Genomic DNA, 72,089 nt, shown 5'->3' on the forward strand with positions numbered 1-72,089 from the left:
CGGACCCCTAGAAAAATCGGAAATCGTCTCACGAATCCAATGGCGCCAGCCAAATTGTCCTAGCTATGATATTTCCAAAGATGTGGGCGAAAAACGGTGTGATCCCAAATCCGGGCCCGTTATGCCGTAGTAGGCCCAGGAGCCGAGAAAAACGCAAAAAACGAAAAAATCGACTTTAGAAAATTCCCGGCCCCCTGGAAAAATCGGAAATCGTCTCACGAATCCAATGGCGCCAGCCAAATTGTCCTAGCTATGATATTTCCAAAGATATGGGCAAAAAAAGGGTTGATACCAAATCCGGGCCCGTTTTGCTCTCGGAGGCCCAGGAGTCGAGAAAAACGCGAAAAACGAAAAAATCGACTTTAGAAAAGTCCCGGACCCCTAGAAAAATCGAAAATCGTCTCACGAATCCAATGGCGCCAGCCAAATTGTCCTAGCTATGATATTTCCAAAGATATGGGCGAAAAACGGTGTGATCCCAAATCCGGGCCCGTTTTGCTCTAGGAGGCCCAGGAGCCGAGAAAAACGCGAAAAACGAAAATATCGACTTTAGAAAATTCCCGGCCCCATAGAAAAATCGGAAATCGTCTCACGAATCCAATGGCGCCAGCCAAATTGTCCTAGCTATGATATTTCCAAAGATATGGGCAAAAGACTGTGGGATCCCAAATCCGGGCCCGTTTTGCTCTAGGAAGCCCAGGAGCCGAGAAAAACGCGAAAAACGAAAAAATCGACTTTAGAAAATTCCCGGCCCCCTGGAAAAATCGGAAATCGTCTCACGAATCCAATGGCGCCAGCCAAATTGTCCTAGCTATGATATTTCCAAAGATATGGGCGAAAAACGGTGCGATCCCAAATCCGGGCCCGTTTTGCTCTAGGAGGCCCAGGAGCCGAGCAAAACGCAAAAAACGAAAAAATCGACTGTGGACCATTCCCGGACTCCCGGACCCCTAGAAAAATCGGAAATCGTCTCACGAATCCAATGGCGCCAGCCAAATTGTCCTAGCTATGATATTTCCAAAGATATGGGCAAAAAAAGGGTTGATACCAAATCCGGGCCCGTTTTGCTCTCGGAGGCCCAGGAGCCGAGCAAAACGCAAAAAACGAAAAAATCGACTGTGGACCATTCCCGGACTCCCGGACCCCTAGAAAAATCGGAAATCGTCTCACGAATCCAATGGCGCCAGCCAAATTGTCCTAGCTATGATATTTCCAAAGATATGGGCAAAAGACTGTGGGATCCCAAATCCGGGCCCGTTTTGCTCTAGGAAGCCCAGGAGCCGAGAAAAACGCGAAAAACGAAAAAATCGACTTTAGAAAATTCCCGGCCCCCTGGAAAAATCGGAAATCGTCTCACGAATCCAATGGCGCCAGCCAAATTGTCCTAGCTATGATATTTCCAAAGATATGGGCGAAAAACGGTGTGATCGGAAATCCGGGCCCGTTATGCCGTAGGAGGCCCAGGAGCCGAGAAAAACGCAAAAAACGAAGAAATCGACTTTAGAAAATTCCCGGCCCCCTGGAAAAATCGGAAATCGTCTCACGAATCCAATGGCGCCAGCCAAATTGTCCTAGCTATGATATTTCCAAAGATATGGGCAAAAAAAGGGTTGATACCAAATCCGGGCCCGTTTTGCTCTCGGAGGCCCAGGAGTCGAGAAAAACGCGAAAAACGAAAAAATCGACTTTAGAAAAGTCCCGGACCCCTAGAAAAATCGAAAATCGTCTCACGAATCCAATGGCGCCAGCCAAATTGTCCTAGCTATGATATTTCCAAAGATATGGGCGAAAAACGGTATGAGCCCAAATCGGGGCCCGTTTTGCTCTAGGATGCCCAGGAGCCGAGAAAAACGCGAAAAACGAAAAAATCGACTTTAGAAAATTCCCGGCCCCCTAAAAAAATCGGAAATCGTCTCACGAATCCAATGGCGCCAGCCAAATTGTCCTAGCTATGATATTTCCAAAGATATGGGCGAAAAACGGTGTGATCCCAAATCCGGGCCCGTTATGCCGTAGGAGGCCCAGGAGCCGAGAAAAACGCGAAAAACGAAAAAATCGACTTTAGAAAATTCCCGGCCCCCTAGAAAAATCGGAAATCGTCTCACGAATCCAATGGCGCCAGCCAAATTGTCCTAGCTATGATATTTCCAAAGATATGGGCGAAAAACGGTGTGATCCCAAATCCGGGCCCGTTATGCCCTAGGAGGCCCAGGAGCCGAGAAAAACGCGAAAAACGAAAAAATCGACTTTAGAAAATTCCCGGCCCCCTGGAAAAATCGGAAATCGTTTCACGAATCCAATGGCGCCAGCCAAATTGTCCTAGCTATGATATTTCCAAAGATATGGGCGAAAAACGGTGTGATCCCAAATCCGGGCCCGTTATGCCCTAGGAGGCCCAGGAGCCGAGAAAAACGCGAAAAACGAAAAAATCGACTTTAGAAAATTCCCGGCCCCCTAGAAAAATCGGAAATCGTCTCACGAATCCAATGGCGCCAGCCAAATTGTCCTAGCTATGATATTTCCAAAGATATGGGCGAAAAACGGTGTGATCCCAAATCCGGGCCCGTTCTGCTCTAGGAGACCCAGGAGCCGAGAAAAACGCGAAAACCGAAAAAATCGTCTTTAGAAAATTCCCGGCCCCCTAGAAAAATCGGAAATCGTCTCACGAATCCAATGGCGCCAGCCAAATTGTCCTAGCTATGATATTTCCAAAGATATGGGCGAAAAACGGTGTGATCCCAAATCCGGGCCCGTTATGCCCTAGGAGGCCCAGGAGCCGAGAAAAACGCGAAAAACGAAAAAATCGACTTTGGAAAATTCCCGGCCCCCTAGAAAAATCGGAAATCGTCTCACGAATCCAATGGCGCCAGCCAAATTGTCCTAGCTATGATATTTCCAAAGATATGGGCGAAAAACGGTGTGATCGCAAATCCGGGCCCGTTGTGCCCTAGGAGGCCCAGGAGCCGAGAAAAACGCGAAAACCGAAAAAATCGACTGTGGACCATTCCCGGACCCCTAGAAAAATCGGAAATCGTCTCACGAATCCAATGGTGCCAGCCAAATTGTCCTAGCTATGATATTTCCAAAGATATGGGCAAAAGACTGTGGGATCCCAAATCCGGGCCCGTTTTGCTCTAGGAGGCCCAGGAGCCGAGAAAAACGCGAAAAACGAAAAAATCGACTTTAGAAAATTCCCGGCCCCCTGGAAAAATCGGAAATCGTTTCACGAATCCAATGGCGCCAGCCAAATTGTCCTAGCTATGATATTTCCAAAGATATGGGCGAAAAACGGTGTGATCCCAAATCCGGGCCCGTTGTGCACTAGGAGGCCCAGGAGCCGAGAAAAACGCGAAAAACGAAAAAATCGACTTTAGAAAATTCCCGGCCCCCTAGAAAAATCGGAAATCGTCTCACGAATCCAATGGCGCAAGCCAAATTGTCCTAGCTATGATATTTCCAAAGATATGGGCGAAAAACGGTGTGATCCCAAATCCGGGCCCGTTTTGCTCTACGAGGCCCAGGAGCCGAGAACAACGCGGAAAACTAAAAAAATCGACTTAAGAAAATTCCCGGACCTCCAGAAAAATCGGAAATCGTCTCACGAATCCAATGGGGCCAGCCAAATTGTCCTAGCTATGATATTTCCAAAGATATGGGCGAAAAACGGTATGAGCCCAAATCCGGGCCCGTTTTGCTCTCGGAGGCCCAGGAGCCGAGCAAAACGCAAAAAACGAAAAAATCGACTGTGGACCATTCCCGGACCCCTAGAAAAATCGGAAATCGTCTCACGAATCCAATGGCGCCAGCCAAATTGTCCTAGCTATGATATTTCCAAAGATATGGGCGAAAAACGGTGTGATCCCAAATCCGGGCCCGTTTTGCTCTAGGAAGCCCAGGAGCCGAGCAAAACGCAAAAAACGAAAAAATCGACTGTGGACCATTCCCGGACCCCTAGAAAAATCGGAAATCGTCTCACGAATCCAATGGCGCCAGCCAAATTGTCCTAGCTATGATATTTCCAAAGATATGGGCGAAAAACGGTATGAGCCCAAATCCGGGCCCGTTTTGCTCTCGGAGGCCCAGGAGCCGAGCAAAACGCAAAAAACGAAAAAATCGACTGTGGACCATTCCCGGACCCCTAGAAAAATCGGAAATCGTCTCACAAATCCAATGGCGCCAGCCAAATTGTCCTAGCTATGATATTTCCAAAGATATGGGCGAAAAACGGTGTGATCCCAAATCCGGGCCCGTTTTGCTCTAGGAGGCCCAGGAGCCGAGCAAAACGCGAAAAACGAAAAAATCGACTTTAGAAAATTCCCGGCCCCCTAGAAAAACCGGAAATCGATTCACGAATCTAATGGCGCCAGCCAAATTGTCCTAGCTATGATATTTCCAAAGATATGGGCGAAAAACGGTGTGATCCCAAATCCGGGCCCGTTATGCCCTAGGAGGCCCAGGAGCCGAGAAAAACGCGAAAAACGAAAAAATCGACTTTAGAAAATTCCCGGACCCCTAGAAAAATCGGAAATCGTCTCACGAATCCAATGGGGCCAGCCAAATTGTCCTAGCTATGATATTTCCAAAGATATGGGCAAAAGACTGTGGGATCCCAAATCCGGGCCCGTTTTGCTCTAGGAGGCCCAGGAGCCGAGAAAAACGCGAAAAACGAAAAAATCGACTTTAGAAAATTCCCGGCCCCCTAGAAAAATCGGAAATCGTTTCACGAATCCAATGGCGCCAGCCAAATTGTCCTAGCTATGATATTTCCAAAGATATGGGCAAAAGACTGTGGGATCCCAAATCCGGGCCCGTTTTGCTCTAGGAGGCCCAGGAGCCGAGAAAAACGCGAAAAACGAAAAAATCGACTTTAGAAAATTCCCGGCCCCCTGGAAAAATCGGAAATCGTTTCACGAATCCAATGGCGCCAGCCAAATTGTCCTAGCTATGATATTTCCAAAGATATGGGCGAAAAACTGTCTGATCTCAAATCCGGGCCCGTTTTGCTCTAGGAGGCCCAGGAGCCGAGAAAAACGCGAAAAACGAAAATATCGACTTTAGAAAATTCCCGGCCCCCTAGAAAAACCGGAAATCGATTCACGAATCCAATGGCGCCAGCCAAATTGTCCTAGCTATGATATTTCCAAAGATATGGGCGAAAAACGGTGTGATCCCAAATCCGGGCCCGTTATGCCCTAGGAGGCCCAGGAGCCGAGAAAAACGCGAAAAACGAAAAAATCGACTTTAGAAAATTCCCGGACCCCTAGAAAAATCGGAAATCGTCTCACGAATCCAATGGGGCCAGCCAAATTGTCCTAGCTATGATATTTCCAAAGATATGGGCGAAAAACGGTATGAGCCCAAATCCGGGCCCGTTTTGCTCTCGGAGGCCCAGGAGCCGAGCAAAACGCAAAAAACGAAAAAATCGACTGTGGACCATTCCCGGACCCCTAGAAAAATCGGAAATCTTCTCACGAATCCAATGGCGCCAGCCAAATTGTCCTAGCTATGATATTTCCAAAGATATGGGCGAAAAACGGTGTGATCCCAAATCCGGGCCCGTTCTGCTCTAGGAGACCCAGGAGCCGAGAAAAACGCGAAAACCGAAAAAATCGTCTTTAGAAAATTCCCGGCCCCCTAGAAAAATCGGAAATCGTCTCACGAATCCAATGGCGCCAGCCAAATTGTCCTAGCTATGATATTTCCAAAGATATGGGCGAAAAACGGTGTGATCCCAAATCCGGGCCCGTTATGCCCTAGGAGGCCCAGGAGCCGAGAAAAACGCGAAAAACGAAAAAATCGACTTTGGAAAATTCCCGGCCCCCTAGAAAAATCGGAAATCGTCTCACGAATCCAATGGCGCCAGCCAAATTGTCCTAGCTATGATATTTCCAAAGATATGGGCGAAAAACGGTGTGATCGCAAATCCGGGCCCGTTGTGCCCTAGGAGGCCCAGGAGCCGAGAAAAACGCGAAAACCGAAAAAATCGACTGTGGACCATTCCCGGACCCCTAGAAAAATCGGAAATCGTCTCACGAATCCAATGGTGCCAGCCAAATTGTCCTAGCTATGATATTTCCAAAGATATGGGCAAAAGACTGTGGGATCCCAAATCCGGGCCCGTTTTGCTCTAGGAGGCCCAGGAGCCGAGAAAAACGCGAAAAACGAAAAAATCGACTTTAGAAAATTCCCGGCCCCCTGGAAAAATCGGAAATCGTTTCACGAATCCAATGGCGCCAGCCAAATTGTCCTAGCTATGATATTTCCAAAGATATGGGCGAAAAACGGTGTGATCCCAAATCCGGGCCCGTTGTGCACTAGGAGGCCCAGGAGCCGAGAAAAACGCGAAAAACGAAAAAATCGACTTTAGAAAATTCCCGGCCCCCTAGAAAAATCGGAAATCGTCTCACGAATCCAATGGCGCAAGCCAAATTGTCCTAGCTATGATATTTCCAAAGATATGGGCGAAAAACGGTGTGATCCCAAATCCGGGCCCGTTTTGCTCTACGAGGCCCAGGAGCCGAGAACAACGCGGAAAACTAAAAAAATCGACTTAAGAAAATTCCCGGACCTCCAGAAAAATCGGAAATCGTCTCACGAATCCAATGGGGCCAGCCAAATTGTCCTAGCTATGATATTTCCAAAGATATGGGCGAAAAACGGTATGAGCCCAAATCCGGGCCCGTTTTGCTCTCGGAGGCCCAGGAGCCGAGCAAAACGCAAAAAACGAAAAAATCGACTGTGGACCATTCCCGGACCCCTAGAAAAATCGGAAATCGTCTCACGAATCCAATGGCGCCAGCCAAATTGTCCTAGCTATGATATTTCCAAAGATATGGGCGAAAAACGGTGTGATCCCAAATCCGGGCCCGTTTTGCTCTAGGAAGCCCAGGAGCCGAGCAAAACGCAAAAAACGAAAAAATCGACTGTGGACCATTCCCGGACCCCTAGAAAAATCGGAAATCGTCTCACGAATCCAATGGCGCCAGCCAAATTGTCCTAGCTATGATATTTCCAAAGATATGGGCGAAAAACGGTATGAGCCCAAATCCGGGCCCGTTTTGCTCTCGGAGGCCCAGGAGCCGAGCAAAACGCAAAAAACGAAAAAATCGACTGTGGACCATTCCCGGACCCCTAGAAAAATCGGAAATCGTCTCACAAATCCAATGGCGCCAGCCAAATTGTCCTAGCTATGATATTTCCAAAGATATGGGCGAAAAACGGTGTGATCCCAAATCCGGGCCCGTTTTGCTCTAGGAGGCCCAGGAGCCGAGCAAAACGCGAAAAACGAAAAAATCGACTTTAGAAAATTCCCGGCCCCCTAGAAAAACCGGAAATCGATTCACGAATCTAATGGCGCCAGCCAAATTGTCCTAGCTATGATATTTCCAAAGATATGGGCGAAAAACGGTGTGATCCCAAATCCGGGCCCGTTATGCCCTAGGAGGCCCAGGAGCCGAGAAAAACGCGAAAAACGAAAAAATCGACTTTAGAAAATTCCCGGACCCCTAGAAAAATCGGAAATCGTCTCACGAATCCAATGGGGCCAGCCAAATTGTCCTAGCTATGATATTTCCAAAGATATGGGCAAAAGACTGTGGGATCCCAAATCCGGGCCCGTTTTGCTCTAGGAGGCCCAGGAGCCGAGAAAAACGCGAAAAACGAAAAAATCGACTTTAGAAAATTCCCGGCCCCCTAGAAAAATCGGAAATCGTTTCACGAATCCAATGGCGCCAGCCAAATTGTCCTAGCTATGATATTTCCAAAGATATGGGCAAAAGACTGTGGGATCCCAAATCCGGGCCCGTTTTGCTCTAGGAGGCCCAGGAGCCGAGAAAAACGCGAAAAACGAAAAAATCGACTTTAGAAAATTCCCGGCCCCCTAGAAAAATCGGAAATCGTTTCACGAATCCAATGGCGCCAGCCAAATTGTCCTAGCTATGATATTTCCAAAGATATGGGCAAAAGACTGTGGGATCCCAAATCCGGGCCCGTTTTGCTCTAGGAGGCCCAGGAGCCGAGAAAAACGCGAAAAACGAAAAAATCGACTTTAGAAAATTCCCGGCCCCCTGGAAAAATCGGAAATCGTTTCACGAATCCAATGGCGCCAGCCAAATTGTCCTAGCTATGATATTTCCAAAGATATGGGCGAAAAACTGTCTGATCTCAAATCCGGGCCCGTTTTGCTCTAGGAGGCCCAGGAGCCGAGAAAAACGCGAAAAACGAAAATATCGACTTTAGAAAATTCCCGGCCCCCTAGAAAAACCGGAAATCGATTCACGAATCCAATGGCGCCAGCCAAATTGTCCTAGCTATGATATTTCCAAAGATATGGGCGAAAAACGGTGTGATCCCAAATCCGGGCCCGTTATGCCCTAGGAGGCCCAGGAGCCGAGAAAAACGCGAAAAACGAAAAAATCGACTTTAGAAAATTCCCGGACCCCTAGAAAAATCGGAAATCGTCTCACGAATCCAATGGGGCCAGCCAAATTGTCCTAGCTATGATATTTCCAAAGATATGGGCGAAAAACGGTATGAGCCCAAATCCGGGCCCGTTTTGCTCTCGGAGGCCCAGGAGCCGAGCAAAACGCAAAAAACGAAAAAATCGACTGTGGACCATTCCCGGACCCCTAGAAAAATCGGAAATCTTCTCACGAATCCAATGGCGCCAGCCAAATTGTCCTAGCTATGATATTTCCAAAGATATGGGCGAAAAACGGTGTGATCCCAAATCCGGGCCCGTTCTGCTCTAGGAGACCCAGGAGCCGAGAAAAACGCGAAAACCGAAAAAATCGTCTTTAGAAAATTCCCGGCCCCCTAGAAAAATCGGAAATCGTCTCACGAATCCAATGGCGCCAGCCAAATTGTCCTAGCTATGATATTTCCAAAGATATGGGCGAAAAACGGTGTGATCCCAAATCCGGGCCCGTTATGCCCTAGGAGGCCCAGGAGCCGAGAAAAACGCGAAAAACGAAAAAATCGACTTTGGAAAATTCCCGGCCCCCTAGAAAAATCGGAAATCGTCTCACGAATCCAATGGCGCCAGCCAAATTGTCCTAGCTATGATATTTCCAAAGATATGGGCGAAAAACGGTGTGATCGCAAATCCGGGCCCGTTGTGCCCTAGGAGGCCCAGGAGCCGAGAAAAACGCGAAAACCGAAAAAATCGACTGTGGACCATTCCCGGACCCCTAGAAAAATCGGAAATCGTCTCACGAATCCAATGGTGCCAGCCAAATTGTCCTAGCTATGATATTTCCAAAGATATGGGCAAAAGACTGTGGGATCCCAAATCCGGGCCCGTTTTGCTCTAGGAGGCCCAGGAGCCGAGAAAAACGCGAAAAACGAAAAAATCGACTTTAGAAAATTCCCGGCCCCCTGGAAAAATCGGAAATCGTTTCACGAATCCAATGGCGCCAGCCAAATTGTCCTAGCTATGATATTTCCAAAGATATGGGCGAAAAACGGTGTGATCCCAAATCCGGGCCCGTTGTGCACTAGGAGGCCCAGGAGCCGAGAAAAACGCGAAAAACGAAAAAATCGACTTTAGAAAATTCCCGGCCCCCTAGAAAAATCGGAAATCGTCTCACGAATCCAATGGCGCAAGCCAAATTGTCCTAGCTATGATATTTCCAAAGATATGGGCGAAAAACGGTGTGATCCCAAATCCGGGCCCGTTTTGCTCTACGAGGCCCAGGAGCCGAGAACAACGCGGAAAACTAAAAAAATCGACTTAAGAAAATTCCCGGACCTCCAGAAAAATCGGAAATCGTCTCACGAATCCAATGGGGCCAGCCAAATTGTCCTAGCTATGATATTTCCAAAGATATGGGCGAAAAACGGTATGAGCCCAAATCCGGGCCCGTTTTGCTCTCGGAGGCCCAGGAGCCGAGCAAAACGCAAAAAACGAAAAAATCGACTGTGGACCATTCCCGGACCCCTAGAAAAATCGGAAATCGTCTCACGAATCCAATGGCGCCAGCCAAATTGTCCTAGCTATGATATTTCCAAAGATATGGGCGAAAAACGGTGTGATCCCAAATCCGGGCCCGTTTTGCTCTAGGAAGCCCAGGAGCCGAGCAAAACGCAAAAAACGAAAAAATCGACTGTGGACCATTCCCGGACCCCTAGAAAAATCGGAAATCGTCTCACGAATCCAATGGCGCCAGCCAAATTGTCCTAGCTATGATATTTCCAAAGATATGGGCGAAAAACGGTATGAGCCCAAATCCGGGCCCGTTTTGCTCTCGGAGGCCCAGGAGCCGAGCAAAACGCAAAAAACGAAAAAATCGACTGTGGACCATTCCCGGACCCCTAGAAAAATCGGAAATCGTCTCACAAATCCAATGGCGCCAGCCAAATTGTCCTAGCTATGATATTTCCAAAGATATGGGCGAAAAACGGTGTGATCCCAAATCCGGGCCCGTTTTGCTCTAGGAGGCCCAGGAGCCGAGCAAAACGCGAAAAACGAAAAAATCGACTTTAGAAAATTCCCGGCCCCCTAGAAAAACCGGAAATCGATTCACGAATCTAATGGCGCCAGCCAAATTGTCCTAGCTATGATATTTCCAAAGATATGGGCGAAAAACGGTGTGATCCCAAATCCGGGCCCGTTATGCCCTAGGAGGCCCAGGAGCCGAGAAAAACGCGAAAAACGAAAAAATCGACTTTAGAAAATTCCCGGACCCCTAGAAAAATCGGAAATCGTCTCACGAATCCAATGGGGCCAGCCAAATTGTCCTAGCTATGATATTTCCAAAGATATGGGCAAAAGACTGTGGGATCCCAAATCCGGGCCCGTTTTGCTCTAGGAGGCCCAGGAGCCGAGAAAAACGCGAAAAACGAAAAAATCGACTTTAGAAAATTCCCGGCCCCCTAGAAAAATCGGAAATCGTTTCACGAATCCAATGGCGCCAGCCAAATTGTCCTAGCTATGATATTTCCAAAGATATGGGCAAAAGACTGTGGGATCCCAAATCCGGGCCCGTTTTGCTCTAGGAGGCCCAGGAGCCGAGAAAAACGCGAAAAACGAAAAAATCGACTTTAGAAAATTCCCGGCCCCCTAGAAAAATCGGAAATCGTTTCACGAATCCAATGGCGCCAGCCAAATTGTCCTAGCTATGATATTTCCAAAGATATGGGCAAAAGACTGTGGGATCCCAAATCCGGGCCCGTTTTGCTCTAGGAGGCCCAGGAGCCGAGAAAAACGCGAAAAACGAAAAAATCGACTTTAGAAAATTCCCGGCCCCCTGGAAAAATCGGAAATCGTTTCACGAATCCAATGGCGCCAGCCAAATTGTCCTAGCTATGATATTTCCAAAGATATGGGCGAAAAACGGTCTGATCTCAAATCCGGGCCCGTTTTGCTCTAGGAGGCCCAGGAGCCGAGAAAAACGCGAAAAACGAAAATATCGACTTTAGAAAATTCCCGGCCCCCTAGAAAAACCGGAAATCGATTCACGAATCCAATGGCGCCAGCCAAATTGTCCTAGCTATGATATTTCCAAAGATATGGGCGAAAAACGGTGTGATCCCAAATCCGGGCCCGTTATGCCCTAGGAGGCCCAGGAGCCGAGAAAAACGCGAAAAACGAAAAAATCGACTTTAGAAAATTCCCGGACCCCTAGAAAAATCGGAAATCGTCTCACGAATCCAATGGGGCCAGCCAAATTGTCCTAGCTATGATATTTCCAAAGATATGGGCGAAAAACGGTATGAGCCCAAATCCGGGCCCGTTTTGCTCTCGGAGGCCCAGGAGCCGAGCAAAACGCAAAAAACGAAAAAATCGACTGTGGACCATTCCCGGACCCCTAGAAAAATCGGAAATCTTCTCACGAATCCAATGGCGCCAGCCAAATTGTCCTAGCTATGATATTTCCAAAGATATGGGCGAAAAACGGTGTGATCCCAAATCCGGGCCCGTTTTGCTCTAGGAGGCCCAGGAGCCGAGCAAAACGCAAAAAACGAAAAAATCGACTGTGGACCATTCCCGGACCCCTAGAAAAATCGGAAATCGTCTCACGAATCCAATGGCGCCAGCCAAATTGTCCTAGCTATGATATTTCCAAAGATATGGGCAAAAGACTGTGGGATCCCAAATCCGGGCCCGTTTTGCTCTAGGAGGCCCAGGAGCCGAGAAAAACGCGAAAAACGAAAAAATCGACTTTAGAAAATTCCCGGCCCCCTAGAAAAACCGGAAATCGTCTCACGAATCCAATGGCGCCAGCCAAATTGTCCTAGCTATGATATTTCCAAAGATATGGGCGAAAAACGGTGTGATCCCAGGTCCGGGCCCGTTTTGCTCTACGAGGCCCAGGAGCCGAGAACAACGCGGAAAACTAAAAAAATCAACTTAAGAAAATTCCCAGACCCCTAGAAAAATCGGAAATCGTCTCACGAATCCAATGGGGCCAGTCAAATTGTCCTAGCTATGATATTTCCAAAGATATGGGCGAAAAACGGTATGAGCCCAAATCTGGGCCCGTTTTGCTCTCGGAGGCCCAGGAGCCGAGCAAAACGCAAAAAACGGAAAAATCGACTGTGGACCATTCCCGGACCCCTAGAAAAATCGGAAATCGTCTCACGAATCCAATGGGGCCAGCCAAATTGTCCCAGCTATGATATTTCCAAAGATATGGGCGAAAAACGGTATGAGCCCAAATCCGGGACCGTTTTGCTCTAGGAGGCCCAGGAGCCGAGAAAAAGGCGAAAAACTAAAAAAATCGACTTTAGAAAATTCCCGGACCGCTAGATAAATCGGAAATGGTCTCACGAATTCAATGGCGCCAGCCAAATTGTCGTAGCTATGATATTCCCAAAGATATGGGCGAAAAACGGTGTGATCCCAAATCCGGGCCCGTTTTGCTCTAGGAAGCCCAGGAGCCGAGCAAAACGCAAAAAACGAAAAAATCGACTGTGGACCATTCCCGGACCCCTAGAAAAATCGGAAATCGTCTCACGAATCCAATGGCGCCAGCCAAATTGTCCTAGCTATGATATTTCCAAAGATATGGGCGAAAAACGGTGTGATCCCAAATCCGGGCCCGTTTTGCTCTAGGAGGCCCAGGAGCCGAGCAAAACGCAAAAAACGAAAAAATCGACTGTGGACCATTCCCGGACCCCTAGAAAAATCGGAAATCGTCTCACGAATCCAATGGCGCCAGCCAAATTGTCCTAGCTATGATATTTCCAAAGATATGGGCAAAAGACTGTGGGATCCCAAATCCGGGCCCGTTATGCCCTAGGAGGCCCAGGAGCCGAGAAAAACGCGAAAAATGAAAAAATCGACTTTAGAAAATTCCCGGCCCCCTGGAAAAATCGGAAATCGTCTCACGAATCCAATGGCGCCAGCCAAATTGTCCTAGCTATGATATTTCCAAAGATATGGGCGAAAAACGGTGTGATCCCAGGTCCGGGCCCGTTTTGCTCTACGAGGCCCAGGAGCCGAGAACAACGCGGAAAACTAAAAAAATCAACTTGAGAAAATTCCCAGACCCCTAGCAAAATCGGAAATCGTCTCACGAATCCAATGGGGCCAGCCAAATTGTCCTAGCTATGATATTTCCAAAGATATGGGCGAAAAACGGTATGAGCCCAAATCTGGGCCCGTTTTGCTCTCGGAGGCCCAGGAGCCGAGCAAAACGCAAAAAACGGAAAAATCGACTGTGGACCATTCCCGGACCCCTAGAAAAATCGGAAATCGTCTCACGAATCCAATGGCGCCAGCCAAATTGTCCTAGCTATGATATTTCCAAAGATATGGGCGAAAAACGGTGTGATCCCAAATCCGGGCCCGTTTTGCTCTAGGAAGCCCAGGAGCCGAGCAAAACGCAAAAAACGAAAAAATCGACTGTGGACCATTCCCGGACCCCTAGAAAAATCGGAAATCGTCTCACGAATCCAATGGCGCCAGCCAAATTGTCCTAGCTATGATATTTCCAAAGATATGGGCGAAAAACGGTATGAGCCCAAATCCGGGCCCGTTTTGCTCTCGGAGGCCCAGGAGCCGAGCAAAACGCAAAAAACGAAAAAATCGACTGTGGACCATTCCCGGACCCCTAGAAAAATCGGAAATCGTCTCACGAATCCAATGGCGCCAGCCAAATTGTCCTAGCTATGATATTTCCAAAGATATGGGCGAAAAACGGTGTGATCCCAAATCCGGGCCCGTTTTGCTCTAGGAGGCCCAGGAGCCGAGCAAAACGCGAAAAACGAAAAAATCGACTTTAGAAAATTCCCGGCCCCCTAGAAAAACCGGAAATCGATTCACGAATCTAATGGCGCCAGCCAAATTGTCCTAGCTATGATATTTCCAAAGATATGGGCGAAAAACGGTGTGATCCCAAATCCGGGCCCGTTATGCCCTAGGAGGCCCAGGAGCCGAGAAAAACGCGAAAAACGAAAAAATCGACTTTAGAAAATTCCCGGACCCCTAGAAAAATCGGAAATCGTCTCACGAATCCAATGGGGCCAGCCAAATTGTCCTAGCTATGATATTTCCAAAGATATGGGCAAAAGACTGTGGGATCCCAAATCCGGGCCCGTTTTGCTCTAGGAGGCCCAGGAGCCGAGAAAAACGCGAAAAACGAAAAAATCGACTTTAGAAAATTCCCGGCCCCCTAGAAAAATCGGAAATCGTTTCACGAATCCAATGGCGCAAGCCAAATTGTCCTAGCTATGATATTTCCAAAGATATGGGCAAAAGACTGTGGGATCCCAAATCCGGGCCCGTTTTGCTCTAGGAGGCCCAGGAGCCGAGAAAAACGCGAAAAACGAAAAAATCGACTTTAGAAAATTCCCGGCCCCCTGGAAAAATCGGAAATCGTTTCACGAATCCAATGGCGCCAGCCAAATTGTCCTAGCTATGATATTTCCAAAGATATGGGCGAAAAACGGTGTGATCCCAAATCCGGGCCCGTTTTGCTCTAGGAAGCCCAGGAGCCGAGCAAAACGCAAAAAACGAAAAAATCGACTGTGGACCATTCCCGGACCCCTAGAAAAATCGGAAATCGTCTCACGAATCCAATGGCGCCAGCCAAATTGTCCTAGCTATGATATTTCCAAAGATATGGGCGAAAAACGGTATGAGCCCAAATCCGGGCCCGTTTTGCTCTCGGAGGCCCAGGAGCCGAGCAAAACGCAAAAAACGAAAAAATCGACTGTGGACCATTCCCGGACCCCTAGAAAAATCGGAAATCGTCTCACGAATCCAATGGCGCCAGCCAAATTGTCCTAGCTCTGATATTTCCAAAGATATGGGCGAAAAACGGTGTGATCCCAAATCCGGGCCCGTTTTGCTCTAGGAGGCCCAGGAGCCGAGCAAAACGCGAAAAACGAAAAAATCGACTTTAGAAAATTCCCGGCCCCCTAGAAAAACCGGAAATCGATTCACGAATCTAATGGCGCCAGCCAAATTGTCCTAGCTATGATATTTCCAAAGATATGGGCGAAAAACGGTGTGATCCCAAATCCGGGCCCGTTATGCCCTAGGAGGCCCAGGAGCCGAGAAAAACGCGAAAAACGAAAAAATCGACTTTAGAAAATTCCCGGACCCCTAGAAAAATCGGAAATCGTCTCACGAATCCAATGGCGCCAGCCAAATTGTCCTAGCTATGATATTTCCAAAGATATGGGCAAAAGACTGTGGGATCCCAAATCCGGGCCCGTTTTGCTCTAGGAGGCCCAGGAGCCGAGAAAAACGCGAAAAACGAAAAAATCGACTTTAGAAAATTCCCGGCCCCCTAGAAAAACCGGAAATCGTCTCACGAATCCAATGGCGCCAGCCAAATTGTCCTAGCTATGATATTTCCAAAGATATGGGCGAAAAACGGTGTGATCCCAGGTCCGGGCCCGTTTTGCTCTACGAGGCCCAGGAGCCGAGAACAACGCGGAAAACTAAAAAAATCAACTTAAGAAAATTCCCAGACCCCTAGAAAAATCGGAAATCGTCTCACGAATCCAATGGGGCCAGCCAAATTGTCCTAGCTATGATATTTCCAAAGATATGGGCGAAAAACGGTATGAGCCCAAATCTGGGCCCGTTTTGCTCTCGGAGGCCCAGGAGCCGAGCAAAACGCAAAAAACGGAAAAATCGACTGTGGACCATTCCCGGACCCCTAGAAAAATCGGAAATCGTCTCACGAATCCAATGGGGCCAGCCAAATTGTCCCAGCTATGATATTTCCAAAGATATGGGCGAAAAACGGTATGAGCCCAAATCCGGGACCGTTTTGCTCTAGGAGGCCCAGGAGCCGAGAAAAAGGCGAAAAACTAAAAAAATCGACTTTAGAAAATTCCCGGACCGCTAGATAAATCGGAAATGGTCTCACGAATTCAATGGCGCCAGCCAAATTGTCGTAGCTATGATATTCCCAAAGATATGGGCGAAAAACGGTGTGATCCCAAATCCGGGCCCGTTTTGCTCTAGGAAGCCCAGGAGCCGAGCAAAACGCAAAAAACGAAAAAATCGACTGTGGACCATTCCCGGACCCCTAGAAAAATCGGAAATCGTCTCACGAATCCAATGGCGCCAGCCAAATTGTCCTAGCTATGATATTTCCAAAGATATGGGCGAAAAACGGTGTGATCCCAAATCCGGGCCCGTTTTGCTCTAGGAGGCCCAGGAGCCGAGCAAAACGCAAAAAACGAAAAAATCGACTGTGGACCATTCCCGGACCCCTAGAAAAATCGGAAATCGTCTCACGAATCCAATGGCGCCAGCCAAATTGTCCTAGCTATGATATTTCCAAAGATATGGGCAAAAGACTGTGGGATCCCAAATCCGGGCCCGTTATGCCCTAGGAGGCCCAGAAGCCGAGAAAAACGCGAAAAATGAAAAAATCGACTTTAGAAAATTCCCGGCCCCCTGGAAAAATCGGAAATCGTCTCACGAATCCAATGGCGCCAGCCAAATTGTCCTAGCTATGATATTTCCAAAGATATGGGCGAAAAACGGTGTGATCCCAGGTCCGGGCCCGTTTTGCTCTACGAGGCCCAGGAGCCGAGAACAACGCGGAAAACTAAAAAAATCAACTTGAGAAAATTCCCAGACCCCTAGCAAAATCGGAAATCGTCTCACGAATCCAATGGGGCCAGCCAAATTGTCCTAGCTATGATATTTCCAAAGATATGGGCGAAAAACGGTATGAGCCCAAATCTGGGCCCGTTTTGCTCTCGGATGCCCAGGAGCCGAGCAAAACGCAAAAAACGGAAAAATCGACTGTGGACCATTCCCGGACCCCTAGAAAAATCGGAAATCGTCTCACGAATCCAATGGCGCCAGCCAAATTGTCCTAGCTATGATATTTCCAAAGATATGGGCGAAAAACGGTGTGATCCCAAATCCGGGCCCGTTTTGCTCTAGGAAGCCCAGGAGCCGAGCAAAACGCAAAAAACGAAAAAATCGACTGTGGACCATTCCCGGACCCCTAGAAAAATCGGAAATCGTCTCACGAATCCAATGGCGCCAGCCAAATTGTCCTAGCTATGATATTTCCAAAGATATGGGCGAAAAACGGTATGAGCCCAAATCCGGGCCCGTTTTGCTCTCGGAGGCCCAGGAGCCGAGCAAAACGCAAAAAACGAAAAAATCGACTGTGGACCATTCCCGGACCCCTAGAAAAATCGGAAATCGTCTCACGAATCCAATGGCGCCAGCCAAATTGTCCTAGCTATGATATTTCCAAAGATATGGGCGAAAAACGGTGTGATCCCAAATCCGGGCCCGTTTTGCTCTAGGAGGCCCAGGAGCCGAGCAAAACGCGAAAAACGAAAAAATCGACTTTAGAAAATTCCCGGCCCCCTAGAAAAACCGGAAATCGATTCACGAATCTAATGGCGCCAGCCAAATTGTCCTAGCTATGATATTTCCAAAGATATGGGCGAAAAACGGTGTGATCCCAAATCCGGGCCCGTTATGCCCTAGGAGGCCCAGGAGCCGAGAAAAACGCGAAAAACGAAAAAATCGACTTTAGAAAATTCCCGGACCCCTAGAAAAATCGGAAATCGTCTCACGAATCCAATGGGGCCAGCCAAATTGTCCTAGCTATGATATTTCCAAAGATATGGGCAAAAGACTGTGGGATCCCAAATCCGGGCCCGTTTTGCTCTAGGAGGCCCAGGAGCCGAGAAAAACGCGAAAAACGAAAAAATCGACTTTAGAAAATTCCCGGCCCCCTAGAAAAATCGGAAATCGTTTCACGAATCCAATGGCGCAAGCCAAATTGTCCTAGCTATGATATTTCCAAAGATATGGGCAAAAGACTGTGGGATCCCAAATCCGGGCCCGTTTTGCTCTAGGAGGCCCAGGAGCCGAGAAAAACGCGAAAAACGAAAAAATCGACTTTAGAAAATTCCCGGCCCCCTGGAAAAATCGGAAATCGTTTCACGAATCCAATGGCGCCAGCCAAATTGTCCTAGCTATGATATTTCCAAAGATATGGGCGAAAAACGGTGTGATCCCAAATCCGGGCCCGTTTTGCTCTAGGAAGCCCAGGAGCCGAGCAAAACGCAAAAAACGAAAAAATCGACTGTGGACCATTCCCGGACCCCTAGAAAAATCGGAAATCGTCTCACGAATCCAATGGCGCCAGCCAAATTGTCCTAGCTATGATATTTCCAAAGATATGGGCGAAAAACGGTATGAGCCCAAATCCGGGCCCGTTTTGCTCTCGGAGGCCCAGGAGCCGAGCAAAACGCAAAAAACGAAAAAATCGACTGTGGACCATTCCCGGACCCCTAGAAAAATCGGAAATCGTCTCACGAATCCAATGGCGCCAGCCAAATTGTCCTAGCTCTGATATTTCCAAAGATATGGGCGAAAAACGGTGTGATCCCAAATCCGGGCCCGTTTTGCTCTAGGAGGCCCAGGAGCCGAGCAAAACGCGAAAAACGAAAAAATCGACTTTAGAAAATTCCCGGCCCCCTAGAAAAACCGGAAATCGATTCACGAATCTAATGGCGCCAGCCAAATTGTCCTAGCTATGATATTTCCAAAGATATGGGCGAAAAACGGTGTGATCCCAAATCCGGGCCCGTTATGCCCTAGGAGGCCCAGGAGCCGAGAAAAACGCGAAAAACGAAAAAATCGACTTTAGAAAATTCCCGGACCCCTAGAAAAATCGGAAATCGTCTCACGAATCCAATGGGGCCAGCCAAATTGTCCTAGCTATGATATTTCCAAAGATATGGGCAAAAGACTGTGGGATCCCAAATCCGGGCCCGTTTTGCTCTAGGAGGCCCAGGAGCCGAGAAAAACGCGAAAAACGAAAAAATCGACTTTAGAAAATTCCCGGCCCCCTAGAAAAATCGGAAATCGTTTCACGAATCCAATGGCGCCAGCCAAATTGTCCTAGCTATGATATTTCCAAAGATATGGGCAAAAGACTGTGGGATCCCAAATCCGGGCCCGTTTTGCTCTAGGAGGCCCAGGAGCCGAGAAAAACGCGAAAAACGAAAAAATCGACTTTAGAAAATTCCCGGCCCCCTGGAAAAATCGGAAATCGTTTCACGAATCCAATGGCGCCAGCCAAATTGTCCTAGCTATGATATTTCCAAAGATATGGGCGAAAAACGGTCTGATCTCAAATCCGGGCCCGTTTTGCTCTAGGAGGCCCAGGAGCCGAGAAAAACGCGAAAAACGAAAATATCGACTTTAGAAAATTCCCGGCCCCCTAGAAAAACCGGAAATCGATTCTCGAATCCAATGGCGCCAGCCAAATTGTCCTAGCTATGATATTTCCAAAGATATGGGCGAAAAACGGTGTGATCCCAAATCCGGGCCCGTTATGCCCTAGGAGGCCCAGGAGCCGAGAAAAACGCGAAAAACGAAAAAATCGACTTTAGAAAATTCCCGGACCCCTAGAAAAATCGGAAATCGTCTCACGAATCCAATGGGGCCAGCCAAATTGTCCTAGCTATGATATTTCCAAAGATATGGGCGAAAAACGGTATGAGCCCAAATCCGGGCCCGTTTTGCTCTCGGAGGCCCAGGAGCCGAGCAAAACGCAAAAAACGAAAAAATCGACTGTGGACCATTCCCGGACCCCTAGAAAAATCGGAAATCTTCTCACGAATCCAATGGCGCCAGCCAAATTGTCCTAGCTATGATATTTCCAAAGATATGGGCGAAAAACGGTGTGATCCCAAATCCGGGCCCGTTTTGCTCTAGGAGGCCCAGGAGCCGAGCAAAACGCAAAAAACGAAAAAATCGACTGTGGACCATTCCCGGACCCCTAGAAAAATCGGAAATCGTCTCACGAATCCAATGGCGCCAGCCAAATTGTCCTAGCTATGATATTTCCAAAGATATGGGCAAAAGACTGTGGGATCCCAAATCCGGGCCCGTTTTGCTCTAGGAGGCCCAGGAGCCGAGAAAAACGCGAAAAACGAAAAAATCGACTTTAGAAAATTCCCGGCCCCCTAGAAAAACCGGAAATCGTCTCACGAATCCAATGGCGCCAGCCAAATTGTCCTAGCTATGATATTTCCAAAGATATGGGCGAAAAACGGTGTGATCCCAGGTCCGGGCCCGTTTTGCTCTACGAGGCCCAGGAGCCGAGAACAACGCGGAAAACTAAAAAAATCAACTTAAGAAAATTCCCAGACCCCTAGAAAAATCGGAAATCGTCTCACGAATCCAATGGGGCCAGCCAAATTGTCCTAGCTATGATATTTCCAAAGATATGGGCGAAAAACGGTATGAGCCCAAATCTGGGCCCGTTTTGCTCTCGGAGGCCCAGGAGCCGAGCAAAACGCAAAAAACGGAAAAATCGACTGTGGACCATTCCCGGACCCCTAGAAAAATCGGAAATCGTCTCACGAATCCAATGGGGCCAGCCAAATTGTCCCAGCTATGATATTTCCAAAGATATGGGCGAAAAACGGTATGAGCCCAAATCCGGGACCGTTTTGCTCTAGGAGGCCCAGGAGCCGAGAAAAAGGCGAAAAACTAAAAAAATCGACTTTAGAAAATTCCCGGACCGCTAGATAAATCGGAAATCGTCTCACGAATTCAATGGCGCCAGCCAAATTGTCGTAGCTATGATATTCCCAAAGATATGGGCGAAAAACGGTGTGATCCCAAATCCGGGCCCGTTTTGCTCTAGGAAGCCCAGGAGCCGAGCAAAACGCAAAAAACGAAAAAATCGACTGTGGACCATTCCCGGACCCCTAGAAAAATCGGAAATCGTCTCACGAATCCAATGGCGCCAGCCAAATTGTCCTAGCTATGATATTTCCAAAGATATGGGCGAAAAACGGTGTGATCCCAAATCCGGGCCCGTTTTGCTCTAGGAGGCCCAGGAGCCGAGCAAAACGCAAAAAACGAAAAAATCGACTGTGGACCATTCCCGGACCCCTAGAAAAATCGGAAATCGTCTCACGAATCCAATGGCGCCAGCCAAATTGTCCTAGCTATGATATTTCCAAAGATATGGGCAAAAGACTGTGGGATCCCAAATCCGGGCCCGTTATGCCCTAGGAGGCCCAGGAGCCGAGAAAAACGCGAAAAATGAAAAAATCGACTTTAGAAAATTCCCGGCCCCCTGGAAAAATCGGAAATCGTCTCACGAATCCAATGGCGCCAGCCAAATTGTCCTAGCTATGATATTTCCAAAGATATGGGCGAAAAACGGTGTGATCCCAGGTCCGGGCCCGTTTTGCTCTACGAGGCCCAGGAGCCGAGAACAACGCGGAAAACTAAAAAAATCAACTTGAGAAAATTCCCAGACCCCTAGCAAAATCGGAAATCGTCTCACGAATCCAATGGGGCCAGCCAAATTGTCCTAGCTATGATATTTCCAAAGATATGGGCGAAAAACGGTATGAGCCCAAATCTGGGCCCGTTTTGCTCTCGGAGGCCCAGGAGCCGAGCAAAACGCAAAAAACGGAAAAATCGACTGTGGACCATTCCCGGACCCCTAGAAAAATCGGAAATCGTCTCACGAATCCAATGGCGCCAGCCAAATTGTCCTAGCTATGATATTTCCAAAGATATGGACAAAAGACTGTGGGATCCCAAATCCGGGCCCGTTTTGCTCTAGGAGGCCCAGGAGCCGAGAAAAACGCGAAAAACGAAAAAATCGACTTTAGAAAATTCCCGGCCCCCTAAAAAAATCGGAAATCGTCTCACGAATCCAATGGCGCCAGCCAAATTGTCCTAGCTATGATATTTCCAAAGATATGGGCGAAAAACGGTGTGATCCCAAATCCGGGCCCGTTATGCCCTAGGAGGCCCAGGAGCCGAGAAAAACGCGAAAAACGAAAAAATCGACTTTAGAAAATTCCCGGCCCCCTAGAAAAATCGGAAATCGTCTCACGAATCCAATGGCGCCAGCCAAATTGTCCTAGCTATGATATTTCCAAAGATATGGGCGAAAAACGGTGTGATCCCAAATCCGGGCCCGTTTTGCTCTAGGAGGCCCAGGAGCCGAGCAAAACGCGAAAAACGAAAAAATCGACTTTAGAAAATTCCCGGCCCCCTAGAAAAATCGGAAATCGTCTCACGAATCCAATGGCGCCGGCCAAATTGTCCTAGCTATGATATTTCCAAAGATATGGGCAAAAAAATGGTTGATACCAAATCCGGGCCCGTTTTGCTCTCGGAGGCCCAGGAGTCGAGAAAAACGCGAAAAACGAAAAAATCGACTTTAGAAAAGTCCCGGACCCCTAGAAAAATCGGAAATCGTCTCACGAATCCAATGGCGCCAGCCAAATTGTCCTAGCTATGATATTTCCAAAGATATGGGCAAAAAAAGGGTTGATACCAAATCCGGGCCCGTTTCGCTCTCGGAGGCCCAGGAGCCGAGCAAAACGCAAAAAACGAAAAAATCGACTGTGGACCATTCCCGGACCCCTAGAAAAATCGGAAATCGTCTCACGAATCCAATGGCGCCAGCCAAATTGTCCTAGCTATGATATTTCCAAAGATATGGGCAAAAGACTGTGGGATCCCAAATCCGGGCCCGTTTTGCTCTAGGAGGCCCAGGAGCCGAGAAAAACGCGAAAAACGAAAAAATCGACTTTAGAAAATTCCCGGCCCCCTAGAAAAATCGGAAATCGTTTCACGAATCCAATGGCGCCAGCCAAATTGTCCTAGCTATGATATTTCCAAAGATATGGGCGAAAAACGGTGTGATCCCAAATCCGGGCCCGCTGTGCACTAGGAGGCCCAGGAGCCGAGAAAAACGCGAAAAACGAAAAAATCGACTTTAGAAAATTCCCGGCCCCCTAGAAAAATCGGAAATCGTCTCACGAATCCAATGGCTCAAGCCAAATTGTCCTAGCTATGATATTTCCAAAGATATGGGCGAAAAACGGTCTGATCTCAAATCCGGGCCCGTTTTGCTCTAGGAGGCCCAGGAACCGAGAAAAACGCGAAAAACGAAAAAATCGACTTTAGAAAATTCCCGGACCCCTAGAAAAATCGGAAATCGTCTCACGAATCCAATGGGGCCAGCCAAATTGTCCTAGCTATGATATTTCCAAAGATATGGGCGAAAAACGGTATGAGCCCAAATCCGGGCCCGTTTTGCTCTCGGAGGCCCAGGAGCCGAGCAAAACGCAAAAAACGAAAAAATCGACTGTGGACCATACCCGGACCCCTAGAAAAATCGGAAATCGTCTCACGAATCCAATGGCGCCAGCCAAATTGTCCTAGCTATGATATTTCCAAAGATATGGGCAAAAGACTGTGGGATCCCAAATCCGGGCCCGTTTTGCTCTAGGAGGCCCAGGAGCCGAGAAAAACGCGAAAAACGAAAAAATAGACTTTAGAAAATTCCCGGCCCCCTAGAAAAATCGGAAATCGTTTCACGAATCCAATGGCGCCAGCCAAATTGTCCTAGCTATGATATTTCCAAAGATATGGGCGAAAAACGGTGTGATCCCAAATCCGGGCCCGTTTTGCTCTAGGAGGCCCAGGAGCCGAGCAAAACGCAAAAAACGAAAAAATCGATTGTGGACCATTCCCGGACTCCCGGACCCCTAGAAAAATCGGAAATCGTCTCACGAATCCAATGGCGCCAGCTAAATTGTCCTAGCTATGATATTTCCAAAGATATGGGCGAAAAACGGTGTGATCCCAAATCCGGGCCCGTTTTGCTCGACGAGGCCCAGGAGCCGAGAAAAACGCGAAAAACGAAAAAATCGACTTTAGAAAATTCCCGGCCCCCTAGAAAAATCGGAAATCGTCTCACGAAACCAATGGCGCCAGCCAAATTGTCCTAGCTATGATATTTCCAAAGATATGGGCGAAAAACGGTGTGATCCCAAATCCGGGCCCGTTCTGCTCTAGGAGACCCAGGAGCCGAGAAAAACGCGAAAACCGAAAAAATCGTCTTTAGAAAATTCCCGGCCCCCTAGAAAAATCGGAAATTTTCTCACGAATCCAATGGCGCCAGCCAAATTGTCCTAGCTATGATATTTCCAAAGATATGGGCGAAAAACGGTGTGATCCCAAATCCGGGCCCGTTATGCCGTAGGAGGCCCAGGAGCCGAGAAAAACGCGAAAAACGAAAAAATCGACTTTAGAAAATTCCCGGCCCCCTGGAAAAATCGGAAATCGTCTCACGAATCCAATGGCGCCAGCCAAATTGTCCTAGCTATGATATTTCCAAAGATATGGGCAAAAAAAGGGTTGATACCAAATCCGGGCCCGTTTTGCTCTCGGAGGCCCAGGAGTCGAGAAAAACGCGAAAAACGAAAAAATCGACTTTAGAAAAGTCCCGGACCCCTGGAAAAATCGGAAATCGTTTCACGAATCCAATGGCGCCAGCCAAATTGTCCTAGCTATGATATTTCCAAAGATATGGACAAAAGACTGTGGGATCCCAAATCCGGGCCCGTTGTGCCCTAGGAGGCCCAGGAGCCGAGAAAAACGCGAAAACCGAAAAAATCGACTGTGGACCATTCCCGGACCCCTAGAAAAATCGGAAATCGTCTCACGAATCCAATGGTGCCAGCCAAATTGTCCTAGCTATGATATTTCCAAAGATATGGGCAAAAGACTGTGGGATCCCAAATCCGGGCCCGTTTTGCTCTAGGAGGCCCAGGAGCCGAGAAAAACGCGAAAAACGAAAAAATCGACTTTAGAAAATTCCCGGCCCCCTGGAAAAATCGGAAATCGTTTCACGAATCCAATGGCGCCAGCCAAATTGTCCTAGCTATGATATTTCCAAAGATATGGGCGAAAAACGGTGTGATCCCAAATCCGGGCCCGTTGTGCACTAGGAGGCCCAGGAGCCGAGAAAAACGCGAAAAACGAAAAAATCGACTTTAGAAAATTCACGGCCCCCTAGAAAAATCGGAAATCGTCTCACGAATCCAATGGCGCAAGCCAAATTGTCCTAGCTATGATATTTCCAAAGATATGGGCGAAAAAAGGTGTGATCCCAAATCCGGGCCCGTTTTGCTCTAGGAGGCCCAGGAGCCGAGCAAAACGCAAAAAACGAAAAAATCGACTGTGGTCCATTCCCGGACCCCTAGAAAAATCGGAAATCGTCTCACGAATCCAATGGCGCCAGCCAAATTGTCCTAGCTATGATATTTCCAAAGATATGGGCAAACGACTGTGGGATCCCAAATCCGGGCCCGTTTTGCTCTAGGAGGCCCAGGAGCCGAGAAAAACGCGAAAAACGAAAAAATCGACTTTAGAAAATTCCCGGCCCCCTAGAAAAACCGGAAATCGATTCACGAATCTAATGGCGCCAGCCAAATTGTCCTAGCTATGATATTTCCAAAGATATGGGCGAAAAACGGTGTGATCCCAAATCCGGGCCCGTTATGCCCTAGGAGGCCCAGGAGCCGAGAAAAACGCGAAAAACGAAAAAATCGACTTTAGAAAATTCCCGGACCCCTAGAAAAATCGGAAATCGTCTCACGAATCCAATGGGGCCAGCCAAATTGTCCTAGCTATGATATTTCCAAAGATATGGGCAAAAGACTGTGGGATCCCAAATCCGGGCCCGTTTTGCTCTAGGAGGCCCAGGAGCCGAGAAAAACGCGAAAAACGAAAAAATCGACTTTAGAAAATTCCCGGCCCCCTGGAAAAATCGGAAATCGTTTAACGAATCCAATGGCGCCAGCCAAATTGTCCTAGCTATGATATTTCCAAAGATATGGGCGAAAAACGGTGTGATCGCAAATCCGGGCCCGTTGTGCCCTAGGAGGCCCAGGAGCCGAGAAAAACGCGAAAACCGAAAAAATCGACTGTGGACCATTCCCGGACCCCTAGAAAAATCGGAAATCGTCTCACGAATCCAATGGTGCCAGCCAAATTGTCCTAGCTATGATATTTCCAAAGATATGGGCAAAAGACTGTGGGATCCCAAATCCGGGCCCGTTTTGCTCTAGGAGGCCCAGGAGCCGAGAAAAACGCGAAAAACGAAAAAATCGACTTTAGAAAATTCCCGGCCCCCTGGAAAAATCGGAAATCGTTTCACGAATCCAATGGCGCCAGCCAAATTGTCCTAGCTATGATATTTCCAAAGATATGGGCGAAAAACGGTGTGATCCCAAATCCGGGCCCGCTGTGCACTAGGAGGCCCAGGAGCCGAGAAAAACGCGAAAAACGAAAAAATCGACTTTAGAAAATTCCCGGCCCCCTAGAAAAATCGGAAATCGTCTCACGAATCCAATGGCGCAAGCCAAATTGTCCTAGCTATGATATTTCCAAAGATATGGGCGAAAAACGGTCTGATCTCAAATCCGGGCCCGTTTTGCTCTAGGAGGCCCAGGAGCCGAGAAAAACGCGAAAAACGAAAAAATCGACTTTAGAAAATTCCCGGACCCCTAGAAAAATCGGAAATCGTCTCACGAATCCAATGGGGCCAGCCAAATTGTCCTAGCTATGATATTTCCAAAGATATGGGCGAAAAACGGTATGAGCCCAAATCCGGGCCCGTTTTGCTCTCGGAGGCCCAGGAGCCGAGCAAAACGCAAAAAACGAAAAAATCGACTGTGGACCATACCCGGACCCCTAGAAAAATCGGAAATCGTCTCACGAATCCAATGGCGCCAGCCAAATTGTCCTAGCTATGATATTTCCAAAGATATGGGCAAAAGACTGTGGGATCCCAAATCCGGGCCCGTTTTGCTCTAGGAGGCCCAGGAGCCGAGAAAAACGCGAAAAACGAAAAAATAGACTTTAGAAAATTCCCGGCCCCCTAGAAAAATCGGAAATCGTTTCACGAATCCAATGGCGCCAGCCAAATTGTCCTAGCTATGATATTTCCAAAGATATGGGCGAAAAACGGTGTGATCCCAAATCCGGGCCCGTTTTGCTCTAGGAGGCCCAGGAGCCGAGCAAAACGCAAAAAACGAAAAAATCGATTGTGGACCATTCCCGGACTCCCGGACCCCTAGAAAAATCGGAAATCGTCTCACGAATCCAATGGCGCCAGCTAAATTGTCCTAGCTATGATATTTCCAAAGATATGGGCGAAAAACGGTGTGATCCCAAATCCGGGCCCGTTTTGCTCGACGAGGCCCAGGAGCCGAGAAAAACGCGAAAAACGAAAAAATCGACTTTAGAAAATTCCCGGCCCCCTAGAAAAATCGGAAATCGTCTCACGAAACCAATGGCGCCAGCCAAATTGTCCTAGCTATGATATTTCCAAAGATATGGGCGAAAAACGGTGTGATCCCAAATCCGGGCCCGTTCTGCTCTAGGAGACCCAGGAGCCGAGAAAAACGCGAAAACCGAAAAAATCGTCTTTAGAAAATTCCCGGCCCCCTAGAAAAATCGGAAATTTTCTCACGAATCCAATGGCGCCAGCCAAATTGTCCTAGCTATGATATTTCCAAAGATATGGGCAAAAAAATGGTTGATACCAAATCCGGGCCCGTTTTGCTCTCGGAGGCCCAGGAGTCGAGAAAAACGCGAAAAACGAAAAAATCGACTTTAGAAAAGTCCCGGACCCCTAGAAAAATCGGAAATCGTCTCACGAATTCAATGGCGCCAGCCAAATTGTCCTAGCTATGATATTTCCAAAGATATGGGCGAAAAACGGTGTGATCCCAAATCCGGGCCCGTTCTGCTCTAGGAGACCCAGGAGCCGAGAAAAACGCGGAAACCGAAAAAATCGTCTTTAGAAAATTCCCGGCCCCCTAGAAAAATCGGAAATCGTCTCACGAATCCAATGGCGCCAGCCAAATTGTCCTAGCTATGATATTTCCAAAGATATGGGCAAAAGACTGTGGGATCCCAAATCCGGGCCCGTTTTGCTCTAGGAGGCCCAGGAGCCGAGAAAAACGCGAAAAACGAAAAAATCGACTTTAGAAAATTCCCGGTCCCCTAGAAAAATCGGAAATCGTTTCACGAATCCAATGGCGCCAGCCAAATTGTCCTAGCTATGATATTTCCAAAGATATGGGCAAAAGACTGTGGGATCCCAAATCCGGGCCCGTTTTGCTCGACGAGGCCCAGGAGCCGAGAAAAACGCGAAAAACGAAAAAATCGACTTTAGAAAATTCCCGGCCCCCTAGAAAAATCGGAAATCGTCTCACGAATCCAATGGCGCCAGCCAAATTGTCCTAGCTATGATATTTCCAAAGATATGGGCGAAAAACGGTGTGATCCCAAATCCGGGCCCGTTCTGCTCTAGGAGACCCAGGAGCCGAGAAAAACGCGAAAACCGAAAAAATCGTCTTTAGAAAATTCCCGGCCCCCTAGAAAAATCGGAAATTTTCTCACGAATCCAATGGCGCCAGCCAAATTGTCCTAGCTATGATATTTCCAAAGATATGGGCAAAAAAATGGTTGATACCAAATCCGGGCCCGTTTTGCTCTAGGAAGCCCAGGAGCCGAGAAAAACGCGAAAAACGAAAAAATCGACTTTAGAAAATTCCCGGCCCCCTGGAAAAATCGGAAATCGTTTCACGAATCCAATGGCGCCAGCCAAATTGTCCTAGCTATGATATTTCCAAAGATATGGGCGAAAAACGGTGTGATCCCAAATCCGGGCCCGTTCTGCTCTAGGAGACCCAGGAGCCGAGAAAAACGCGAAAACCGAAAAAATCGTCTTTAGAAAATTCCCGGCCCCCTAGAAAAATCGGAAATCGTCTCACGAATCCAATGGCGCCAGCCAAATTGTCCTAGCTATATTTCCAAAGATATGGGCGAAAAACGGTGTGATCCCAAATCCGGGCCCGTTATGCCCTAGGAGGCCCAGGAGCCGAGAAAAACGCGAAAAACGAAAAAATCGACTTTGGAAAATTCCCGGCCCCCTAGCAAAATCGGAAATCGTCTCACGAATCCAATGGCGCCAGCCAAATTGTCCTAGCTATGATATTTCCAAAGATATGGGCGAAAAACGGTGTGATCCCAAATCCGGGCCCGTTGTGCCCTAGGAGGCCCAGGAGCCGAGAAAAACGCGAAAACCGAAAAAATCGACTGTGGACCATTCCCGGACCCCTAGAAAAATCGGAAATCGTCTCACGAATCCAATGGCGCCAGCCAAATTGTCCTAGGTATGATATTTCCAAAGATATGGGCAAAAGACTGTGGGATCCCAAATCCGGGCCCGTTTTGCTCGACGAGGCCCAGGAGCCGAGAAAAACGCGAAAAACGAAAAAATCGACTTTAGAAAATTCCCGGCCCCCTAGAAAAATCGGAAATCGTCTCACGAATCCAATGGCGCCAGCCAAATTGTCCTAGCTATGATATTTCCAAAGATATGGGCGAAAAACGGTGTGATCCCAAATCCGGGCCCGTTCTGCTCTAGGAGACCCAGGAGCCGAGAAAAACGCGAAAACCGAAAAAATCGTCTTTAGAAAATTCCCGGCCCCCTAGAAAAATCGGAAATTTTCTCACGAATCCAATGGCGCCAGCCAAATTGTCCTAGCTATGATATTTCCAAAGATATGGACAAAAGACTGTGGGATCCCAAATCCGGGCCCGTTTTGCTCTAGGAGGCCCAGGAGCCGAGAAAAACGCGAAAAACGAAAAAATCGACTTTAGAAAATTCCCGGCCCCCTAAAAAAATCGGAAATCGTCTCACGAATCCAATGGCGCCAGCCAAATTGTCCTAGCTATGATATTTCCAAAGATATGGGCGAAAAACGGTGTGATCCCAAATCCGGGCCCGTTATGCCGTAGGAGGCCCAGGAGCCGAGAAAAACGCGAAAAACGAAAAAATCGACTTTAGAAAATTCCCGGCCCCCTGGAAAAATCGGAAATCGTCTCACGAATCCAATGGCGCCAGCCAAATTGTCCTAGCTATGATATTTCCAAAGATATGGGCAAAAAAAGGGTTGATACCAAATCCGGGCCCGTTTTGCTCTCGGAGGCCCAGGAGTCGAGAAAAACGCGAAAAACGAAAAAATCGACTTTAGAAAAGTCCCGGACCCCTGGAAAAATCGGAAATCGTTTCACGAATCCAATGGCGCCAGCCAAATTGTCCTAGCTATGATATTTCCAAAGATATGGACAAAAGACTGTGGGATCCCAAATCCGGGCCCGTTTTGCTCTAGGAGGCCCAGGAGCCGAGAAAAACGCGAAAAACGAAAAAATCGACTTTAGAAAATTCCCGGCCCCCTGGAAAAATCGGAAATCGTTTCACGAATCCAATGGCGCCAGCCAAATTGTCCTAGCTATGATATTTCCAAAGATATGGGCGAAAAACGGTGTGATCCCAAATCCGGGCCCGTTGTGCACTAGGAGGCCCAGGAGCCGAGAAAAACGCGAAAAACGAAAAAATCGACTTTAGAAAATTCCCGGCCCCCTGGAAAAATCGGAAATCGTCTCACGAATCCAATGGCGCCAGCCAAATTGTCCTAGCTATGATATTTCCAAAGATATGGGCAAAAAAAGGGTTGATACCAAATCCGGGCCCGTTTTGCTCTCGGAGGCCCAGGAGTCGAGAAAAACGCGAAAAACGAAAAAATCGACTTTAGAAAAGTCCCGGACCCCTGGAAAAATCGGAAATCGTTTCACGAATCCAATGGCGCCAGCCAAATTGTCCTAGCTATGATATTTCCAAAGATATGGGCGAAAAACGGTGTGATCCCAAATCCGGGCCCGTTTTGCTCTAGGAGGCCCAGGAGCCGAGCAAAACGCAAAAAACGAAAAAATCGATTGTGGACCATTCCCGGACTCCCGGACCCCTAGAAAAATCGGAAATCGTCTCACGAATCCAATGGCGCCAGCCAAATTGTCCTAGCTATGATATTTCCAAAGATATGGGCAAAAGACTGTGGGATCCCAAATCCGGGCCCGTTTTGCTCTAGGAGGCCCAGGAGCCGAGAAAAACGCGAAAAACGAAAAAATCGACTTTAGAAAATTCCCGGTCCCCTAGAAAAATCGGAAATCGTTTCACGAATCCAATGGCGCCAGCCAAATTGTCCTAGCTATGATATTTCCAAAGATATGGGCAAAAGACTGTGGGATCCCAAATCCGGGCCCGTTTTGCTCGACGAGGCCCAGGAGCCGAGAAAAACGCGAAAAACGAAAAAATCGACTTTAGAAAATTCCCGGCCCCCTAGAAAAATCGGAAATCGTCTCACGAATCCAATGGCGCCAGCCAAATTGTCCTAGCTATGATATTTCCAAAGATATGGGCGAAAAACGGTGTGATCCCAAATCCGGGCCCGTTCTGCTCTAGGAGACCCAGGAGCCGAGAAAAACGCGAAAACCGAAAAAATCGTCTTTAGAAAATTCCCGGACCCCTGGAAAAATCGGAAATCGTTTCACGAATCCAATGGCGCCAGCCAAATTGTCCTAGCTATGATATTTCCAAAGATATGGACAAAAGACTGTGGGATCCCAAATCCGGGCCCGTTGTGCCCTAGGAGGCCCAGGAGCCGAGAAAAACGCGAAAACCGAAAAAATCGACTGTGGACCATTCCCGGACCCCTAGAAAAATCGGAAATCGTCTCACGAATCCAATGGTGCCAGCCAAATTGTCCTAGCTATGATATTTCCAAAGATATGGGCAAAAGACTGTGGGATCCCAAATCCGGGCCCGTTTTGCTCTAGGAGGCCCAGGAGCCGAGAAAAACGCGAAAAACGAAAAAATCGACTTTAGAAAATTCCCGGCCCCCTGGAAAAATCGGAAATCGTTTCACGAATCCAATGGCGCCAGCCAAATTGTCCTAGCTATGATATTTCCAAAGATATGGGCGAAAAACGGTGTGATCCCAAATCCGGGCCCGTTGTGCACTAGGAGGCCCAGGAGCCGAGAAAAACGCGAAAAACGAAAAAATCGACTTTAGAAAATTCCCGGCCCCCTAGAAAAATCGGAAATCGTCTCACGAATCCAATGGCGCAAGCCAAATTGTCCTAGCTATGATATTTCCAAAGATATGGGCGAAAAACGGTGTGATCCCAAATCCGGGCCCGTTTTGCTCTACGAGGCCCAGGAGCCGAGAACAACGCGGAAAACTAAAAAAATCGACTTAAGAAAATTCCCGGACCTCCAGAAAAATCGGAAATCGTCTCACGAATCCAATGGGGCCAGCCAAATTGTCCTAGCTATGATATTTCCAAAGATATGGGCGAAAAACGGTATGAGCCCAAATCCGGGCCCGTTTTGCTCTCGGAGGCCCAGGAGCCGAGCAAAACGCAAAAAACGAAAAAATCGACTGTGGACCATTCCCGGACCCCTAGAAAAATCGGAAATCGTCTCACGAATCCAATGGCGCCAGCCAAATTGTCCTAGCTATGATATTTCCAAAGATATGGGCGAAAAAAGGTGTGATCCCAAATCCGGGCCCGTTTTGCTCTAGGAGGCCCAGGAGCCGAGCAAAACGCAAAAAACGAAAAAATCGACTGTGGTCCATTCCCGGACCCCTAGAAAAATCGGAAATCGTCTCACGAATCCAATGGCGCCAGCCAAATTGTCCTAGCTATGATATTTCCAAAGATATGGGCAAAAGACTGTGGGATCCCAAATCCGGGCCCGTTTTGCTCTAGGAGGCCCAGGAGCCGAGAAAAACGCGAAAAACGAAAAAATCGACTTTAGAAAATTCCCGGCCCCCTAGAAAAACCGGAAATCGATTCACGAATCTAATGGCGCCAGCCAAATTGTCCTAGCTATGATATTTCCAAAGATATGGGCGAAAAACGGTGTGATCCCAAATCCGGGCCCGTTATGCCCTAGGAGGCCCAGGAGCCGAGAAAAACGCGAAAAACGAAAAAATCGACTTTAGAAAATTCCCGGACCCCTAGAAAAATCGGAAATCGTCTCACGAATCCAATGGGGCCAGCCAAATTGTCCTAGCTATGATATTTCCAAAGATATGGGCAAAAGACTGTGGGATCCCAAATCCGGGCCCGTTTTGCTCTAGGAGGCCCAGGAGCCGAGAAAAACGCGAAAAACGAAAAAATCGACTTTAGAAAATTCCCGGCCCCCTGGAAAAATCGGAAATCGTTTCACGAATCCAATGGCGCCAGCCAAATTGTCCTAGCTATGATATTTCCAAAGATATGGGCGAAAAACGGTGTGATCGCAAATCCGGGCCCGTTGTGCCCTAGGAGGCCCAGGAGCCGAGAAAAACGCGAAAACCGAAAAAATCGACTGTGGACCATTCCCGGACCCCTAGAAAAATCGGAAATCGTCTCACGAATCCAATGGCGCCAGCCAAATTGTCCTAGCTATGATATTTCCAAAGATATGGGCGAAAAACGGTGTGATCCCAAATCCGGGCCCGTTATGCCCTAGGAGGCCCAGGAGCCGAGAAAAACGCGAAAAACGAAAAAATCGACTTTAGAAAATTCCCGGACCCCTAGAAAAATCGGAAATCGTCTCACGAATCCAATGGGGCCAGCCAAATTGTCCTAGCTATGATATTTCCAAAGATATGGGCAAAAGACTGTGGGATCCCAAATCCGGGCCCGTTTTGCTCTAGGAGGCCCAGGAGCCGAGAAAAACGCGAAAAACGAAAAAATCGACTTTAGAAAATTCCCGGCCCCCTGGAAAAATCGGAAATCGTTTCACGAATCCAATGGCGCCAGCCAAATTGTCCTAGCTATGATATTTCCAAAGATATGGGCGAAAAACGGTCTGATCTCAAATCCGGGCCCGTTTTGCTCTAGGAGGCCCAGGAGCCGAGAAAAACGCGAAAAACGAAAATATCGACTTTAGAAAATTCCCGGCCCCCTAGAAAAACCGGAAATCGATTCACGAATCCAATGGCGCCAGCCAAATTGTCCTAGCTATGATATTTCCAAAGATATGGGCGGAAAACGGTGTGATCCCAAATCCGGGCCCGTTATGCCCTAGGAGGCCCAGGAGCCGAGAAAAACGCGAAAAACGAAAAAATCGACTTTAGAAAATTCCCGGACCCCTAGAAAAATCGGAAATCGTCTCACGAATCCAATGGCGCCAGCCAAATTGTCCTAGCTATGATATTTCCAAAGATATGGGCAAAAGACTGTGGGATCCCAAATCCGGGCCCGTTTTGCTCTAGGAGGCCCAGGAGCCGAGAAAAACGCGAAAAACGAAAAAATAGACTTTAGAAAATTCCCGGCCCCCTAGAAAAATCGGAAATCGTTTCACGAATCCAATGGCGCCAGCCAAATTGTCCAAGCTATGATATTTCCAAAGATATGGGCGAAAAACGGTGTGATCCCAAATCCGGGCCCGTTTTGCTCTAGGAGGCCCAGGAGCCGAGCAAAACGCAAAAAACGAAAAAATCGATTGTGGACCATTCCCGGACTCCCGGACCCCTAGAAAAATCGGAAATCGTCTCACGAATCCAATGGCGCCAGCTAAATTGTCCTAGCTATGATATTTCCAAAGATATGGGCGAAAAACGGTGTGATCCCAAATCCGGGCCCGTTTTGCTCGACGAGGCCCAGGAGCCGAGAAAAACGCGAAAAACGAAAAAATCGACTTTAGAAAATTCCCGGCCCCCTAGAAAAATCGGAAATCGTCTCACGAAACCAATGGCGCCAGCCAAATTGTCCTAGCTATGATATTTCCAAAGATATGGGCGAAAAACGGTATGAGCCCAAATCCGGGCCCGTTTTGCTCTCGGAGGCCCAGGAGCCGAGCAAAACGCAAAAAACGAAAAAATCGACTGTGGACCATTCCCGGACCCCTAGAAAAATCGGAAATCGTCTCACGAATCCAATGGCGCCAGCCAAATTGTCCTAGCTATGATATTTCCATAGATATGGGCAAAAGACTGTGGGATCCCAAATCCGGGCCCGTTTTGCTCTAGGAGGCCCAGGAGCCGAGAAAAACGCGAAAAACGAAAAAATAGACTTTAGAAAATTCCCGGCCCCCTAGAAAAATCGGAAATCGTTTCACGAATCCAATGGCGCCAGCCAAATTGTCCTAGCTATGATATTTCCAAAGATATGGGCGAAAAACGGTGTGATCCCAAATCCGGGCCCGTTTTGCTCTAGGAGGCCCAGGAGCCGAGCAAAACGCAAAAAACGAAAAAATCGATTGTGGACCATTCCCGGACTCCCGGACTCCTAGAAAAATCGGAAATCGTCTCACGAATCCAATGGCGCCAGCTAAATTGTCCTAGCTATGATATTTCCAAAGATATGGGCGAAAAACGGTGTGATCCCAAATCCGGGCCCGTTTTGCTCGACGAGGCCCAGGAGCCGAGAAAAACGCGAAAAACGAAAAAATCGACTTTAGAAAATTCCCGGCCCCCTAGACAAATCGGAAATCGTCTCACGAAACCAATGGCGCCAGCCAAATTGTCCTAGCTATGATATTTCCAAAGATATGGGCGAAAAACGGTGTGATCCCAAATCCGGGCCCGTTCTGCTCTAGGAGACCCAGGAGCCGAGAAAAAGGCGAAAAACTAAAAAAATCGACTTTAGAAAATTCGCGGACCGCTAGATAAATCGGAAATCGTCTCACGAATTCAATGGCGCCAGCCAAATTGTCGTAGCTATGATATTCCCAAAGATATGGGCGAAAAACGGTGTGATCCCAAATCCGGGCCCGTTTTGCTCTAGGAGGCCCAGGAGCCGAGCAAAACGCAAAAAACGAAAAAATCGACTGTGGACCCTTCCCGGACCCCTAGAAAAATCGGAAATCGTCTCACGAATCCAATGGCGCCAGCCAAATTGTCCTAGCTATGATATTTCCAAAGATATGGGCAAAAGACTGTGGGATCCCAAATCCGGGCCCGTTTTGCTCTAGGAGGCCCAGGAGCCGAGAAAAACGCGAAAAACGAAAAAATCGACTTTAGAAAATTCCCGGCCCCCTAGAAAAATCGGAAATTTTCTCACGAATCCAATGGCGCCAGCCAAATTGTCCTAGCTATGATATATCCAAAGATATGGGCAAAAAAATGGTTGATACCAAATCCGGGCCCGTTTTGCTCTCGGAGGCCCAGGAGTCGAGAAAAACGCGAAAAACGAAAAAATCGACTTTAGAAAAGTCCCGGACCCCTAGAAAAATCGGAAATCGTCTCACGAATCCAATGGCGCCAGCCAAATTGTCCTAGCTATGATATTTCCAAAGATATGGGCGAAAAACGGTGTGATCCCAAATCCGGGCCCGTTCTGCTCTAGGAGACCCAGGAGCCGAGAAAAACGCGGAAACCGAAAAAATCGTCTTTAGAAAATTCCCGGCCCCCTAGAAAAATCGGAAATCGTTTCACGAATCCAATGGCGCCAGCCAAATTGTCATAGCTATGATATTTCCAAAGATATGGGCGAAAAACGGTGTGATCCCAAATCCGGGCCCGTTATGCCCTAGGAGGCCCAGGAGCCGATCAAAACGCGAAAAACGAAAAAATCGACTTTAGAAAATTCCCGGCCCCCTGGAAAAATCGGAAATCGTCTCACGAATCCAATGGCGCCAGCCAAATTGTCCTAGCTATGATATTTCCAAAGATATGGGCGAAAAACGGTGTGATCCCAGGTCCGGGCCCGTTTTGCTCTACGAGGCCCAGGAGCCGAGAACAACGCGGAAAACTAAAAAAATCAACTTAAGAAAATTCCCAGACCCCTAGAAAAATCAGAAATCGTCTCACGAATCCAATGGGGCCAGCCAAATTGTCCTAGCTATGATATTTCCAAAGATATGGGCGAAAAACGGTATGAGCCCAAATCTGGGCCCGTTTTGCTCTCGGAGGCCCAGGAGCCGAGCAAAACGCAAAAAACGAAAAAATCGACTGTGGACCATTCCCGGACCCCTAGAAAAATCGGAAATCGTCTCACGAATCCAATGGCGCCAGCCAAATTGTCCTAGCTATGATATTTCCAAAGATATGGGCAAAAGACTGTGGGATCCCAAATCCGGGCCCGTTTTGCTCTAGGAGGCCCAGGAGCCGAGAAAAACGCGAAAAACGAAAAAATCGACTTTAGAAAATTCCCGGCCCCCTAGAAAAATCGGAAATCGTCTCACGAATCCAATGGGGCCAGCCAAATTGTCCTAGCTATAATATTTCCAAAGATAGGGGCGAAAAACGGTATGAGCCCAAATCCGGGACCGTTTTGCTCTAGGAGGCCCAGGAGCCGAGAAAAAGGCGAAAAACTAAAAAAATCGACTTTAGAAAATTCGCGGACCGCTAGATAAATCGGAAATCGTCTCACGAATTCAATGGCGCCAGCCAAATTGTCGTAGCTATGATATTCCCAAAGATATGGGCGAAAAACGGTGTGATCCCAAATCCGGGCCCGTTTTGCTCTAGGAGGCCCAGGAGCCGAGCAAAACGCAAAAAACGAAAAAATCGACTGTGGACCCTTCCCGGACCCCTAGAAAAATCGGAAATCGTCTCACGAATCCAATGGCGCCAGCCAAATTGTCCTAGCTATGATATTTCCAAAGATATGGGCGAAAAACGGTATGAGCCCAAATCCGGGCCCGTTTTGCTCTCGGAGGCCCAGGAGCCGAGCAAAACGCAAAAAACGAAAAAATCGACTGTGGGCCATACCCGGACTCCCGGACCCCTAGAAAAATCGGAAATCGTCTCACGAGTCCAATGGCGCCAGCCAAATTGTCCTAGCTATGATATTTCCAAAGATATGGGCGAAAAACGGTGTGATCCCAAATCCGGGCCCGTTCTGCTCTAGGAGACCCAGGAGCCGAGAAAAACGCGAAAAACGAAAAAATCGACTTTAGAAAATTCCCGGCCCCCTAGAAAAATCGGAGATTTTCTCACGAATCCAATGGCGCCAGCCAAATTGTCCTAGCTATGATATTTCCAAAGATATGGGCAAAAAAATGGTTGATACCAAATCCGGGCCCGTTTTGCTCTCGGAGGCCCAGGAGTCGAGAAAAACGCGAAAAACGAAAAAATCGACTTTAGAAAAGTCCCGGACCCCTAGAAAAATCGGAAATTTTCTCACGAATCCAATGGCGCCAGCCAAATTGTCCTAGCTATGATATTTCCAAAGATATGGGCAAAAAAATGGTTGATACCAAATCCGGGCCCGTTTTGCTCTCGGAGGCCCAGGAGTCGAGAAAAACGCGAAAAACGAAAAAATCGACTTTAGAAAAGTCCCGGACCCCTAGAAAAATCGGAAATCGTCTCACGAATCCAATGGCGCCAGCCAAATTGTCCTAGCTATGATATTTCCAAAGATATGGGCGAAAAACGGTGTGATCCCAAATCCGGGCCCGTTCTGCTCTAGGAGACCCAGGAGCCGAGAAAAACGCGGAAACCGAGAAAATCGTCTTTAGAAAATTCCCGGCCCCCTAGAAAAATCGGAAATCGTCTCACGAATCCAATGGCGCCAGCCAAATTGTCATAGCTATGATATTTCCAAAGATATGGGCGAAAAACGGTGTGATCCCAAATCCGGGCCCGTTATGCCCTAGGAGGGCCAGGAGCCGAGAAAAACGCGAAAAACGAAAAAATCGACTTTGGAAAATTCCCGGCCCCCTAGAAAAATCGGAAATCGTCTCACGAATCCAATGGCGCCAGCCAAATTGTCCTAGCTATGATATTTCCAAAGATATGGGCGAAAAACGGTGTGATCCCAAATCCGGGCCCGTTATGCCCTAGGAGGGCCAGGAGCCGAGAAAAACGCGAAAAACGAAAAAATCGACTTTGGAAAATTCCCGGCCCCCTAGAAAAATCGGAAATCGTCTCACGAATCCAATGGCGCCGGCCAAATTGTCCTAGCTATGATATTTCCAAAGATATGGGCAAAAAAATGGTTGATACCAAATCCGGGCCCGTTTTGCTCTCGGAGGCCCAGGAGTCGAGAAAAACGCGAAAAACGAAAAAATCGACTTTAGAAAAGTCCCGGACCCCTAGAAAAATCGGAAATCGTCTCACGAATCCAATGGCGCCAGCCAAATTGTCCTAGCTATGATATTTCCAAAGATATGGGCAAAAGACTGTGGCATCCCAAATCCGGGCCCGTTTTGCTCTAGGAAGCCCAGGAGCCGAGAAAAACGCGAAAAACGAAAAAATCGACTTTAGAAAATTCCCGGCCCCCTGGAAAAATCGGAAATCGTTTCACGAATCCAATGGCGCCAGCCAAATTGTCCTAGCTATGATATTTCCAAAGATATGGGCGAAAAACGGTGTGATCCCAAATCCGGGCCCGTTCTGCTCTAGGAGACCCAGGAGCCGAGAAAAACGCGAAAACCGAAAAATCGTCTTTAGAAAATTCCCGGCCCCCTAGAAAAATCGGAAATCGTCTCACGAATCCAATGGCGCCAGCCAAATTGTCCTAGCTATGATATTTCCAAAGATATGGGCGAAAAACGGTGTGATCCCAAATCCGGGCCCGTTATGCCCTAGGAGGCCCAGGAGCCGAGAAAAACGCAAAAAACGAAAAAATCGACTTTGGAAAATTCCCGGCCCCCTAGCAAAATCGGAAATCGTCTCACGAATCCAATGGCGCCAGCCAAATTGTCCTAGCTATGATATTTCCAAAGATATGGGCGAAAAACGGTGTGATCCCAAATCCGGGCCCGTTGTGCCCTAGGAGGCCCAGGAGCCGAGAAAACGCGAAAACCGAAAAAATCGACTGTGGACCATTCCCGGACCCCTAGAAAAATCGGAAATCGTCTCACGAATCCAATGGCGCCAGCCAAATTGTCCTAGGTATGATATTTCCAAAGATATGGGCAAAAGACTGTGGGATCCCAAATCCGGGCCCGTTCTGCTCTAGGAGACCCAGGAGCCGAGAAAAACGCGAAAACCGAAAAAATCGTCTTTAGAAAATTCCCGGCCCCCTAGAAAAATCGGAAATTTTCTCACGAATCCAATGGCGCCAGCCAAATTGTCCTAGCTATGATATTTCCAAAGATATGGGCGAAAAACGGTATGAGCCCAAATCCGGGACCGTTTTGCTCTAAAAGGCCCAGGAGCCGAGAAAAAGGCGAAAAACTAAAAAAATCGACTTTAGAAAATTCCCGGACCGCTAGATAAATCGGAAATCGTCTCATGAATTCAATGGCGCCTGCCAAATTGTCGTAGCTATGATATTCCCAAAGGTATGGGCGAAACACGGTGTGATCCCAAATCCGGGCCCGTTTTGCTCTAGGAGGCCCAGGAGCCGAGCAAAACGCAAAAAACGAAAAAATCGACTGTGGACCATTCCCGGACCCCTAGAAAAATCGGAAATCGTCTCACGAATCCAATGGCGCCAGCCAAATTGTCCTAGCTATGATATTTCCAAAGATATGGGCGAAAAACGGTATGAGCCCAAATCCGGGCCCGTTTTGCTCTCGGAGGCCCAGGAGCCGAGCAAAACGCAAAAAACGAAAAAATCGACTGTGGACCATTCCCGGACCCCTAGAAAAATCGGAAATCGTCTCACGAATCCAATGGCGCCAGCCAAATTGTCCTAGCTATGATATTTCCAAAGATATGGGCAAAAAAATGGTTGATACCAAATCCGGGCCCGTTTTGCTCTCGGAGGCCCAGGAGTCGAGAAAAACGCGAAAAACGAAAAAATCGACTTTAGAAAAGTCCCGGACCCCTAGAAAAATCGGAAATCGTCTCACGAATCCAATGGCGCCAGCCAAATTGTCCTAGCTATGATATTTCCAAAGATATGGGCGAAAAACGGTGTGATCCCAAATCCGGGCCCGTTCTGCTCTAGGAGGCCCAGGAGCCGTGAACAACGCGGAAAACTAAAAAAATCAACTTAAGAAAATTCCCAGACCCCTAGAAAAATCGGAAATCGTCTCACGAATCCAATGGGGCCAGCCAAATTGTCCTAGCTATGATATTTCCAAAGATATGGGCGAAAAACGGTATGAGCCCAAATCTGGGCCCGTTTTGCTCTCGGAGGCCCAGGAGCCGAGCAAAACGCAAAAAACGAAAAAATCGACTGTGGACCATTCCCGGACCCCTAGAAAAATCGGAAATCGTCTCACGAATCCAATGGCGCCAGCCAAATTGTCCTAGCTATGATATTTCCAAAGATATGGGCGAAAAACGGTGTGATCCCAAATCCGGGCCCGTTCTGCTCTAGGAGACCCAGGAGCCGAGAAAAACGCGAAAAACGAAAAAATCGACTTTGGAAAATTCCCGGCCCCCTAGAAAAATCGGAAATCGTCTCACGAATCCAATGGCGCCGGCCAAATTGTCCTAGCTATGATATTTCCAAAGATATGGGCAAAAAAATGGTTGATACCAAATCCGGGCCCGTTTTGCTCTCGGAGGCCCAGGAGTCGAGAAAAACGCGAAAAACGAAAAAATCGACTTTAGAAAAGTCCCGGACCCCTAGAAAAATCGGAAATCGTCTCACGAATCCAATGGCGCCAGCCAAATTGTCCTAGCTATGATATTTCCAAAGATATGGGCGAAAAACGGTGTGATCCCAAATCCGGGCCCGTTCTGCTCTAGGAGACCCAGGAGCCGAGAAAAACGCGGAAACCGAAAAAATCGTCTTTAGAAAATTCCCGGCCCCCTAGAAAAATCGGAAATCGTCTCACGAATCCAATGGCGCCAGCCGAATTGTCATAGCTATGATATTTCCAAAGATATGGGCGAAAAACGGTGTGATCCCAAATCCGGGCCCGTTATGCCCTAGGAGGGCCAGGAGCCGAGAAAAACGCGAAAAGCGAAAAAATCGACTTTGGAAAATTCCCGGCCCCCTAGAAAAATCGGAAATCGTCTCACGAATCCAATGGCGCCAGCCAAATTGTCCTAGCTATGATATTTCCAAAGATATGGGCGAAAAACGGTGTGATCCCAAATCCGGGCCCGTTATGCCCTAGGAGGGCCAGGAGCCGAGAAAAACGCGAAAAACGAAAAAATCGACTTTGGAAAATTCCCGGCCCCCTAGAAAAATCGGAAATCGTCTCACGAATCCAATGGCGCCGGCCAAATTGTCCTAGCTATGATATTTCCAAAGATATGGGCAAAAAAATGGTTGATACCAAATCCGGGCCCGTTTTGCTCTCGGAGGCCCAGGAGTCGAGAAAAACGCGAAAAACGAAAAAATCGACTTTAGAAAAGTCCCGGACCCCTAGAAAAATCGGAAATCGTCTCACGAATCCAATGGCGCCAGCCAAATTGTCCTAGCTATGATATTTCCAAAGATGTGGGCGAAAAACGGTGTGATCCCAAATCCGGGCCCGTTCTGCTCTAGGAGACCCAGGAGCCGAGAAAAACGCGAAAACCGAAAAAATCGTCTTTAGAAAATTCCCGGCCCCCTAGAAAAATCGGAAATTTTCTCACGAATCCAATGGCGCCAGCCAAATTGTCCTAGCTATGATATTTCCAAAGATATGGGCAAAAAAATGGTTGATACCAAATCCGGGCCCGTTTTGCTCTCGGAGGCCCAGGAGTCGAGAAAAACGCGAAAAACGAAAAAATCGACTTTAGAAAAGTCCCGGACCCCTAGAAAAATCGGAAATCGTCTCACGAATCCAATGGCGCCAGCCAAATTGTCCTAGCTATGATATTTCCAAAGATATGGGCGAAAAACGGTGTGATCCCAAATCCGGGCCCGTTCTGCTCTAGGAGACCCAGGAGCCGAGAAAAACGCGGAAACCGAAAAAATCGTCTTTAGAAAATTCCCGGCCCCCTAGAAAAATCGGAAATCGTCTCACGAATCCAATGGCGCCAGCCAAATTGTCATAGCTATGATATTTCCAAAGATATGGGCGAAAAACGGTGTGATCCCAAATCCGGGCCCGTTATGCCCTAGGAGGGCCAGGAGCCGAGAAAAACGCGAAAAACGAAAAAATCGACTTTGGAAAATTCCCGGCCCCCTAGAAAAATCGGAAATCGTCTCACGAATCCAATGGCGCCGGCCAAATTGTCCTAGCTATGATATTTCCAAAGATATGGGCAAAAAACGGTGTGATCCCAAATCCGGGCCCGTTATGCCCTAGGAGGGCCAGGAGCCGAGAAAAACGCGAAAAACGAAAAAATCGACTTTGGAAAATTCCCGGCCCCCTAGAAAAATCGGAAATCGTCTCACGAATCCAATGGCGCCGGCCAAATTGTCCTAGCTATGATATTTCCAAAGATATGGGCAAAAAAATGGTTGATACCAAATCCGGGCCCGTTTTGCTCTCGGAGGCCCAGGAGTCGAGAAATACGCGAAAAACGAAAAAATCGACTTTAGAAAAGTCCCGGACCCCTAGAAAAATCGGAAATCGTCTCACGAATCCAATGGCGCCAGCCAAATTGTCCTAGCTATGATATTTCCAAAGATATGGGCAAAAGACTGTGGGATCCCAAATCCGGGCCCGTTTTGCTCTAGGAGGCCCAGGAGCCGAGAAAAACGCGAAAAACGAAAAAATCGACTTTAGAAAATTCCCGGCCCCCTAGAAAAATCGGAAATCGTTTCACGAATCCAATGGCGCCAGCCAAATTGTCCTAGCTATGATATTTCCAAAGATATGGGCAAAAGACTGTGGGATCCCAAATCCGGGCCCGTTTTGCTCGACGAGGCCCAGGAGCCGAGAAAAACGCGAAAAACGAAAAAATCGACTTTAGAAAATTCCCGGCCCCCTAGAAAAATCGGAAATCGTCTCACGAATCCAATGGCGCCAGCCAAATTGTCCTAGCTATGATATTTCCAAAGATATGGGCGAAATACGGTGTGATCCCAAATCCGGGCCCGTTCTGCTCTAGGAGACCCAGGAGCCGAGAAAAACGCGAAAACCGAAAAAATCGTCTTTAGAAAATTCCCGGCCCCCTAGAAAAATCGGAAATTTTCTCACGAATCCAATGGCGCCAGCCAAATTGTCCTAGCTATGATATTTCCAAAGATATGGGCAAAAAAATGGTTGATACCAAATCCGGGCCCGTTTTGCTCTCGGAGAACCAGGAGCCGAGAAAAACGTGAAAAACGAAAAAATCGTCTTTAGAAAATTCCCGGCCCCCTAGAAAAATCGGAAATCGTCTCACGAATCCAATGGCGCCAGCCAAATTGTCCTAGCTATGATATTTCCAAAGATATGGGCAAAAGACTGTGGGATCCCAAATCCGGGCCCGTTTTGCTCTAGGAAGCCCAGGAGCCGAGAAAAACGCGAAAAACGAAAAAATCGACTTTAGAAAATTCCCGGCCCCCTGGAAAAATCGGAAATCGTTTCACGAATCCAATGGCGCCAGCCAAATTGTCCTAGCTATGATATTTCCAAAGATATGGGCGAAAAACGGTGTGATCCCAAATCCGGGCCCGTTATGCCCTAGGAGGCCCAGGAGCCGAGAAAAACGCGAAAAACGAAAAAATCGACTTTAGAAAATTCCCGGCCCCCTAGAAAAATCGGAAATCGTCTCACGAATCCAATGGCGCCAGCCAAATTGTCATAGCTATGATATTTCCAAAGATATGGGCAAAAGACTGTGGGATCCCAAATCCGGGCCCGTTTTGCTCGACGAGGCCCAGGAGCCGAGAAAAACGCGAAAAACGAAAAAATCGACTTTAGAAAATTCCCGGCCCCCTAGAAAAATCGGAAATCGTCTCACGAATCCAATGGCGCCAGCCAAATTGTCCTAGCTATGATATTTCCAAAGATATGGGCGAAAAACGGTGTGATCCCAAATCCGGGCCCGTTCTGCTCTAGGAGACCCAGGAGCCGAGAAAAACGCGAAAACCGAAAAAATCGTCTTTAGAAAATTCCCGGCCCCCTAGAAAAATCGGAAATTTTCTCACGAATCCAATGGCGCCAGCCAAATTGTCCTAGCTATGATATTTCCAAAGATATGGGCAAAAAAATGGTTGATACCAAATCCGGGCCCGTTTTGCTCTCGGAGACCCAGGAGCCGAGAAAAACGTGAAAAACGAAAAAGTCGTCTTTAGAAAATTCCCGGCCCCCTAGAAAAATCGGAAATCGTCTCACGAATCCAATGGCGCCAGCCAAATTGTCCTAGCTATGATATTTCCAAAGATATGGGCAAAAGACTGTGGGATCCCAAATCCGGGCCCGTTTTGCTCTAGGAAGCCCAGGAGCCGAGAAAAACGCGAAAAACGAAAAAATCGACTTTAGAAAATTCCCGGCCCCCTGGAAAAATCGGAAATCGTTTCACGAATCCAATGGCGCCAGCCAAATTGTCCTAGCTATGATATTTCCAAAGATATGGGCGAAAAACGGTGTGATCCCAAATCCGGGCCCGTTTTGCTCTAGGAGGCCCAGGAGCCGAGCAAAACGCAAAAAACGAAAAAATCGACTGTGGACCCTTCCCGGACCCCTAGAAAAATCGGAAATCGTCTCACGAATCCAATGGCGCCAGCCAAATTGTCCTAGCTATGATATTTCCAAAGATATGGGCGAAAAACGGTATGAGCCCAAATCCGGGCCCGTTTTGCTCTAGGAGGCCCAGGAGCCGAGAAAAACGCGAAAAACGAAAAAATAGACTTTAGAAAATTCCCGGCCCCCTAGAAAAATCGGAAATCGTTTCACGAATCCAATGGCGCCAGCCAAATTGTCCTAGCTATGATATTTCCAAAGATATGGGCGAAAAACGGTGTGATCCCAAATCCGGGCCCGTTTTGCTCGACGAGGCCCAGGAGCCGAGAAAAACGCGAAAAACGAAAAAATCGACTTTAGAAAATTCCCGGCCCCCTAGAAAAATCGGAAATCGTCTCACGAAACCAATGGCGCCAGCCAAATTGTCGTAGCTATGATATTCCCAAAGATATGGGCGAAAAACGGTGTGATCCCAAATCCGGGCCCGTTTTGCTCTAGGAGGCCCAGGAGCCGAGCAAAACGCAAAAAACGAAAAAATCGACTGTGGACCATTCCCGGACCCCTAGAAAAATCGGAAATCGTCTCACGAATCCAATGGCGCCAGCCAAATTGTCCTAGCTATGATATTTCCAAAGATATGGGCGAAAAACGGTGTGATCCCAAATCCGGGCCCGTTCTGCTCTAGGAGACCCAGGAGCCGAGAAAAACGCGGAAACCGAAAAAATCGTCTTTAGAAAATTCCCGGCCCCCTAGAAAAATCGGAAATCGTCTCACGAATCCAATGGCGCCAGCCAAATTGTCATAGCTATGATATTTCCAAAGATATGGGCAAAAGACTGTGGGATCCCAAATCCGGGCCCGTTTTGCTCGACGAGGCCCAGGAGCCGAGAAAAACGCGAAAAACGAAAAAATCGACTTTAGAAAATTCCCGGCCCCCTAGAAAAATCGGAAATCGTCTCACGAATCCAATGGCGCCAGCCAAATTGTCCTAGCTATGATATTTCCAAAGATATGGGCGAAAAACGGTGTGATCCCAAATCCGGGCCCGTTCTGCTCTAGGAGACCCAGGAGCCGAGAAAAACGCGAAAACCGAAAAAATCGTCTTTAGAAAATTCCCGGCCCCCTAGAAAAATCGGAAATTTTCTCACGAATCCAATGGCGCCAGCCAAATTGTCCTAGCTATGATATTTCCAAAGATATGGGCAAAAAAATGGTTGATACCAAATCCGGGCCCGTTTTGCTCTCGGAGACCCAGGAGCCGAGAAAAACGTGAAAAACGAAAAAGTCGTCTTTAGAAAATTCCCGGCCCCCTAGAAAAATCGGAAATCGTCTCACGAATCCAATGGCGCCAGCCAAATTGTCCTAGCTATGATATTTCCAAAGATATGGGCAAAAGACTGTGGGATCCCAAATCCGGGCCCGTTTTGCTCTAGGAAGCCCAGGAGCCGAGAAAAACGCGAAAAACGAAAAAATCGACTTTAGAAAATTCCCGGCCCCCTGGAAAAATCGGAAATCGTTTCACGAATCCAATGGCGCCAGCCAAATTGTCCTAGCTATGATATTTCCAAAGATATGGGCGAAAAACGGTGTGATCCCAAATCCGGGCCCGTTCTGCTCTAGGAGACCCAGGAGCCGAGAAAAACGCGAAAACCGAAAAAATCGTCTTTAGAAAAATCCCGGCCCCCTAGAAAAATCGGAAATCGTCTCACGAATCCAATGGCGCCAGCCAAATTGTCCTAGCTATGATATTTCCAAAGATATGGGCGAAAAACGGTGTGATCCCAAATCCGGGCCCGTTATGCCCTAGGAGGCCCAGGAGCCGAGAAAAACGCGAAAAACGAAAAAATCGACTTTGGAAAATTCCCGGCCCCCTAGCAAAATCGGAAATCGTCTCACGAATCCAATGGCGCCAGCCAAATTGTCCTAGCTATGATATTTCCAAAGATATGGGCGAAAAACGGTGTGATCCCAAATCCGGGCCCGTTGTGCCCTAGGAGGCCCAGGAGCCGAGAAAAACGCGAAAACCGAAAAAATCGACTGTGGACCATTCCCGGACCCCTAGAAAAATCGGAAATCGTCTCACGAATCCAATGGCGCCAGCCAAATTGTCCTAGGTATGATATTTCCAAAGATATGGGCAAAAGACTGTGGGATCCCAAATCCGGGCCCGTTTTGCTCGACGAGGCCCAGGAGCCGAGAAAAACGCGAAAAACGAAAAAATCGACTTTAGAAAATTCCCGGCCCCCTAGAAAAATCGGAAATCGTCTCACGAATCCAATGGCGCCAGCCAAATTGTCCTAGCTATGATATTTCCAAAGATATGGGCGAAAAACGGTGTGATCCCAAATCCGGGCCCGTTCTGCTCTAGGAGACCCAGGAGCCGAGAAAAACGCGAAAACCGAAAAAATCGTCTTTAGAAAATTCCCGGCCCCCTAGAAAAATCGGAAATTTTCTCACGAATCCAATGGCGCCAGCCAAATTGTCCTAGCTATGATATTTCCAAAGATATGGGCGAAAAACGGTGTGATCCCAAATCCGGGCCCGTTTTGCTCTAGGAGGCCCAGGAGCCGAGAACAACGCGGAAAACTAAAAAAATCGACTTAAGAAAATTCCCGGACCCCTAGAAAAATCGGAAATCGTCTCACGAATTCAATGGCGCCAGCCAAATTGTCCTAGCTATGATATTTCCAAAGATATGGGCAAAAGACTGTGGGATCCCAAATCCGGGCCCGTTTTGCTCTAGGAGGCCCAGGAGCCGAGAAAAACGCGAAAAACGAAAAAATCGACTTTAGAAAATTCCCGGCCCCCTAGAAAAATCGGAAATCGTTTCACGAATCCAATGGCGCCAGTCAAATTGTCCTAGCTATGATATTTCCAAAGATATGGGCGAAAAACGGTGTGATCCCAAATCCGGGCCCGTTATGCCCTAGGAGGCCCAGGAGCCGAGAAAAACGCGAAAAACGAAAAAATTGACTTTAGAAAATTCCCGGCCCCCTGGAAAAATCGGAAATCGTCTCACGAATCCAATGGCGCCAGCCAAATTGTCCTAGCTATGATATTTCCAAGATATGGGCGAAAAACGGGGTGATCCCAAATCCGGGCCCGTTTTGCTCTACGAGGCCCAGGAGCCGAGAACAACGCGGAAAACTAAAAAAATCGACTAAAGAAAATTCCCGGACCCCTAGAAAAATCGGAAATCGTCTCACGAATCCAATGGGGCCAGCCAAATTGTCCTAGCTATGATATTTCCAAAGATATGGGCGAAAAACGGTGTGATCTCAAATCCGGGCCCGTTTTGCTCTAGGAGGCCCAGGAGCCGAGAAAAACGCGAAAAACGAAAATATCGACTTTAGAAAATTCCCGGCCCCCTAGAAAAATCGGAAATCGTCTCACGAATCCAATGGCGCCAGCCAAATTGTCCTAGCTATGATATTTCCAAAGATATGGGCGAAAAACGGTGTGATCCCAAATCCGGGCCCGTTTTGCTCTAGGAGGCCCAGGAGCCGAGCAAAACGCAAAAAACGAAAAAATCGACTGTGGACCATTCCCGGACTCCCGGACCCCTAGAAAAATCGGAAATCGTCTCACGAATCCAATGGCGCCAGCCAAATTGTCCTAGCTATGATATTTCCAAAGATATGGGCGAAAAACGGTGTGATCCCAAATCCGGGCCCGTTATGCCCTAGGAGGCCCAGGAGCCGAGAAAAACGCGAAAATCGAAAAAATCGACTTTAGAAAATTCCCGGACCGCTAGATAAATCGGAAATCGTCTCACGAATCCAATGGCGCCAGCCAAATTGTCCTAGCTATGATATTTCCAAAGATATGGGCGAAAAACGGTGTGATCCCAAATCCGGGCCCGTTTTGCTCTGGGAGACCCAGGAGCCGAGAAAAACGCGAAAAACGAAAAAATCGACTTTGGAAAATTCCCGGCCCCCTAGAAAAATCGGAAATCGTCTCACGAATCCAATGGCGCCAGCCAAATTGTCCTAGCTATGATATTTCCAAAGATATGGGCAAAAAAAGGGTTGATACCAAATCCGGGCCCGTTTTGCTCTCGGAGGCCCAGGAGTCGAGAAAAACGCGAAAAACGAAAAAATCGACTTTAGAAAAGTCCCGGACCCCTCGAAAAATCGAAAATCGTCTCACGAATCCAATGGCGCCAGCCAAATTGTCCTAGCTATGATATTTCCAAAGATATGGGCGAAAAACGGTGTGATCCCAAATCCGGGCCCGTTTTGCTCTAGGAGGCCCAGGAGCCGAGCAAAACGCAAAAAACGAAAAAATCGACTGTGGACCATTCCCGGACTCCCGGACCCCTAGAAAAATCGGAAATCGTCTCACGAATCCAATGGCGCCAGCTAAATTGTCCTAGCTATGATATTTCCAAAGATATGGGCGAAAAACGGTGTGATCCCAAATCCGGGCGTTTTGCTGGACGAGGCCCAGGAGCCGAGAAAAACGCGAAAAACGAAAAAATCGACTTTAGAAAATTCCCGGCCCCCTAGAAAAATCGGAAATCGTCTCACGAAACCAATGGCGCCAGCCAAATTGTCCTAGCTATGATATTTCCAAAGATATGGGCGAAAAACGGTGTGATCCCAAATCCGGGCCCGTTCTGCTCTAGGAGACCCAGGAGCCGAGAAAAACGCGAAAACCGAAAAAATCGTCTTTAGAAAATTCCCGGCCCCCTAGAAAAATCGGAAATCGTCTCACGAATCCAATGGCGCCAGCCACATTGTCCTAGCTATGATATTTCCAAAGATATGGGCGAAAAACGGTGTGATCCCAAATCCGGGCCCGTTATGCCCTAGGAGGGCCAGGAGCCGAGAAAAACGCGAAAAACGAAAAAATCGACTTTGGAAAATTCCCGGCCCCCTAGAAAAATCGGAAATCGTCTCACGAATCCAATGGCGCCAGCCAAATTGTCCTAGCTATGATATTTCCAAAGATATGGGCGAAAAACGGTGTGATCCCAAATCCGGGCCAGTTATGCCCTAGGAGGGCCAGGAGCCGAGAAAAACGCGAAAAACGAAAAAATCGACTTTGGAAAATTCCCGGCCCCCTAGAAAAATCGGAAATCGTCTCACGAATCCAATGGCGCCAGCCAAATTGTCCTAGCTATGATATTTCCAAAGATATGGGCGAAAAACGGTGTGATCCCAAATCCGGGCCCGTTTTGCTCTAGGATGCCCAGGAGCCGAGAAAAACCTGAAAAAAGAAAAAAATCGACTGTAGAAAATTCCCGGACCCCTAGAAAAATCGGAAATCGTCTCACGAATCCAATGGCGCCAGCCAAATTGTCCTAGCTATGATATTTCCAAAGATATGGGCAAAAGACTGTGGGATCCCAAATCCGGGCCCGTTTTGCTCTAGGAGGCCCAGGAGCCGAGGAAAACGCGAAAAACGAAAAAATAGACTTTAGAAAATTCCCGGCCCCCTGGAAAAATCGGAAATCGTCTCACGAATCCAATGGCGCCAGCCAAATTGTCCTAGCTATGATATTTCCAAAGATATGGGCGAAAAACGGTGTGATCCCAAATCCGGGCCCGTTTTGCTCTACGAGGCCCAGGAGCCGAGAACAACGCGGAAAACTAAAAAAATCGACTTAAGAAAATTCCCGGACCCCTAGAAAAATCGGAAATCGTCTCACGAATCCAATGGGGCCAGCCAAATTGTCCTAGCTATGATATTTCCAAAGATATGGGCGAAAAACGGTGTGATCTCAAATCCCGGCCCGTTTTGCTCTAGGAGGCCCAGGAGCCGAGAAAAACGCGAAAAACGAAAATATCGACTTTAGAAAATTCCCGGCCCCCTAGAAAAATCGGAAATCGTCTCACGAATCCAATGGCGCCAGCCAAATTGTCCTAGCTATAATATTTCCAAAGATATGGGCGAAAAACGGTGTGATCCCAAATCCGGGCCCGTTTTGCTCTACGAGGCCCAGGAGCCGAGAACAACGCGGAAAACTAAAAAAATCGACTTAAGAAAATTCCCGGACCCCTAGAAAAATCGGAAATCGTCTCACGAATCCAATGGGGCCAGCCAAATTGTCCTAGCTATGATATTTCCAAAGATATGGGCGAAAAACGGTGTGATCTCAAATCCCGGCCCGTTTTGCTCTAGGAGGCCCAGGAGCCGAGAAAAACGCGAAAAACGAAAATATCGACTTTAGAAAATTCCCGGCCCCCGAGAAAAATCGGAAATCGTCTCACGAATCCAATGGCGCCAGCCAAATTGGCCTAGCTATGATATTTCCAAAGATATGGGCGAAAAACGGTGTGATCTCAAATCCCGGCCCGTTTTGCTCTAGGAGGCCCAGGAGCCGAGCAAAACGCAAAAAACGAAAAAATCGACTGTGGACCATTCCCGGACTCCCGGACCCCTAGAAAAATCGGAAATCGTCTCACGAATCCAATGGCGCCAGCTAAATTGTCCTAGCTATGATATTTCCAAAGATATGGGCGAAAAACGGTGTGATCCCAAATCCGGGCGTTTTGCTGGACGAGGCCCAGGAGCCGAGAAAAACGCGAAAAACGAAAAAATCGACTTTAGAAAATTCCCGGCCCCCTAGAAAAATCGGAAATCGTCTCACGAAACCAATGGCGCCAGCCAAATTGTCCTAGCTATGATATTTCCAAAGATATGGGCGAAAAACGGTGTGATCCCAAATCCGGGCCCGTTCTGCTCTAGGAGACCCAGGAGCCGAGAAAAACGCGAAAACCGAAAAAATCGTCTTTAGAAAATTCCCGGCCCCCTAGAAAAATCGGAAATCGTCTCACGAATCCAATGGCGCCAGCCAAATTGTCCTAGCTATGATATTTCCAAAGATATGGGCGAAAAACGGTGTGATCCCAAATCCGGGCCCGTTATGCCCTAGGAGGGCCAGGAGCCGAGAAAAACGCGAAAAACGAAAAAATCGACTTTGGAAAATTCCCGGCCCCCTAGAAAAATCGGAAATCGTCTCACGAATCCAATGGCGCCAGCCAAATTGTCATAGCTATGATATTCTCAAAGATATGGGCGAAAAACGGTGTGATCCCAAATCCGGGCCCGTTTTGCTCTAGGAGGCCCAGGAGCCGAGAAAAACGCGAAAAACGAAAAAATCGACTTTAGAAAATTCCCGGCCCCTTAGAAAAATCCGAAATCGTCTCACGAATCCAATGGCGCCAGCCAAATTGTCCTAGCTATGATATTTCCAAAGATATGGGCGAAAAACGGTGTGATCCCAAATCCGGGCCCGTTATGCCCTAGGAGGCCCAGGAGCCGAGAAAAACGCGAAAAACGAAAAAATCGACTTTAGAAAATTCCCGGCCCCCTAGAAAAATCGGAAATCGTCTCACGAATCCAATGGCGCCAGCCAAATTGTCCTAGCTATGATATTTCCAAAGATATGGGCGAAAAACGGTGTGATCCCAAATCCGGGCCCGTTCTGCTCTAGGAGACCCAGGAGCCGAGAAAAACGCGAAAACCGAAAAAATCGACTTTGGAAAATTCCCGGCCCCCTAGAAAAATCGGAAATCGTCTCACGAATCCAATGGCGCCAGCCAAATTGTCCTAGCTATGATATTTCCAAAGATATGGGCGAAAAACGGTGTGATCCCAAATCCGGGCCCGTTTTGCTCTAGGATGCCCAGGAGCCGAGAAAAACCTGAAAAAAGAAAAAAATCGACTGTAGAAAATTCCCGGACCCCTAGAAAAATCGGAAATCGTCTCACGAATCCAATGGCGCCAGCCAAATTGTCCTAGCTATGATATTTCCAAAGATATGGGCAAAAGACTGTGGGATCCCAAATCCGGGCCCGTTTTGCTCTAGGAGGCCCAGGAGCCGAGGAAAACGCGAAAAACGAAAAAATAGACTTTAGAAAATTCCCGGCATCCTGGAAAAATCGGAAATCGTTTCACGAATCCAATGGCGCCAGCCAAATTGTCCTAGCTATGATATTTCCAAAGATATGGGCGAAAAACGGTGTGATCCCAAATCCGGGCCCGTTATGCCCTAGGAGGCCCAGGAGCCGAGAAAAACGCGAAAAACGAAAAAATCGACTTTAGAAAATTCCCGGCCCCCTGGAAAAATCGGAAATCGTCTCACGAATCCAATGGCGCCAGCCAAATTGTCCTAGCTATGATATTTCCAAAGATATGGGCGAAAAACGGTGTGATCCCAAATCCGGGCCCGTTTTGCTCTACGAGGCCCAGGAGCCGAGAACAACGCGGAAAACTAAAAAAATCGACTTAAGAAAATTCCCGGACCCCTAGAAAAATCGGAAATCGTCTCACGAATCCAATGGGGCCAGCCAAATTGTCCTAGCTATGATATTTCCAAAGATATGGGCGAAAAACGGTGTGATCTCAAATCCCGGCCCGTTTTGCTCTAGGAGGCCCAGGAGCCGAGAAAAACGCGAAAAACGAAAATATCGACTTTAGAAAATTCCCGGCCCCCTAGAAAAATCGGAAATCGTCTCACGAATCCAATGGCGCCAGCCAAATTGTCCTAGCTATGATATTTCCAAAGATATGGGCGAAAAACGGTGTGATCCCAAATCCGGGCCCGTTTTGCTCTACGAGGCCCAGGAGCCGAGAACAACGCGGAAAACTAAAAAAATCGACTTAAGAAAATTCCCGGACCCCTAGAAAAATCGGAAATCGTCTCACGAATCCAATGGGGCCAGCCAAATTGTCCTAGCTATGATATTTCCAAAGATATGGGCGAAAAACGGTGTGATCTCAAATCCCGGCCCGTTTTGCTCTAGGAGGCCCAGGAGCCGAGAAAAACGCGAAAAACGAAAATATCGACTTTAGAAAATTCCCGGCCCCCTAGAAAAATCGGAAATCGTCTCACGAATCCAATGGCGCCAGCCAAATTGTCCTAGCTATAATATTTCCAAAGATATGGGCGAAAAACGGTGTGATCCCAAATCCGGGCCCGTTTTGCTCTACGAGGCCCAGGAGCCGAGAACAACGCGGAAAACTAAAAAAATCGACTTAAGAAAATTCCCGGACCCCTAGAAAAATCGGAAATCGTCTCACGAATCCAATGGGGCCAGCCAAATTGTCCTAGCTATGATATTTCCAAAGATATGGGCGAAAAACGGTGTGATCTCAAATCCCGGCCCGTTTTGCTCTAGGAGGCCCAGGAGCCGAGAAAAACGCGAAAAACGAAAATATCGACTTTAGAAAATTCCCGGCCCCCGAGAAAAATCGGAAATCGTCTCACGAATCCAATGGCGCCAGCCAAATTGGCCTAGCTATGATATTTCCAAAGATATGGGCGAAAAACGGTGTGATCTCAAATCCCGGCCCGTTTTGCTCTAGGAGGCCCAGGAGCCGAGCAAAACGCAAAAAACGAAAAAATCGACTGTGGACCATTCCCGGACTCCCGGACCCCTAGAAAAATCGGAAATCGTCTCACGAATCCAATGGCGCCAGCTAAATTGTCCTAGCTATGATATTTCCAAAGATATGGGCGAAAAACGGTGTGATCCCAAATCCGGGCGTTTTGCTGGACGAGGCCCAGGAGCCGAGAAAAACGCGAAAAACGAAAAAATCGACTTTAGAAAATTCCCGGCCCCCTAGAAAAATCGGAAATCGTCTCACGAAACCAATGGCGCCAGCCAAATTGTCCTAGCTATGATATTTCCAAAGATATGGGCGAAAAACGGTGTGATCCCAAATCCGGGCCCGTTCTGCTCTAGGAGACCCAGGAGCCGAGAAAAACGCGAAAACCGAAAAAATCGTCTTTAGAAAATTCCCGGCCCCCTAGAAAAATCGGAAATCGTCTCACGAATCCAATGGCGCCAGCCAAATTGTCCTAGCTATGATATTTCCAAAGATATGGGCGAAAAACGGTGTGATCCCAAATCCGGGCCCGTTATGCCCTAGGAGGGCCAGGAGCCGAGAAAAACGCGAAAAACGAAAAAATCGACTTTGGAAAATTCCCGGCCCCCTAGAAAAATCGGAAATCGTCTCACGAATCCAATGGCGCCAGCCAAATTGTCATAGCTATGATATCCTCAAAGATATGGGCGAAAAACGGTGTGATCCCAAATCCGGGCCCGTTTTGCTCTAGGAGGCCCAGGAGCCGAGAAAAACGCGAAAAACGAAAAAATCGACTTTAGAAAATTCCCGGCCCCTTAGAAAAATCCGAAATCGTCTCACGAATCCAATGGCGCCAGCCAAATTGTCCTAGCTATGATATTTCCAAAGATATGGGCGAAAAACGGTGTGATCCCAAATCCGGGCCCGTTATGCCCTAGGAGGCCCAGGAGCCGAGAAAAACGCGAAAAACGAAAAAATCGACTTTAGAAAATTCCCGGCCCCCTAGAAAAATCGGAAATCGTCTCACGAATCCAATGGCGCCAGCCAAATTGTCCTAGCTATGATATTTCCAAAGATATGGGCGAAAAACGGTGTGATCCCAAATCCGGGCCCGTTCTGCTCTAGGAGACCCAGGAGCCGAGAAAAACGCGAAAACCGAAAAAATCGACTTTGGAAAATTCCCGGCCCCCTAGAAAAATCGGAAATCGTCTCACGAATCCAATGGCGCCAGCCAAATTGTCCTAGCTATGATATTTCCAAAGATATGGGCGAAAAACGGTGTGATCCCAAATCCGGGCCCGTTTTGCTCTAGGATGCCCAGGAGCCGAGAAAAACCTGAAAAAAGAAAAAAATCGACTGTAGAAAATTCCCGGACCCCTAGAAAAATCGGAAATCGTCTCACGAATCCAATGGGGCCAGCCAAATTGTCCTAGCTATGATATTTCCAAAGATATGGGCGAAAAACGGTGTGATCCCAAATCCGGGCCCGTTCTGCTCTAGGAGACCCAGGAGCCGAGAAAAACGCGAAAACCGAAAAAATCGACTTTGGAAAATTCCCGGCCCCCTAGAAAAATCGGAAATCGTCTCACGAATCCAATGGCGCCAGCCAAATTGTCCTAGCTATGATATTTCCAAAGATATGGGCGAAAAACGGTGTGATCCCAAATCCGGGCCCGTTTTGCTCTAGGATGCCCAGGAGCCGAGAAAAACCTGAAAAAAGAAAAAAATCGACTGTAGAAAATTCCCGGACCCCTAGAAAAATCGGAAATCGTCTCACGAATCCAATGGCGCCAGCCAAATTGTCCTAGCTATGATATTTCCAAAGATATGGGCAAAAGACTGTGGGATCCCATATCCGGGCCCGTTTTGCTCTAGGAGGCCCAGGAGCCGAGGAAAACGCGAAAAACGAAAAAATAGACTTTAGAAAATTCCCGGCATCCTGGAAAAATCGGAAATCGTTTCACGAATCCAATGGCGCCAGCCAAATTGTCCTAGCTATGATATTTCCAAAGATATGGGCGAAAAACGGTGTGATCCCAAATCCGGGCCCGTTATGCCCTAGGAGGCCCAGGAGCCGAGAAAAACGCGAAAAACGAAAAAATCGACTTTAGAAAATTCCCGGCCCCCTGGAAAAATCGGAAATCGTCTCACGAATCCAATGGCGCCAGCCAAATTGTCCTAGCTATGATATTTCCAAAGATATGGGCGAAAAACGGTGTGATCCCAAATCCGGGCCCGTTTTGCTCTACGAGGCCCAGGAGCCGAGAACAACGCGGAAAACTAAAAAAATCGACTTAAGAAAATTCCCGGACCCCTAGAAAAATCGGAAATCGTCTCACGAATCCAATGGGGCCAGCCAAATTGTCCTAGCTATGATATTTCCAAAGATATGGGCGAAAAACGGTGTGATCTCAAATCCCGGCCCGTTTTGCTCTAGGAGGCCCAGGAGCCGAGAAAAACGCGAAAAACGAAAATATCGACTTTAGAAAATTCCCGGCCCCCTAGAAAAATCGGAAATCGTCTCACGAATCCAATGGCGCCAGCCAAATTGTCCTAGCTATGATATTTCCAAAGATATGGGCGAAAAACGGTGTGATCCCAAATCCGGGCCCGTTTTGCTCTACGAGGCCCAGGAGCCGAGAACAACGCGGAAAACTAAAAAAATCGACTTAAGAAAATTCCCGGACCCCTAGAAAAATCGGAAATCGTCTCACGAATCCAATGGGGCCAGCCAAATTGTCCTAGCTATGATATTTCCAAAGATATGGGCGAAAAACGGTGTGATCTCAAATCCCGGCCCGTTTTGCTCTAGGAGGCCCAGGAGCCGAGAAAAACGCGAAAAACGAAAATATCGACTTTAGAAAATTCCCGGCCCCCTAGAAAAATCGGAAATCGTCTCACGAATCCAATGGCGCCAGCCAAATTGTCCTAGCTATAATATTTCCAAAGATATGGGCGAAAAACGGTGTGATCCCAAATCCGGGCCCGTTTTGCTCTACGAGGCCCAGGAGCCGAGAACAACGCGGAAAACTAAAAAAATCGACTTAAGAAAATTCCCGGACCCCTAGAAAAATCGGAAATCGTCTCACGAATCCAATGGGGCCAGCCAAATTGTCCTAGCTATGATATTTCCAAAGATATGGGCGAAAAACGGTGTGATCTCAAATCCCGGCCCGTTTTGCTCTAGGAGGCCCAGGAGCCGAGAAAAACGCGAAAAACGAAAATATCGACTTTAGAAAATTCCCGGCCCCCGAGAAAAATCGGAAATCGTCTCACGAATCCAATGGCGCCAGCCAAATTGGCCTAGCTATGATATTTCCAAAGATATGGGCGAAAAACGGTGTGATCTCAAATCCCGGCCCGTTTTGCTCTAGGAGGCCCAGGAGCCGAGCAAAACGCAAAAAACGAAAAAATCGACTGTGGACCATTCCCGGACTCCCGGACCCCTAGAAAAATCGGAAATCGTCTCACGAATCCAATGGCGCCAGCTAAATTGTCCTAGCTATGATATTTCCAAAGATATGGGCGAAAAACGGTGTGATCCCAAATCCGGGCGTTTTGCTGGACGAGGCCCAGGAGCCGAGAAAAACGCGAAAAACGAAAAAATCGACTTTAGAAAATTCCCGGCCCCCTAGAAAAATCGGAAATCGTCTCACGAAACCAATGGCGCCAGCCAAATTGTCCTAGCTATGATATTTCCAAAGATATGGGCGAAAAACGGTGTGATCCCAAATCCGGGCCCGTTCTGCTCTAGGAGACCCAGGAGCCGAGAAAAACGCGAAAACCGAAAAAATCGTCTTTAGAAAATTCCCGGCCCCCTAGAAAAATCGGAAATCGTCTCACGAATCCAATGGCGCCAGCCAAATTGTCCTAGCTATGATATTTCCAAAGATATGGGCGAAAAACGGTGTGATCCCAAATCCGGGCCCGTTATGCCCTAGGAGGGCCAGGAGCCGAGAAAAACGCGAAAAACGAAAAAATCGACTTTGGAAAATTCCCGGCCCCCTAGAAAAATCGGAAATCGTCTCACGAATCCAATGGCGCCAGCCAAATTGTCATAGCTATGATATCCTCAAAGATATGGGCGAAAAACGGTGTGATCCCAAATCCGGGCCCGTTTTGCTCTAGGAGGCCCAGGAGCCGAGAAAAACGCGAAAAACGAAAAAATCGACTTTAGAAAATTCCCGGCCCCTTAGAAAAATCCGAAATCGTCTCACGAATCCAATGGCGCCAGCCAAATTGTCCTAGCTATGATATTTCCAAAGATATGGGCGAAAAACGGTGTGATCCCAAATCCGGGCCCGTTATGCCCTAGGAGGCCCAGGAGCCGAGAAAAACGCGAAAAACGAAAAAATCGACTTTAGAAAATTCCCGGCCCCCTAGAAAAATCGGAAATCGTCTCACGAATCCAATGGCGCCAGCCAAATTGTCCTAGCTATGATATTTCCAAAGATATGGGCGAAAAACGGTGTGATCCCAAATCCGGGCCCGTTCTGCTCTAGGAGACCCAGGAGCCGAGAAAAACGCGAAAACCGAAAAAATCGACTTTGGAAAATTCCCGGCCCCCTAGAAAAATCGGAAATCGTCTCACGAATCCAATGGCGCCAGCCAAATTGTCCTAGCTATGATATTTCCAAAGATATGGGCGAAAAACGGTGTGATCCCAAATCCGGGCCCGTTTTGCTCTAGGATGCCCAGGAGCCGAGAAAAACCTGAAAAAAGAAAAAAATCGACTGTAGAAAATTCCCGGACCCCTAGAAAAATCGGAAATCGTCTCACGAATCCAATGGCGCCAGCCAAATTGTCCTAGCTATGATATTTCCAAAGATATGGGCAAAAGACTGTGGGATCCCAAATCCGGGCCCGTTTTGCTCTAGGAGGCCCAGGAGCCGAGGAAAACGCGAAAAACGAAAAAATAGACTTTAGAAAATTCCCGGCATCCTGGAAAAATCGGAAATCGTTTCACGAATCCAATGGCGCCAGCCAAATTGTCCTAGCTATGATATTTCCAAAGATATGGGCGAAAAACGGTGTGATCCCAAATCCGGGCCCGTTATGCCCTAGGAGGCCCAGGAGCCGAGAAAAACGCGAAAAACGAAAAAATCGACTTTAGAAAATTCCCGGCCCCCTGGAAAAATCGGAAATCGTCTCACGAATCCAATGGCGCCAGCCAAATTGTCCTAGCTATGATATTTCCAAAGATATGGGCGAAAAACGGTGTGATCCCAAATCCGGGCCAGTTATGCCCTAGGAGGGCCAGGAGCCGAGAAAAACGCGAAAAACGAAAAAATCGACTTTGGAAAATTCCCGGCCCCCTAGAAAAATCGGAAATCGTCTCACGAATCCAATGGCGCCAGCCAAATTGTCCTAGCTATGATATTTCCAAAGATATGGGCGAAAAACGGTGTGATCCCAAATCCGGGCCCGTTTTGCTCTAGGATGCCCAGGAGCCGAGAAAAACCTGAAAAAAGAAAAAAATCGACTGTAGAAAATTCCCGGACCCCTAGAAAAATCGGAAATCGTCTCACGAATCCAATGGCGCCAGCCAAATTGTCCTAGCTATGATATTTCCAAAGATATGGGCAAAAGACTGTGGGATCCCAAATCCGGGCCCGTTTTGCTCTAGGAGGCCCAGGAGCCGAGGAAAACGCGAAAAACGAAAAAATAGACTTTAGAAAATTCCCGGCCCCCTGGAAAAATCGGAAATCGTCTCACGAATCCAATGGCGCCAGCCAAATTGTCCTAGCTATGATATTTCCAAAGATATGGGCGAAAAACGGTGTGATCCCAAATCCGGGCCCGTTTTGCTCTACGAGGCCCAGGAGCCGAGAACAACGCGGAAAACTAAAAAAATCGACTTAAGAAAATTCCCGGACCCCTAGAAAAATCGGAAATCGTCTCACGAATCCAATGGGGCCAGCCAAATTGTCCTAGCTATGATATTTCCAAAGATATGGGCGAAAAACGGTGTGATCTCAAATCCCGGCCCGTTTTGCTCTAGGAGGCCCAGGAGCCGAGAAAAACGCGAAAAACGAAAATATCGACTTTAGAAAATTCCCGGCCCCCTAGAAAAATCGGAAATCGTCTCACGAATCCAATGGCGCCAGCCAAATTGTCCTAGCTATAATATTTCCAAAGATATGGGCGAAAAACGGTGTGATCCCAAATCCGGGCCCGTTTTGCTCTACGAGGCCCAGGAGCCGAGAACAACGCGGAAAACTAAAAAAATCGACTTAAGAAAATTCCCGGACCCCTAGAAAAATCGGAAATCGTCTCACGAATCCAATGGGGCCAGCCAAATTGTCCTAGCTATGATATTTCCAAAGATATGGGCGAAAAACGGTGTGATCTCAAATCCCGGCCCGTTTTGCTCTAGGAGGCCCAGGAGCCGAGAAAAACGCGAAAAACGAAAATATCGACTTTAGAAAATTCCCGGCCCCCGAGAAAAATCGGAAATCGTCTCACGAATCCAATGGCGCCAGCCAAATTGGCCTAGCTATGATATTTCCAAAGATATGGGCGAAAAACGGTGTGATCTCAAATCCCGGCCCGTTTTGCTCTAGGAGGCCCAGGAGCCGAGCAAAACGCAAAAAACGAAAAAATCGACTGTGGACCATTCCCGGACTCCCGGACCCCTAGAAAAATCGGAAATCGTCTCACGAATCCAATGGCGCCAGCTAAATTGTCCTAGCTATGATATTTCCAAAGATATGGGCGAAAAACGGTGTGATCCCAAATCCGGGCGTTTTGCTGGACGAGGCCCAGGAGCCGAGAAAAACGCGAAAAACGAAAAAATCGACTTTAGAAAATTCCCGGCCCCCTAGAAAAATCGGAAATCGTCTCACGAAACCAATGGCGCCAGCCAAATTGTCCTAGCTATGATATTTCCAAAGATATGGGCGAAAAACGGTGTGATCCCAAATCCGGGCCCGTTCTGCTCTAGGAGACCCAGGAGCCGAGAAAAACGCGAAAACCGAAAAAATCGTCTTTAGAAAATTCCCGGCCCCCTAGAAAAATCGGAAATCGTCTCACGAATCCAATGGCGCCAGCCAAATTGTCCTAGCTATGATATTTCCAAAGATATGGGCGAAAAACGGTGTGATCCCAAATCCGGGCCCGTTATGCCCTAGGAGGGCCAGGAGCCGAGAAAAACGCGAAAAACGAAAAAATCGACTTTGGAAAATTCCCGGCCCCCTAGAAAAATCGGAAATCGTCTCACGAATCCAATGGCGCCAGCCAAATTGTCATAGCTATGATATTCTCAAAGATATGGGCGAAAAACGGTGTGATCCCAAATCCGGGCCCGTTTTGCTCTAGGAGGCCCAGGAGCCGAGAAAAACGCGAAAAACGAAAAAATCGACTTTAGAAAATTCCCGGCCCCTTAGAAAAATCCGAAATCGTCTCACGAATCCAATGGCGCCAGCCAAATTGTCCTAGCTATGATATTTCCAAAGATATGGGCGAAAAACGGTGTGATCCCAAATCCGGGCCCGTTATGCCCTAGGAGGCCCAGGAGCCGAGAAAAACGCGAAAAACGAAAAAATCGACTTTAGAAAATTCCCGGCCCCCTAGAAAAATCGGAAATCGTCTCACGAATCCAATGGCGCCAGCCAAATTGTCCTAGCTATGATATTTCCAAAGATATGGGCGAAAAACGGTGTGATCCCAAATCCGGGCCCGTTCTGCTCTAGGAGACCCAGGAGCCGAGAAAAACGCGAAAACCGAAAAAATCGACTTTGGAAAATTCCCGGCCCCCTAGAAAAATCGGAAATCGTCTCACGAATCCAATGGCGCCAGCCAAATTGTCCTAGCTATGATATTTCCAAAGATATGGGCGAAAAACGGTGTGATCCCAAATCCGGGCCCGTTTTGCTCTAGGATGCCCAGGAGCCGAGAAAAACCTGAAAAAAGAAAAAAATCGACTGTAGAAAATTCCCGGACCCCTAGAAAAATCGGAAATCGTCTCACGAATCCAATGGCGCCAGCCAAATTGTCCTAGCTATGATATTTCCAAAGATATGGGCAAAAGACTGTGGGATCCCAAATCCGGGCCCGTTTTGCTCTAGGAGGCCCAGGAGCCGAGGAAAACGCGAAAAACGAAAAAATAGACTTTAGAAAATTCCCGGCATCCTGGAAAAATCGGAAATCGTTTCACGAATCCAATGGCGCCAGCCAAATTGTCCTAGCTATGATATTTCCAAAGATATGGGCGAAAAACGGTGTGATCCCAAATCCGGGCCCGTTATGCCCTAGGAGGCCCAGGAGCCGAGAAAAACGCGAAAAACGAAAAAATCGACTTTAGAAAATTCCCGGCCCCCTGGAAAAATCGGAAATCGTCTCACGAATCCAATGGCGCCAGCCAAATTGTCCTAGCTATGATATTTCCAAAGATATGGGCGAAAAACGGTGTGATCCCAAATCCGGGCCCGTTTTGCTCTACGAGGCCCAGGAGCCGAGAACAACGCGGAAAACTAAAAAAATCGACTTAAGAAAATTCCCGGACCCCTAGAAAAATCGGAAATCGTCTCACGAATCCAATGGGGCCAGCCAAATTGTCCTAGCTATGATATTTCCAAAGATATGGGCGAAAAACGGTGTGATCTCAAATCCCGGCCCGTTTTGCTCTAGGAGGCCCAGGAGCCGAGAAAAACGCGAAAAACGAAAATATCGACTTTAGAAAATTCCCGGCCCCCTAGAAAAATCGGAAATCGTCTCACGAATCCAATGGCGCCAGCCAAATTGTCCTAGCTATGATATTTCCAAAGATATGGGCGAAAAACGGTGTGATCCCAAATCCGGGCCCGTTTTGCTCTACGAGGCCCAGGAGCCGAGAACAACGCGGAAAACTAAAAAAATCGACTTAAGAAAATTCCCGGACCCCTAGAAAAATCGGAAATCGTCTCACGAATCCAATGGGGCCAGCCAAATTGTCCTAGCTATGATATTTCCAAAGATATGGGCGAAATACGGTGTGATCTCAAATCCCGGCCCGTTTTGCTCTAGGAGGCCCAGGAGCCGAGAAAAACGCGAAAAACGAAAATATCGACTTTAGAAAATTCCCGGGCCCCTAGAAAAATCGGAAATCGTCTCACGAATCCAATGGCGCCACCCAAATTGGCCTAGCTATGATATTTCCAAAGATATGGGCGAAAAACGGTGTGATCCCAAATCCGGGCCCGTTGTGCCCTAGGAGGCCCAGGAGCCGAGAAAAACGCGAAAAACGAAAAAATCGACTTTAGAAAATTCCCGGCATCCTGGAAAAATCGGAAATCGTTTCACGAATCCAATGGCGCCAGCCAAATTGTCCTAGCTATGATATTTCCAAAGATATGGGCGAAAAACGGTGTGATCCCAAATCCGGGCCCGTTATGCCCTAGGAGGCCCAGGAGCCGAGAAAAACGCGAAAAACGAAAAAATCGACTTTAGAAAATTCCCGGCCCCCTGGAAAAATCGGAAATCGTCTCACGAATCCAATGGCGCCAGCCAAATTGTCCTAGCTATGATATTTCCAAAGATATGGGCGAAAAACGGTGTGATCCCAAATCCGGGCCCGTTTTGCTCTACGAGGCCCAGGAGCCGAGAACAACGCGGAAAACTAAAAAAATCGACTTAAGAAAATTCCCGGACCCCTAGAAAAATCGGAAATCGTCTCACGAATCCAATGGGGCCAGCCAAATTGTCCTAGCTATGATATTTCCAAAGATATGGGCGAAAAACGGTGTGATCTCAAATCCCGGCCCGTTTTGCTCTAGGAGGCCCAGGAGCCGAGAAAAACGCGAAAAACGAAAATATCGACTTTAGAAAATTCCCGGCCCCCTAGAAAAATCGGAAATCGTCTCACGAATCCAATGGCGCCAGCCAAATTGTCCTAGCTATGATATTTCCAAAGATATGGGCGAAAAACGGTGTGATCCCAAATCCGGGCCCGTTTTGCTCTACGAGGCCCAGGAGCCGAGAACAACGCGGAAAACTAAAAAAATCGACTTAAGAAAATTCCCGGACCCCTAGAAAAATCGGAAATCGTCTCACGAATCCAATGGGGCCAGCCAAATTGTCCTAGCTATGATATTTCCAAAGATATGGGCGAAATACGGTGTGATCTCAAATCCCGGCCCGTTTTGCTCTAGGAGGCCCAGGAGCCGAGAAAAACGCGAAAAACGAAAATATCGACTTTAGAAAATTCCCGGGCCCCTAGAAAAATCGGAAATCGTCTCACGAATCCAATGGCGCCACCCAAATTGGCCTAGCTATGATATTTCCAAAGATATGGGCGAAAAACGGTGTGATCCCAAATCCGGGCCCGTTGTGCCCTAGGAGGCCCAGGAGCCGAGAAAAACGCGAAAAACGAAAAAATCGACTTTAGAAAATTCCCGGCCCCCTAGAAAAATGGGAAATCGTCTCACGAATCCAATGGCGCCAGCCAAATTGTCCTAGCTATGATATTTCCAAAGATATGGGCGAAAAACGGTGTGATCCCAAATCCGGGCCCGTTTTGCTCTAGGAGGCCCAGGAGCCGAGAACAACGCGGAAAACTAAAAAAATCGACTTAAGAAAATTCCCGGACCCCTAGAAAAATCGGAAATCGTCTCACGAATCCAATGGGGCCAGCCAAATTGTCCTAGCTATGATATTTCCAAAGATATGGGCGAAAAACGGTGTGATCTCAAATCCGGGCCAGTTTTGCTCTAGGATGCCCAGGAGCCGAGAAAAACCTGAAAAAAGAAAAAAATCGACTGTAGAAAATTCCCGGACCCCTAGAAAAATCGGAAATCGTCTCACGAATCCAATGGCGCCAGCCAAATTGTCCTAGCTATGATATTTCCAAAGATATGGGCAAAAGACTGTGGGATCCCAAATCCGGGCCCGTTTTGCTCTAGGAGGCCCAGGAGCCGAGGAAAACGCGAAAAACGAAAAAATAGACTTTAGAAAATTCCCGGCATCCTGGAAAAATCGGAAATCGTTTCACGAATCCAATGGCGCCAGCCAAATTGTCCTAGCTATGATATTTCCAAAGATATGGGCGAAAAACGGTGTGATCTCAAATCCGGGCCAGTTTTGCTCTAGGAGGCCCAGGAGCCAAGAAAAACGCGAAAAACGAAAATATCGACTTTAGAAAATTCCCGGCCCCCCAGAAAAATCGGAAATCGTCTCACGAATCCAATGGGGCCAGCCAAATTGTCCTAGCTATGGTATTTCCAAAGATATGGGCGAAAAACGGTATGAGCCCAAATCCGGGACCGTTTTGCTCTAGGAGGCCCAGGAGCCGAGAAAAAGGCGAAAAACTAAAAAAATCGACTTTAGAAAATTCCCGGACCCCTAGAAAAATCGGAAATCGTCTCACGAATCCAATGGGGCCAGCCAAATTGTCCTAGCTATGATATTTCCAAAGATATGGGCGAAAAACGGTATGAGCCCAAATCCGGGCCCGTTTTCCTCTCGGAGGCCCAGGAGCCGAGCAAAACGCACAAAACGAAAAAATCGACTGTGGACCATTCCCGGACCCGTAGAAAAATCGGAAATCGTCTCACGAATCCAATGGGGCCAGCCAAATTGTCCTAGCTATGATATTTCCAAAGATATGGGCGAAAAACGGTGTGATCTCAAATCCGGGCCCGTTTTGCTCTAGGAGGCCTAGGAGCCGAGAAAAACGCGAAAAACGAAAATATCGACTTTAGAAAATTCCCGGACCCCTAGAAAAATCGGAAATCGTCTCACGAATCCAATGGCGCCAGCCAAATTGTCCTAGCTATGATATTTCCAAAGATATGGGCAAAAGACTGTGGGATCCCAAATCCGGGCCCGTTTTGCTCTAGGAGGCCCAGGAGCCGAGAACAACGCGGAAAACTAAAAAAATCGACTTAAGAAAATTCCCGGACCCCTAGAAAAATCGGAAATCGTCTCACGAATTCAATGGCGCCAGCCAAATTGTCCTAGCTATGATATTTCCAAAGATATGGGCAAAAGACTGTGGGATCCCAAATCCGGGCCCGTTTTGCTCTAGGAGGCCCAGGAGCCGAGAAAAACGCGAAAAACGAAAAAATCGACTTTAGAAAATTCCCGGCCCCCTAGAAAAATCGGAAATCGTTTCACGAATCCAATGGCGCCAGTCAAATTGTCCTAGCTATGATATTTCCAAAGATATGGGCGAAAAACGGTGTGATCCCAAATCCGGGCCCGTTATGCCCTAGGAGGCCCAGGAGCCGAGAAAAACGCGAAAAACGAAAAAATTGACTTTAGAAAATTCCCGGCCCCCTGGAAAAATCGGAAATCGTCTCACGAATCCAATGGCGCCAGCCAAATTGTCCTAGCTATGATATTTCCAAGATATGGGCGAAAAACGGGGTGATCCCAAATCCGGGCCCGTTTTGCTCTACGAGGCCCAGGAGCCGAGAACAACGCGGAAAACTAAAAAAATCGACTAAAGAAAATTCCCGGACCCCTAGAAAAATCGGAAATCGTCTCACGAATCCAATGGGGCCAGCCAAATTGTCCTAGCTATGATATTTCCAAAGATATGGGCGAAAAACGGTATGAGCCCAAATCCGGGCCCGTTTTCCTCTCGGAGGCCCAGGAGCCGAGCAAAACGCACAAAACGAAAAAATCGACTGTGGACCATTCCCGGACCCGTAGAAAAATCGGAAATCGTCTCACGAATCCAATGGGGCCAGCCAAATTGTCCTAGCTATGATATTTCCAAAGATATGGGCGAAAAACGGTGTGATCTCAAATCCGGGCCCGTTTTGCTCTAGGAGGCCTAGGAGCCGAGAAAAACGCGAAAAACGAAAATATCGACTTTAGAAAATTCCCGGACCCCTAGAAAAATCGGAAATCGTCTCACGAATCCAATGGCGCCAGCCAAATTGTCCTAGCTATGATATTTCCAAAGATATGGGCAAAAGACTGTGGGATCCCAAATCCGGGCCCGTTTTGCTCTAGGAGGCCCAGGAGCCGAGAAAAACGCGAAAAACGAAAAAATCGACTTTAGAAAATTCCCGGCCCCCTAGAAAAATCGGAAATCGTTTCACGAATCCAATGGCGCCAGTCAAATTGTCCTAGCTATGATATTTCCAAAGATATGGGCGAAAAACGGTGTGATCCCAAATCCGGGCCCGTTATGCCCTAGGAGGCCCAGGAGCCGAGAAAAACGCGAAAAACGAAAAAATTGACTTTAGAAAATTCCCGGCCCCCTGGAAAAATCGGAAATCGTCTCACGAATCCAATGGCGCCAGCCAAATTGTCCTAGCTATGATATTTCCAAGATATGGGCGAAAAACGGGGTGATCCCAAATCCGGGCCCGTTTTGCTCTACGAGGCCCAGGAGCCGAGAACAACGCGGAAAACTAAAAAAATCGACTAAAGAAAATTCCCGGACCCCTAGAAAAATCGGAAATCGTCTCACGAATCCAATGGGGCCAGCCAAATTGTCCTAGCTATGATATTTCCAAAGATATGGGCGAAAAACGGTGTGATCTCAAATCCGGGCCCGTTTTGCTCTAGGAGGCCCAGGAGCCGAGAAAAACGCGAAAAACGAAAATATCGACTTTAGAAAATTCCCGGCCCCCTAGAAAAATCGGAAATCGTCTCACGAATCCAATGGCGCCAGCCAAATTGTCCTAGCTATGATATTTCCAAAGATATGGGCGAAAAACGGTGTGATCCCAAATCCGGGCCCGTTTTGCTCTAGGAGGCCCAGGAGCCGAGCAAAACGCAAAAAACGAAAAAATCGACTGTGGACCATTCCCGGACTCCCGGACCCCTAGAAAAATCGGAAATCGTCTCACGAATCCAATGGCGCCAGCCAAATTGTCCTAGCTATGATATTTCCAAAGATATGGGCGAAAAACGGTGTGATCCCAAATCCGGGCCCGTTATGCCCTAGGAGGCCCAGGAGCCGAGAAAAACGCGAAAATCGAAAAAATCGACTTTAGAAAATTCCCGGACCGCTAGATAAATCGGAAATCGTCTCACGAATTCAATGGCGCCAGCCAAATTGTCGTAGCTATGATATTCCCAAAGATATGGGCGAAAAACGGTGTGATCCCAAATCCGGGCCCGTTTTGCTCTAGGAGGCCCAGGAGCCGAGCAAAACGCAAAAAACGAAAAAATCGACTGTGGACCATTCCCGGACCCCTAGAAAAATCGGAAATCGTCTCACGAATCCAATGGCGCCAGCCAAATTGTCCTAGCTATGATATTTCCAAAGATATGGGCAAAAGACTGTGGGATCCCAAATCCGGGCCCGTTTTGCTCTAGGAGGCACAGGAGCCGAGAAAAACGCGAAAAACGAAAAAATCGACTTTAGAAAATTCCCGGCCCCCTAGAAAAATCGGCAATCGTTTCACGAATCCAATGGCGCCAGCCAAATTGTCCTAGCTATGATATTTCCAAAGATATGGGCGAAAAACGGTGTGATCCCAAATCCGGGCCCGTTATGCCCTAGGAGGCCCAGGAGCCGAGAAAAACGCGAAAAACGAAAAAATCGACTTTAGAAAATTCCCGGACCCCTAGAAAAATCGGAAATCGTCTCACGAATCCAATGGGGCCAGCCAAATTGTCCTAGCTATGATATTTCCAAAGATATGGGCGAAAAACGGTGTGATCCCAAATCCGGGCCCGTTTTGCTCTGGGAGACCCAGGAGCCGAGAAAAACGCGAAAAACGAAAAAATCGACTTTGGAAAATTCCCGGCCCCCTAGAAAAATCGGAAATCGTCTCACGAATCCAATGGCGCCAGCCAAATTGTCCTAGCTATGATATTTCCAAAGATATGGGCAAAAAAAGGGTTGATACCAAATCCGGGCCCGTTTTGCTCTCGGAGGCCCAGGAGTCGAGAAAAACGCGAAAAACGAAAAAATCGACTTTAGAAAAGTCCCGGACCCCTCGAAAAATCGAAAATCGTCTCACGAATCCAATGGCGCCAGCCAAATTGTCCTAGCTATGATATTTCCAAAGATATGGGCGAAAAACGGTGTGATCCCAAATCCGGGCCCGTTTTGCTCTAGGAGGCCCAGGAGCCGAGCAAAACGCAAAAAACGAAAAAATCGACTGTGGACCATTCCCGGACTCCCGGACCCCTAGAAAAATCGGAAATCGTCTCACGAATCCAATGGCGCCAGCTAAATTGTCCTAGCTATGATATTTCCAAAGATATGGGCGAAAAACGGTGTGATCCCAAATCCGGGCCCGTTTTGCTCGACGAGGCCCAGGAGCCGAGAAAAACGCGAAAAACGAAAAAATCGACTTTAGAAAATTCCCGGCCCCCTAGAAAAATCGGAAATCGTCTCACGAATCCAATGGCGCCAGCCAAATTGTCCTAGCTATGATATTTCCAAAGATATGGGCGAAAAACGGTGTGGTCCCAAATCCGGGCCCGTTCTGCTCTAGGAGACCCAGGAGCCGAGAAAAACGCGAAAACCGAAAAAATCGTCTTTAGAAAATTCCCGGCCCCCTAGAAAAATCGGAAATTTTCTCACGAATCCAATGGCGCCAGCCAAATTGTCCTAGCTATGATATTTCCAAAGATATGGGCAAAAAAATGGTTGATACCAAATCCGGGCCCGTTTTGCTCTCGGAGGCCCAGGAGTCGAGAAAAACGCGAAAAACGAAAAGCGACTTTAGAAAAGTCCCGGACCCCTAGAAAAATCGGAAATCGTCTCACGAATCCAATGGCGCCAGCCAAATTGTCCTAGCTATGATATTTCCAAAGATATGGGCAAAAGACTGTGGGATCACACATCCGGGCCCGTTTTGCTCTAGGAGGCCCAGGAGCCGAGAAAAACGCGAAAAACGAAAAAATCGACTTTAGAAAATTCCCGGCCCCCTAGAAAAACCGGAAATCGATTCACGAATCCAATGGCGCCAGCCAAATTGTCCTAGCTATGATATTTCCAAAGATATGGGCGAAAAACGGTGTGATCCCAAATCCGGGCCCGTTTTGCTCTAGGAGGCCCAGGAGCCGAGAAAAACGCGAAAAACGGAAAAATCGACTTTAGATAATTCCCGGCCCCCTAGAAAAATCGGAAATCGTCTCACGAATCCAATGGCGCCAGCCAAATTGTCATAGCTATGATATTTCCAAAGATATGGGCGAAAAACGGTGTGATCCCAAATCCGGGCCCGTTTTGCTCGAGGAGGCCCAGGAGCCGAGCAAAACGCAAAAAACGAAAAAATCGACTGTGGACCATTCACGGACTCCCGGACCCCTAGAAAAATCGGAAATCGTCTCACGAATCCAATGGCGCCAGCCAAATTGTCGTAGCTATGATATTCCCAAAGATATGGGCGAAAAACGGTGTGATCCCAAATCCGGGCCCGTTTTGCTCTAGGAGGCCCAGGAGCCGAGCAAAACGCAAAAAACGAAAAAATCGACTGTGGACCATTCCCGGACCCCTAGAAAAATCGGAAATCGTCTCACGAATCCAATGGCGCCAGCCAAATTGTCATAGCTATGATATTTCCAAAGATATGGGCGAAAAACGGTGTGATCCCAAATCCGGGCCCGTTATGCCCTAGGAGGCCCAGGAGCCGAGAAAAACGCGAAAAACGAAAAAATCGACTTTAGAAAATTCCCGGACCCCTAGAAAAATCGGAAATCGTCTCACGAATCCAATGGGGCCAGCCAAATTGTCCTAGCTATGATATTTCCAAAGATATGGGCGAAAAACGGTGTGATCCCAAATCCGGGCCCGTTTTGCTCTGGGAGACCCAGGAGCCGAGAAAAACGCGAAAAACGAAAAAATCGACTTTGGAAAATTCCCGGCCCCCTAGAAAAATCGGAAATCGTCTCACGAATCCAATGGCGCCAGCCAAATTGTCCTAGCTATGATATTTCCAAAGATATGGGCAAAAAAAGGGTTGATACCAAATCCGGGCCCGTTTTGCTCTCGGAGGCCCAGGAGTCGAGAAAAACGCGAAAAACGAAAAAATCGACTTTAGAAAAGTCCCGGACCCCTCGAAAAATCGAAAATCGTCTCACGAATCCAATGGCGCCAGCCAAATTGTCCTAGCTATGATATTTCCAAAGATATGGGCGAAAAACGGTGTGATCCCAAATCCGGGCCCGTTTTGCTCTAGGAGGCCCAGGAGCCGAGCAAAACGCAAAAAACGAAAAAATCGACTGTGGACCATTCCCGGACTCCCGGACCCCTAGAAAAATCGGAAATCGTCTCACGAATCCAATGGCGCCAGCTAAATTGTCCTAGCTATGATATTTCCAAAGATATGGGCGAAAAACGGTGTGATCCCAAAT

This window comes from Diachasmimorpha longicaudata, chromosome 20 (assembly GCF_034640455.1).
Source record: "Diachasmimorpha longicaudata isolate KC_UGA_2023 chromosome 20, iyDiaLong2, whole genome shotgun sequence".
NCBI lineage: Eukaryota > Metazoa > Arthropoda > Insecta > Hymenoptera > Braconidae > Diachasmimorpha > Diachasmimorpha longicaudata.